Genomic DNA, 71,460 nt, shown 5'->3' with positions numbered 1-71,460 from the left:
TACCATATGACAAAGTTTTCACCTATAAAATATGAGAGACTCAGCTATTCCAGGCTGAGTCTTAAAATATTACACATGTGATCTTTCAATTTCTTCCCTGTGAACAGGAGTGCAGATATGCCTGTGACCCAGTTTTTTGGGGGAAGCGTTTTTCTTTTTAAGAACTTTTTAAGAACATATTACTTTTTTCCCCCAAGTTTATTGAGGCATTATTGAAAAACATAATTGTATATATTTAAAGTATACAATGTGCTGATGTGATATATGTATATGTATACATTGTGAAATGATTACCAAGATCCAGATAATTAACACCTCCGTCACCAGACATAGTTAACTGTGTGTGTGTATGTGTGTGTGTGTGTGTGTGTGTGTGTGTGTGTGTGGTGAGAATGTTTAAGATCTACGCTCAGTAACTTCCAAGTACACAATACATATTATTAACTATAGGCCTGTGACCCAGTTTTGATCATACAAAGATGATGTTCCAGAGGACGGTGGAAAAACCAGAGGAAAGAAACCTGGGAGCCCTGAATGGCTGTGTGGGACACAGTAGCCTTCCAACCTGCCCTGGACTGTTACTTGAGATAGAAATAAGTCTATCAAGTCATTATATTGTTGGGTCTTTGTTGCAACAGCTTACTATTCTACTTGGCATAGGTATCCCACAAAGGAAACAGTTCTGCAAAGAGTCTGGGAAATAAAAGGTGTACTAAAAGTATGCAGGTTCTCTTCCTATAGGACTTCTCTGCACCTGGATAAATGTTTCCTTTCCTCATATATATCACAGCTTGAGGGAGAAAATTGCTGATCTCTTGTATTCTCTTACTGTTTCTGAAAAGCACATCTGGAAAATGCTGATTTAGATGATTTCTATTTTCTCTAAATATCGCATAATGCATGGCCAGTGTTAGTTAGTATGCATTCAGAACACCACCAAATTTTACAGAATCAAGGCTGCCTTTGGTCCAGATACTTCAGTCAGAGCATGTTATCTCTAGGCACAACAGGCAATATTATAAAACCATAGAGAATATGAATAATTCTTCCAAAAGTTTTAGGAAAAAAAGTTTTAGGAGATTTTGATCTCATTGTTTTGTATTCTTTCTCATCTAATCAAATGGAAAGATGACAAATGTTTTACCCACAGAGGAGTTTGGGTTTTTTTTGTTTTGGTTTTTTTGGTCTTACTTTCAAAGGGCTTGAAAAAGGTACTGCAACCACAGTTTGTGGCTACTGTGTGTAAGGCCCTGGAAAAGCAGGCACAGTGCCCACGGGGAACAGTGGAAGGACAGAATGGACCTGTCCCAGAACACCTGCGGACAGCATCCTCGAACATCGGCAGTGATGACTGGTATTGAAATGGCTCCTCTGGCAGCCCAAGAGATTTGTGGAGAGGTTCTTCCTGGGAGGCCTCAGAGGTTTGAGCACTTCGCATTCTGCCAGCACCATCAAGTGTGGCCATTTTTGTAGATTCATAAAATGACTGAGGTGCAAAAGATTGAGGAAGTTTGGGGCTATTTCTGTAATGGGCAACTGGCCAGTCAATGATCAGGAGTATTTGAGGGGATCCAAGTGATGTGTTTCCTAAGGCTACTAGTCAGAATCCTGAAGATTCTTCTGTCCAGATGTAGTTCTTACATATTCTCATTGAGAAATGTATTATTGTGATTGATAAGATAACTGGAGAGACCAAAGGAGAGAAGCCCACTGGGAAATCTATACATTCAAGACTGACTATCTGAATGTGTTTTATAAAAAGTGTGAAAACATACCATCATAGATTATGCAGGACTACACCTTCTTTTGACCTGGTAGATTGACTTGGTAGATTAGACATGTCCAATGCTGTTAATGCAGCAAAGGGCTCTGCATGCTTAGAAAATCCCAATCTGTTGATCCACAAGCTTGGATTGGATCTAAAACAGGTTCCCCCCCTTTGGGAAAGGACTCCACACAACCTTTCAAGGGTTTCTGAATGCAGGTGAAGGATGTTAGGATTGGTTCGCCAAGAGTCCACTCCCACCATCTTGGTCTGCAGAACTCCCCTGAGAGATCCCGCTGCAGGTCCCTCTGCTCTGCTCTGCCTCTCCTGCAGCTGCACTTCACAGCTGACTGGTCTCAACCCTCCTCCTTCCCCGCAGATGTTTAAGAAGCAGCAACTGAAAGATGGAGGGGGAGGGACTCACCCCCAAGAGTGAGTGGGAAGGAGTGAATGGACCAAGGAATGAGCTGGAGAATTCCAGACACGGCAAGTCAGAGGGTCTTGCAAACTGTGGTTGGAACAGTAAGGTCAGGAAGAGCACTGGCTGTGGGGTTGCCTCCTAGCCTCTTGCAGACTGGCTATGAGGACCAAAGGAGGCCATATCTGTCAAGCACTGGGGCCAGCCCTTAATGTCAGTGACTTTCTGAACCCTGTGGCCCAGCATCCTCCCTGCTGTGCATCACTTCTCTGTCCCTGTGCACAGGTTGTCCTTCTCCTTCCTCTCCACCTGGAGAAAATGCTTTTGCTCCAGGAGACCGAGCTCAGACACCACCCCTTCCTTGACTACATAAGGAAGAGTCAGTGGCACGATGCTGTGTCCCCATAGTATATGTCATGCCATGTTATCTGATAATCTGTTTCCACATTTGTCTCCTGCAATTGGACTGAGAGCTTCTCACTCATCTTTATACCTCCTTGGTCTCTCCTGGTGCCAGCACCTTCCTTAGGATGGGGGTGCTTAGGAAATAGATGTTGAATTAAATGAGTGAATACATATGTAAATAAATAAATATTCTTTTGGTCAAAATGGAACAATGTGGATTGGAAAATAATGCGGGTAGAAGGAAATAAAATTTCCCAAAGATTTGTTTATTTTAGTGTGCAAATAATAAATATTGTATCCTACCAATTTCAAACACTCTACCAAGACAGATACTTTGTTGTTAGGAAAGGGGGCATGAGAGCGTGGAACCACCACATAGCTTAGCTTTCTGAACAGTTTCGAAGGACACTCTGTTGGACAGTCGTGCCAAGGAGCCCCTCTCTGACGGTGTGTCCCTCAGTCTCTGCCCTTTTTTGGCCACACAAAGGGCTTCTTTGTGGACACACTATTTTGGTTTTCTTGAATTCTACATCTATGGTCCTGAGTCTCATGGGAGACACTCCCCCGGTGCCTGCTGACCCACTCCATCCCAGGAACGAATCAGGGGACAGAAGACTCTGATTCTGTCCTTGTCCAGTGAAAAGTTAAAATCAAATCATCTTAACAATTCCCAAACTAAGTAAATCCAAAACTACCTCTAAAACTAAACAACTCCGGAGTTCAGGGTGCTGGTTATTAGCCATGATCGCTCAGCTCCCTGACCGCCCTTCTGTCCTCTGCTTTGTGGTTGGGGCCATTCGCCTCCTTTGCCAGCTGCTCCCTGTCAGCCTGGGCCAACAGGGCAGAGGAGCACAGGCTGGCAGAGGGGAGAGGGCTTTGCTCCTCCCTGTGTTCCTGGGTTCCTCTCAGCATTGCCCTAGCAACTGGCCTTCACCCCGAGAGCCCCAGTGGGTTCCAGGAGCTGCAATTTACCATTTTCCCAACACTTCCATAACCAGCCTCATCACACCCCTTCTTCTAGCACCAGCTGGCAGCGCCCCCTCCCCAGAATTCTGTATCCAGTTCCCGGGCTCGCCTTTGATCTCCTGGGGCACCTGTCCCATTGGGCAGTGCCACTGACTCAGAGGGCTACCCCCGGCCATATGGGGCCACCAACCTCTTCCCTTTGTTCCCTCAACCCTCGGGCTGGTAGCTGCTTCTTGCAGTTAAAATTTCCATTATACTTCAATATTTTGGGGTGGGTTTTTTTTGCCTTTTTCGTTCTCTAATAGCCAAGTAACAATTCTTTATTTTAAATTTTTTTCTTTATTGTCAGTATTGTGTCTCTATCAGTGTTTGGACCCTGACAGTAACTCTAAAACTAAGCAATTTTAAAAATAAATAAACTTTAAAACTAATTAAGTAAAAAACAGAAAAAAAATTAATTAAAAAAGTTAAGAAATTGACGATAAATAGCTCTGAAGATAACTAAAAACTAAATATGACCAAATTTTGAGGAAATAAAAAAACTTAAATAAGTTTTTAACTTAATTTTTATTTTGAAAATAATTCAAAAATAACTAAAAACTAAGTCATTCAAATTTAAATAAATGTAAAACTATATAGCTAAAATTACAGTAACTAAAGTCACACTGAAAACAAATAACAAAATTAAATAAGTCAAAAGTTAAATAACACAAATAGATAAAAACAAAACTAAAAATAATAACTCAGAATTACAACTGAAGAGTAACTGAAAAACTCACACCAAGTCTAAAAATAAATAACATTAAGTAAATAATTCTCAAAGCTAATTCGAAAATAACTGAAGATAAGTAACTGAAAACGAACTTTGAAAAAAATAACTTTGAAAATAAACTGAAAACTACAAAGTCAAATAACTAGAAAACTAAGCTAAATAGAAATGAAAAAACAGTCCGGCGGGATCGATCGCCTGTGCCGCCGGGAACCACTTCGGGTTCCTCCCGGGTGCGGCCTCCGCGGGGTCTGCACCCGCGTCGCGTGCCCTGCGCAGGAGCGCGTCAATACCTCCGGGTTCCGCGCGACGTCTGCGCCGAGTCCCTGCGCGCGCGCTTGCGCAGGTAGGACAGCGCGAGGTTCGCCGCGAGCCTGTACCGGGAGGCGTGGGCTCCGCGGCGGACGGGGACCGAGGCTCAGGACCCGCTAGGGCGGCCTAATCGACCCTGGGCAGGGCAGCGGATCCCCAGGCTCCAAGGCCCCTTTGCTGCTTCTGCTTAAGGGCGGGCCGGCCTCCGCATGCACAGCAGCGGCTCCCCGGAATGCAGGCGAGTATCAGTTCTCTGCGCAGGGCGGCCTCAGGCCCCCTTCCCGCGCCCGCACTGCCTCTGCTCGAAAAGCGGTCTCCCCACTGGGGGCGTGCAAGCCAGCGGACATCCCCAGGCTCTCCTCAGTTTTGTTTGTGGCCCTGAAATTCCAAGGAGAAAGAGGAGCAATGGCTAACAAGTTCGCTTACTTTCTTTCCGCTTCTAACTCTCTTCGCTTCCCTCTTTCTCTCCCTGGATGCTCCCATAGGCCTAGTCTTTATGGATGAGAATCATGAAAAGGAGGGAGAGGGAAGGAGGAGAGGAAGAGAGGACAGGAGAAGCTGATGAATAGGAATGAGGGAAAATATGAAAAGAGGTAAGAAGGATTCATTGCAGCACTGTTTACAATAGGCAGGACATGGAAGCAACCTAAATGACCATCTATGGATGAATGGATAAAGAAGATGTGGTACATATATGCAATGGACTATTACTCAGCCATAAAAAAGAATGAAATTATGACATTTGCAGCGACATGGATGGACCTAGAGATTGTCACACTGAGTGAAGGAAGTCAGACAAAGACAAATATATGATATCGCTTAAATGTGGAATCTAAAAAAAATGGTAGAAATGAACTTATTTACAAAGCAGAAATAGAATCACAGATGTAGAAAACAAACTTATGGTTACCAGGGGGGAAAAGGGGGAGGGATAAATTGGGAGATTGGGATTGACATATACACCCTACTATATATAAAATAGATAACTAATAATAACCTACCGTATAGCACAGGGAACTCTACTCAGTACTCTGTAATGACCTATATGAGAAAAGAATCTAAGAAAGAGTGGATATATGTGTATGTATAACATTCAGTTTGCTGTACAGCAGAAACTAACAGAACATTGTAAATCAACTATACTCCAATAAAAATTAATTTTAAAAAAAAGAAGGAAAGAAATTTACTCTCAGAGCACTGCTCTCCTTTTCCGTATCTTCTGCACCTTCACTATCATCAAAGGTTTCCATGGAGATAAACTCCCTGCTGGAGCAACCTTAGGGAAAGAAAAGGAAGAATTTGGCCGGCCGTGGGGGCGAGGGCGTGGGAGGACAGGCCACGCAGCCTATGGCAGGACGGAATGGGCAGCACCGGTCTCCAGGAACCCATTCTCGCCGTCTCTTCCGCCTCTCCCAGGACTGCTCTGCTTCACCTGGGCCGGGAGGAGGGGGCCTGTGATCTCCAGGTTCCCTTTTCCAGCTCAAAATTCTGTAACTGTGAGAAGACATGTCCACATGGTGCTCACAGTCCTACCTCCTTGTCCTCCAAGAAAAGTCATTGTCTTTTTGTGCTTGACGACCTTCCTGCCTTCCCTCCTTCCCGCCCTCCTTTCTTCCTTACCTCCTTCTCTCCCCTGATTACTGCCCATTTCCCATTTCCTTGGCAGCCTCTGCCAAAAGTCACTGCTCTCCCAGTGGGAAAATCAGAGAGATGAATACATCGTGCCTCTCTCGCCAATGAATTGATTAATTAACCAGTCAGCCACACCATTGTGCACCTGTCACGTGCCAGGGCTGTTACGGACACTGGCGGGGGGCGGGGGGGGGACAGCAACGTCCACCAAATTCCGACCCTGCTCTGTGCCTGCTAGGATGTCAGTTATTTGTCAAAAGTTAAGTCTCACACAACTGTGTAAGGACCTTAGCCCCATTTTACAGATGAGAAACTCACATGAGACGATTAATCAGTTGGCCAAGTTCCCTTGGCCTGTAAACACCGCAGCTGGAATCTACCCCACACTAAAGGCGTGGTCTCCCAAATCAGGTAAGGGAGGCGAGCATCTGCAGAAATATCTTGATCTGAGGGAGCCCCAGGTTGAGCGTCAGCTGAGTCCAGTCCATCCCGCAGGAATCTGAGCACAGGAGAGTTTCCGTTCCGCTGAGAATTCAGGGGGAGGGGCCTCGTGGGGGCGCAGGAGCGGAGCGGAAGTAGCCTGCAGTTGGGGTGGGTGGGGCACAGTATCTCCGGGAGCAGGCATCCAGCAAGAGGGAGCTTCTGACCTGCCGCCCAGAGGGCCCCCCCCCAGCTGCGTTCGGGGCCCGGGGTCCTCCCCGGAGCAGGGCCGTGGGGTCTGTGCGAGCACGACGGGGAGCAGCTGGGCAGCCGCTTCCTGGAGGCCTCCAGAGACGCCGCCGGACGACGCAGGGGCAAAGCCTGGTTTAACTCCTGCTCCTGGGACGTGGTGGGGCGCGCGGAGGAGAAAGTGGCTCTGGGAGGCGCCTCCCACCGCCCTCCTCCAGGTGTGACTGCGGGACACCCGCAGTAACCCCGAGACGCCTCTTTAGGGCGGCTATCCCGCGTGGGTCCCCTTGGACCAGGAGCAGACAGTGAGGACGGAGGGGTGGCGGTCTTGCTGGAAAGCTCTTAGGGAGGAACAGAGCAGGAGCTGTTGCGCCCTTGACCAGCCCCTGCGTGGATAGAAGAGCTGCGTCTTCAGGGGCCGTGGCCTCAGTGCCCCAGGCAATGCCGGGTGCCAGGGGCCCCAGAGCCGCCCGCTGGGAGGAGCCCGGGGTGGTAGCGGGTCTGGGCTGCAACCTGGGAACTGAAAGACGTGAGGACGAGGTCCAGCCATTCCTCGAGGTAAGTGAAATGATGACCTGGTGCCAGGGCTGCTTTCCCCTCTCTCCTGTGGACCCTGCAGGCTGGGGAGTGTGCGGGGCCCTCAGCCGGGCACAGGGCTGGCACAGAGGGGCCCCGCACACTTGGCCATTCCTCGAGGTAAGTGAAATGATGACCTGGTGCCAGGGCTGCTTTCCCCTCTCTCCTGTGGACCCTGCAGGCTGGGGAGTGTGCGGGGCCCTCAGCCGGGCACAGGGCTGGCACAGAGGGGCCCTCGCACACTTGGCCACGCGTTGACTGCATTATTTCAGGGTCATCCAGGCCATCATCCCCTGCCTCCAGGTACGGATTTGCCTGGGCTGGAAAGAGGACCAATCCTCAGAGCACAGTCAAGACACAGACGCCACCTCCCTGCTGGGGCCGGCGGTGCACATGGGCTCCTCACTGGAGAGGCCACAGCTTGGGGTGGGGTCCCCGTTTTAGTCTAGAGCATGGTTTTCCTAATGTGGTAAAATAAGATGTAAAGTTTACATCTTGATACAGTGTACACGCACGCGCAGACACGTTAAAACAAGTTTGACGCACTATTACCCTCACTGTGATTGATACTCTTTAACAGTTTGTATTGTGTTCATTCATTTTTATTAATGCTGGTCCAGACGCACTGAGTTGATTTTATGATCTACTAATGAGTCAAAACCCACAGTGAGAAAAGCACCTTTCTAGGGCAAAGCGGAGGGAGAAAGAAAGAGGAGCGAAAGAGAAATGGAAGGGACACGGGAAAGGAAGAACAGAGAAAGAAGACAGGACAGAATGAAGAAGGGGGTGTGTGAGAGGTGGTGGGAGGTCACACAGCTGCCTGCCATAATGTCCTTTCGAGGTCATCTGCTCTTACACAACATCCCACTCTGTGTGTGCCCTCAGCGCTTCATTGGACCCTGGGCTGCTTGGTGGCAGGGACAAAATCTTTTCACTTCTGAAAACCCCACAGCTCCTAGCAGAGGAATTCTTTAGAATCAGGCAAAACCTGAGAGAACGTCTCTTAGTCAAATCTTCTCATTTTCCAGGGGGAGGAAGCTGACCTGGAAGGATCAGCCAGCCAGTCAGTGATTATTCACTACAGTCAGGCCCTGGGCACAGTCAGGATTTGCTCCTGGTGGGTCACAAGCATCAGTTTTTCATCCAAAGTGAAGATAACAATATTTACTTTAGAGGTTTAGTGGGAGGATTAACATTATGTATATCCATCAAGAATGGTGCCTGACACATCATAGAAGCTTCATAAATAGCGCCTGCTATTATTGTTAGTAGTAACAGGAGTGAAAAACAGTCTCGGAACAGCATTGGCCACTTCAGGTATGCTGCTGTCACTAAATTTGGGGGGCAGTTTGGCTGCCAACGTCTTCATCCCAGGTAAAATAGAAATCCTCATAGACACCTAAGGAAATGACTTTAGAAATAAAAACAGGAAATCTGTGCATACATACACCAGCAAAAAACTAATTCAAACACATGGGCCTTAACAAATATTCATCTTGGTTACACCAACATTTTATGTTAGTGTACATTTTTTATGTGAATGGAACTATTTTATTTCCCCACTGATTTCACCCAGTATTTTGGGGAAGACATAAACCTCAGAGGCTCTGGGCTACTTCCAGTCTGTGTGGCAAAATAAATGCAGAGTGCTTTGCAGAAATGGGTCTGATAAATGGGAACGGTGGCCAGAAAAATTCACGATGATAAGAACTTGAGAGCATTCTCTTCCTTCCACAGACAATAGTTGAAACTCACACTTTGTAAATATAAACATTTGGGGGAACTTAGTTTTAATTCTTAATGTTTAGAATACTGGGTTGTTGTTTTTCTTTTAAAAAGTTAAATGAATCTATTAATAAGTGAACTCAGAAGAGAGTTTAAGTTACACTATTCAGAAAACACTTTTTTATTCTTCCACTTCTTACCTGTATAATATGGGGCAAGTTCCTTCACCTCTCTGTTCCTCTCTTACCTAATTTCCAAAATAGGAATTAAATATGGGACCTATCAATATTTCATGGGGTTAATGTAGTGATAAGGGAAATACCTATAAAGATTTCAGCATGCCTCTGGCAGACTGTAAGCCTTTAAAAAATGCTAACTGTTATGTTTTATAGTTAAAGAAAGAAGAAAGAAAATACTTTTTTGGTAAATTACGGATGTTGGCAACAAAAATCTAAGAGCAATTATTTTGTTTGAAATTTCTCTTTTCCCATCCTGTCCTCTAGATGGCAGAACGAAACCACGCTGGATCCTGCTGGTTGGGAGGCAGCTCTTCCTGCACAGATTTTAAATGGTTAAACTATGTTTTGATTCCTTCCAGATTTTTCTTTCGTCTAATGGAAAAGAAAGGTAAGCATTGTATATGCAAGATTTAGGACCGTTTCTAGCATATCAACAGAGTCATTTTGACTAGGGGGCTGGAGTTGCCTTAAAGAAGCCTGGGACCTTGCTTCCTTGCCTTTGGAGAAATATTGGACAGTACCATTGTGATAATGTGAAGGTAAGTACTACCTGAGCCAGGTGCTGTGCTAAGAGCTCCATCTACCTGAATCTTCATAGGGAGACTACAAGGTGTCACCCCCATTTTGTAAAATTAAAGATTAAGAATTTAAGGCACATTGAGATTAGTTAACTTGACCAAAGGAACAGAGCTGGCTTGAGCACTTGCACTTAACCCTGTGCTACTGCCACCTAAGTGACTGCTGCCTGGTGGGTGTTAAATCACAGGGCTAATATCTGCCTAATCTGCCCTAATAGTAACCTAGATCTCAGGAAAGAAGGAGTCTCAGGATTAGTGTAGGTTACTAGGCTAGATTAGGACCTTTTGCAAAGTTTTGCTCTGCAAACCAGAGTTTAAGCTTGTACATTTAGACCAGTATATCTCTGAAGTGTGTATTTCCTTTTCAAACCAGTCTAGAACCAAGAGGAATCAGAGTTACTAATAATCACTGAGAGGGTATTGGTATCGTTCTTATAAACATCAAAAATTCCTTGCAGTAAGCTAAGAAAATCAGTAATCAACATGAACTCTCAAAATATGATACTTCTTTTAAAGATAAAAATAGTATTTAGGGCTTCCCTGGTGGCGCACTGGTTGAGAGTCCGCCTGCCGTCGCAGGGGACACGGGTTCGTGCCCCGGTCCGGGAAGATCCCATGTGCCGCAGAGCGGCTGTGCCTGTGAGCCATGGCCGCTGAGCCTGCGCGTCCGGAGCCTGTTGCTCCGCAACGGGAGAGCCCACAACAGTGAGAGGCCCCCATACTGCAAAAACGAAACAAAACAAAACAAAACAACAACAAAAAAATAGTATTTACCCAAGCCAGCAATTTTTTGCATGCTTCATACAGAAGCTGATTTCAAGCTGAAAGAAAAAAAAAAAATCGGCACTCAAATTAAAGCCAGTTTTTGGGTATTTTCATAACATCTTTATTGGAGTATAATTGCTTTACAATGGTGTGTTAGTTTCTGCTTTATAACAAAGTGAATCAACTATACATATACATATATCCCCATATCTCCTCCCTCTTGCGTCTCCCTCTCACCCCCTCTATCCCACCCCTCTAGGTGGTCACAAAGCACTGAGCTGATCTCCCTGTGCTATGCGGTGAAGCCAGTTTTCATTTATTTCACACACACACACACACACACACACACACACACACACACGGGTAAGCAAGTATTAAAGGAACAAGGCCACCACACACAAAAAACATTATAACCACATACTTAAATGTATATGAATGCATGCATTTGATCTTTTCTTCCTCTCATACATTCAGAAGACATTTCTACAATCCTGGCTCACTTGGTTCTGGCATCCTCTCCCACTTCTCAGCCCATCCTGCTGTGTTCCCTGCATGCCTTGATTCTCAGCCCATCCAAATTGTGATAGTTAGCTCTGTTAATAATGAATAAATAATAGCAGAGCTCCAACCATTCTCCATTCTTCCCTATGTGTACAAAAAGAGAATATAGATGAGCCCAAACTGTATAAGTTGGTGGGGCAAACTTACACATCCCTGGGTCAGTGATCACATTCTCTGTTCAGGTGTTGTCCACCTCAGCCTGATGCTTGAGGCTTACCTCCTTTTCTGTCAACCTCCTTTCCTTCCACTCAACCCATGAACCTCTCAAGCCAGGCTCCAAGTCATCACTGACCTCGGCGATTTCAAAGGTTTGTGGGTCCACCTTTATTACCCATGTGACGGCAGGAGTTGCCCAGTTGCTAGGATGGGCCTGCGGCCTGGAGCACGATGCCTTGTACCACAAAGGGGCTTTACCTTGTACCACGCACCGTGCTGCCCCTGCGAAGCCGCCTGCCGCCAGAGCCCCTGCCTGGTGAGCCTGATCTCCCAGTATCCCTAGGCCTCCCTGTCACACAGGGTCAGGCCACACGGGAGGTGGTTGTCCCAGGCCCCCCACAGGGCCAGCCTCCCTCCTTGACTTGCGCCGCTGCGTCCCACGCGTCGGGTTACGCTCTTCTCTTCCCAGCCCAGAGCCTCTCTGACTCTGTAACTCCCTCTGGGCAGAGGCCCCTTCTGCGTGGCTGTCTCCAGAGGCCCTGTCTCCACACCCTCAGCGGCTCCCAGGGCCCGTCCTGTCGCCTTAGAGGCCCTCGTCGCTGGGGGCCTGGAGGCCTTGCCCAGAGGGCACAGAGTTATCGTGCCCAGCAGTCCCGGTGGTTGAAGGTGGGGTCGGGCAGTGTAGGAATGAACTGGGGTGATAATGCGTAGGTGTCAGAGCCGTGTGAGTGCTGGGCAGGGGTGAGGTCCTGATGTTCCTGATCTGGCAGCCTCTGAAACCTCCCTCCCCTGTTGCCTGCTGCCCCTGAGTCTGTGTTCTGCCCTGGAGTCTCATCTCTCAGGGACCAGCCCAAGGCCCCACTCCTGCTCACTCACCCACAGGGCGCGGAGGCCCCTCTGAATTCCTAGAGCCCTTGCTGTGGGCATCACTCGCAGTGACATTTCATCAGACCCTGCTTGGTGAGCCAGGCTCAGGAGACCTGGTCCTGCTGCAGGAAAGCTGTGTGAAATTGACTCTCAGTTGGCCTGCCTGTGAAAGGAAGGGGCTGGGACCACACCTCTGGGGCTGTCCTCCAATTCTGAGGTTTTATGTGTGTAGACGTTTTCCTTCTTATCTGAACTTTATGCTCTTCGTTCCCACCACAACCTAGAGCACAGTTCCAGGCTCACGGGGACCCTGTAAATGTGTTTCTAAATTGGCGACTGAATAACGGGTTTGTCCTACTAATATGGTGAAGTGATTTTTCAATTTGACACTCCTAAGTTTATATTTTCTTTCCCCATCTCATAACAATTGGATTGTTTTCTGGGAGAAATTTAGCTAGGATACTGAATTGTAGTCAAAGGCCACCGACTAAACCCTCCATATTCCACAAATGCAGATTCCCAGGCTCCCAATCTAGAGATTCTCTTTCAGTAGGTTGGGTGGGGTCTGGAAATCCACAGTAGTGACAAGCCCAAGTAATTCTGAAGCTATGGTCCTGAGAAACATAACTCTAGGGAGAAAGGATCTCTAGGACAATCTAGAGAGTAGAAATTTGTTTCTGTGATGTTTTCTTTCTTTATGAGGAACAGGGTGGTAAGTCTCCTTGAGAGCTGGTGCTTGAGGGGAGAGGAGTGCGTGTTGGTTTCTGTAAACGGCAGGCTGGACTTTGAGCAGTGCAGAAGCTAGAACAGCTCATGCTGTTGGACTCATGCATAGCCTCCATCTCTGCCACCGTGTCCTCTCTGTTCATGAAATTATTGTGCCAACACTAGGGTGGCCAAGGGCAAAGGCTGGCTCAGGACCCCTGGAAGTCACTCTGTTTGCTTGATTAGTGCCTCTCCCATGGGAGATGCTCCCTGCTGGGTGTTAACATACATTATTACATAGATGTTCACATTCCAAGCCCACTGCTTTGGTCCGCATGCCACACACCTCTTCCCCAGACACCTTCATCCCCAGTCTTCCCATCCTCTCCTTTCAAGTCTCTGGCCAACCAGCCAGCATGACCACTGCCCATGAGTCTCTGGGCATCCTTGCCCCAGGCGTCTTCTCTTTCTTTACCAAGTGGATGACCAGATGCACTGCCTGTAGCTGTCGTTAGGAGGAAACTCTCTCCTGCAGGCCAAAGGAGCCACCCCAAGTGAGGCTGCAGAGCAGCTGCAGTCCATTTTTGTCTTGCACCCACATACCAACTGACCCGTCCACGAACGGAGCTTAACTTTTCCTTCTCTGTCAGCTTGTCTTCAGAACGCTTCACGCAGTCTGAGGCAGGCATATTCTAGAGCGGCCCCCAGGACCCCTGCCTCCTGGTGTTCACTCTCGTAGGTAATCCCCTCCTCTTCAGTGTGGGAAAGTTCTCTGACTTGCTTCTCATCAGTGGAATATGGCAAAGGTGATGGGATGAACATGAGAATGTGTACGTGATACATGACATAAGATGGTAAGGCCCGTCTCACAAGGGCACTCCCCGTGACTTGTTTGCTTTGAAGGAGCAAGTGACTGTGTTATGAGCCGCCATATGGAAAGGAACCGGGAACCAGGAGCCGAAGGGAGCATCTCTCCAGCAGCCAACAGGAAACTAAACCCCTCATTGTGGTCACGGGCAAGGAACTGGATTCTGACAATAAGCACGTGAGGCTGGGAGTGAATAGCTCCGCAGCTGATCCTCAGATAATATCACAGCCCCAGTCAATGTCTCAATTGCAGCTTCGTGAGAACCTGAAGAAGAGGAGACAACTAAGTCATGCCCGAGTCCCGACCCACAAAAACTAGGAAGTAATAAGTATGTACTAATGTAAGCTGCTAAGTTTATAGTGTTGCTATGCAGCAATAGAAAACCAATACACAATCATAAATATGAGCTGAGAGAGAGGCACTGGTACAAAGTGTAGGTGACATGGGAGCCTGGGCCACCTGCTCATGCAGCTTGCTTGTATTCCCTGGTCCTATGCATGGCTGTTCGCAGACCTCCACCTCCACCTTATGATGGAATGCTGCAGACTCCTCCTGGGCCTTAAAGCTTGGTGAATGTGACAGAACCCAGCTCCTGATGGCAAATCTGGACACTCGGTCACTTCATGTCCCATGGTTAGGTGCATAATCTCTACCAGGGCCCATTAGCAGAGGAGCATCTCTTTTTAATGATTCTCCGCCACAGGTGGCATAGATCTGCGTCAGGGCCCCAGGGCCTTATGCTGTGATCCTGCTCTCCACATGGCATCTTTTCTCACCCCAGATAACTCTAATCCCACAGAGTCTCCCTGGTTGTGTAGCTCACTGGTTGTATTCCCCAGGAGCAGGGATGCTTGCACCTCAGCCTAGATCTGCTACACAACCCGTTCCTGTTGGCAGTTTTCCTTGTCACTAAGGAAATAAGTGAGAGCAGTATTTCTAAATATGGAACGTGCTGCCTCCAGAATCCAAAAGGCCTTCCAGGCATCGTGCTTTATTCTTAGTTGTGTGAGATATGAGAGAACGATTTGTCCTAATGCGGCGGAGATGGGAGGATATGTTCCAGCTTGCCCCAAACCACTGGATCTCTAAAAGTAGTGACCCCCTGAATCTTCATCTAGTCTTTATTCTGCCCTCCAGAATGCATGTGTCTTATCCAATCTTCCAGTGCATTTGCCACTTCTTACTCATTTGACCATTTAATATAGTAAACAATGTGATCTGCAGAATGTCCAGATGGCCCAGGTCCTTAAGACTATATTAGGGCAAAGGGCAGATTTAGCTTCCAGGCAACACTGTGAGTTGATACTGTGTCCTGTCCTATGAGGATGTGAACTGCTTTGGTCCTCTGACAAGGATGGAAAATAATACATTTATCAGATTGATGGCCATATGCTATATATATAAGGCCATTTTAACCTGATCTGGCAAAGATACCATATCTAGCTCACAGCTATAATTGGGAGACTACTGCTTGGTTGAATTTATGGTAACCCACTGCTATCCTCCAGGATATATCTAGTTTTTATAGCGGCCATACTGATGAATAGAAAAGGCGTGTGATGAGAACCACCATTCCTGCCGACTCTGGTGTTTAAGTGGGAGTGGGGTGGCGCTTATATTAGCCATATACTTCATATGGTATTGTTTTTGATTTACCATCTTGGCTGGGGAGGGTAAGGGGGTTTCAAAGGCTTCTACTTGGTTTTCGCTACTAGCCCGTACTGCACAGGACAAGGAACCAATGTGGTTATTGCCAGTACCTAAGTATGGCTAGTCCAGTTATTCCTTTGAGAACCAAGGAAATGATCAGTGAGTGAGTCTGTGGAGCCAGTGACCTACCATGAGCCAGACCTGAGTCCAAACTCCATTTACTACCTGACCCCTTATCCACCCATTCCGACAAGGGAGTTAGGAGGATGCTTTGGGTTCCTGGATTCAACTCACACCTTGTATCCAACTGTCCTTGAAAGGATTTTGTATCCTTCTTTCCCCCCAGTGTATAGTCTCATGAATAAATGGCTTTGGGCAAGGACTGAAGAAATCTCAGGTTGCCGAAATTCGGCCTCCGTACACAAGTGGTGGATCAGATCTCGGAGACAGAGTTTTGAGTGAAGTAGAAAGAAATAGCTTTATTGCTTTGCCAGGCAAAGGGGGCCACAATGGACTAATGGCCTCAGAACTGTGTGTCCCGCCCTGGAGGGGATAGTGAGGAGTCTCATAGTGTTCAAGAAGCAGGGTGTGATCAGCTCGTGGACGTTCTGCTGATTGGTTGGAGGTGAAGTATTTGGGAGTCAACATCAACCTTCTCTTTGCAACCCGTCTGGGGTCTACATGCTTGTGGGCAGCATACAGTTAACTTCTTCCACCTGATAGGGGTTTCAGTGTCTGCAAAACAGCTCAAAGGACACGGCTCAGAATATTATCTATAGTCCTTAAGGAAGAACTAACGGTCCTTGACTTTGTTTAACGGCTAAAGTATTATTATTTTGTCTTGCTTGACTGTTTTCCTTTCTGCATTTCCTCACTTCTCTGATTAAATTTATTCTTTAAAGTTTTTCTGCAGGCAAAATGCAGGCAGAGGACACGAGTGGGGGTCTATTCTGGGGAGGCCTCATACGGTCCTGCTCAGTTACATGCATGCCATGATTCATAAGGACCTAGTTTCTCAGTCAGTCAATGGAATTTGGGTCAGAGAACTGGCTCAGGTCTGGAAACTTAGAAAGTGATCATGACTTTTTATTATCGTGGCTGCGTTCAGCCTCCTTGCTTTGGTTGTATAGACTGAGCAACAGTCTCATTTGCTGCCCATCTGTCATGTCCCTTGGGATGTGGTGCTGTATCAACCACCTCCCGAGCTCTTTGTGAGTCAGACCTCCCTGACTGCTTCTGACCTCGCCACTCGTGATGACAATTGCACCTATCTTGTTTTTGAGAGTTAAGCATTGCCATCTAGCCTCTGTTAATTTTGGAAGTCTGTTGTCTCCATTGCTCTCAGAAAATCCTGCTCTGTCCCAGCATCTGCTACCAGCAGCCTTGGGCCTACAGAGGACAGCCCACCACTGAGCTGGAGGCCTCCTCATCAGCACGATCCTTATCGCTTTGGACAAGAACACTGTATCCCAAGAACTGAGTTGGCTAGTGGTTTTTTGGCCTTACATAGTATATCCTACTTCTGTGTCTTGACTTCTTCCGCCAGTGTTTACCACTGTAGTTCTGGCATTTCTACCTATTTAGTGTGGGCTATTTCTTTTTCCAAGCTTCCAAGGGCCAACCAAATACTATTACCTGGGGTCTTTGCCAAGCTACTAAATCCTGTGTTGTAGGTTTATCTCCCTTTTCCAACTGTGTATTCTGTTCCTCTTCATCCAGTGCAGTCCCATATATGCTCTCCTGCTTTGCCAGTTCACACTGCAGTCCTGCAGTTCTTCTTCTGCCTTGAGCCATCACAGCATTTCCCCAGGTGGGCTATATTGTGACTTAATCCTGGCTATCATTCTGGTGGTTGCGAGTGGAAAGTGGAATAGATGGTTGGGGGTAAGGGCAGACGTGTACAAGGCAGAAGCCTCTACATCATCAAGCATATACATACATCCCCAAGAGACTAGCATCAGCCTCTAACAGGGAAGAATGAGCTACTTCTATAGATCAAAAACATTCGGGGAAATAGGGAAATTTAAGATTTTCAGATACATCAACCCAGGTGACTTCACTTCAGGTATCAGCATCCCATTTTTCTCCCAGTCAAGGCCTTGACCTTAGTGTGGCAGACTTGGTGAGGCTGAGAATTTAAACTTCTCTGGAACTCTGATACTCCTAAAATTTAGTTTTTTGGTCCGGCCCCAGATTTTTTTGCCCTCTGGCTGCAGGATATGTGAATCATTTTATAAGCTGTCAAATAGATCCTCTGGTTTTCACACTTGGGCTGAAATTGGCAATTAATCACTGTCAGTCTTTCATTTAATAAATTAACGAGCCCCGCCTCCCCCAGTGGCCATCCAACTCTAAAGTTCTTATAATTGCTTTTCCCTAAAACATCTGGGATTTTGCAACTGTTGGTCTCATTACCAGAAGGCTGCCTCCTGACTAATTACAAGCCTTAACTCCAGAGCCAGACAGTCCTAGATGTGGATTCTGGCTTTGCTGCTTACTTGCTGTTAACCTTATCCATCTAAGGCTGAGTCTCCTTTGTAAAATGGGATTATATCTCCCTCTGTGTGGTTGTGGTGTTCAGGTAGCAAATGAATGCCACCTACCTTCACAGATCTTTGTTTTATCAACCTTATTTAGGTATAATTTACATAAAATGTACAAACATTAAATGTACATTGTGATGAGTTTTGAGAATGTAAACCAGTGACCAGATAGGTAAACTGTGTGCTTTTTATACTGTCCAGAGATTGTACCAGGCCCTGCCTGTGGGAGTTACAAGGTAAAACAAAGCACCCTTAATCTGGTTAACCCCTGGATTAGGTTAGGCCTGGGATGTATATATTCAGAGCCCCTACTTCCTCTGCATAACAAATCACACTGCCACTCTCCTGAGGGCCAGACCTTCCAGCTTGTTCTCTGCCGTATCCCCAGCACCTCGCAGTGTAGGTATGGGCACTCCATAAGCATTTGTTGAAAGACAAATGAACATGTAAAGTTAACAATGAGTATCATGATAAGTATGTGCCAAATAAAAGTCATTGACCCGGAGAAGACCCAGATCAACCCTGTGGGTTAGGATAATTAGTAAAGGTCTGCAGCGAAGGCAGCATTTCAAAAAGCTCAGATTTCAATAACATTTAGGAAAACTCCAGAGCTAAGACAAGCAGTGGGTAAAGATTAGAAGGGTGGCCTCAAACACTTGCCTAGAGCACACATTGCATGTACCCTGGTGGCATTAACATTATCAATCTTGTAATTTTTATTGAGCGTCTACACCATCAGATTTCTGGGCAGAGCCCTGGGATTAGCTGACCATAACTGCGCGGCAAGGCCCTCCCTCTCACCAACGGGCAGGCACTAATAGAGATATAAGCCACATGCACCCAAAAGGGCAAGGAAAGGCATCTTCTTCCGACGTCTCCGCCCTTAAAGCACAAACGGTTTGCTCCGCGACGACCAAGCCGGAGGGAGAGGACGGGGATCTTCATGGCGCCCTCTTCTGGCGAAGGATAGACTCCACCCTCCCCAATCCCCGCCCTTCTTTGGGGTGAAGCAGGTTGCAGGCCGAATTGTGTCGCCGCAGAAACGCCAGTGACATGCCCATGACTGCCAATGAATTACAGGTTCTGCAGGCTCGTACCTACAAAAGAGAGTGGACCTCCGCGATTCGAGGCCCACAAGCCCCTCCTCAACCGCCCTAGCGGGTCAGGGCTCGCGGAGCCCTTCCCGCCCCCGTCCGCTGAGCACGCGGGTCCTCGGCCCCAGCCTCTCCTACAGACGGCTGCTCTCAAGTTCCCTTGCCCCGCAGCCTCTAGTCGGAGGGCTACGTCGGGACAGGATGGAGCTTTATTTACACTTCCGGACTCATTCCCATCCAGCCCCAGCATCCCCTACAGTCCTCGTGTCTCATCAGCTTAAACACCACAGACTAGGAGGATACGGCTCCCTTAAGGCGGGGCGCGCGCAGCGGACCGGAAGTGACGCTTGACGTGCGGCGTGTTCCCGCCCTGCCTTTCGCCGCTGTTCGGTGGCGGGAACTCGGGCTGCTTGCTGACCGCGGCTACCGTAAGGGTTCCCCCCCCATTCTGGCGGCTCGGGGCTTCTTGGGCCTGAGAGCCTCCCCTTGGGGAACGGGGCTAAGACTTCGCGACCACCTCGCCCTTTCCCTGCCGCAGAAACCTCAGGAACGAGCCGGTGGCGTCCCAACTCTCAAGACGAGCGGCTAAAAGGCCCAGGCAGTGCCCGGGGACACACGCGGGGAGCCGGGGAGAACAGGTGACCAGCCGGAGAAATTGCGAGGACTGCCTTCGCTTTCCTCTACTCTTGTGTCCTCGATGCCCCTGTGATGTCTTCCACCTCTTGCGCACTGCTTGGTCTACGGGTGGCTCAATCCATCATCCTTCAGAGCCCTGCTTTGGGCGGTATTACTGTTTGGCAGCCTGTGGCAGGGATTGAGTAATCCAATAACGTTAAAAACCTTAGTTGTTTACAGATGTTAACAATTTATTTTATTTATTGATTATACCCATATGCCAAGCACAGAGCTGTGTGTTTGTACGATTCTTTTATTTGACCCACTTGCCTTATGAAATGGGCCTTAGCTTCTTTTACAGAAGGCGAAACTGAGTCTGATAAGTGGTAATTCAGTCACCAAATCTTATGGAGCATCTATCCTGTACCAGGCACTGGAGACACAGCAGTGAAAAAAATAGAATTGCCATTAATGCTGGGGATTTTCAGACAAACTATCCCTAAAAACAGCCTTTTGCTGCCTGGAGAACGTTTACCTGAATGTTAATAGTGCTTATCTTCTGGGTGAGATTTTGAATTTTTAAAACTCCTCATGCTTTTCCAAATTGTTTTGGTTTCTTCAAATGAGCATGCTATGAGAAAAACAGCTGTTTCCATTTTAACAACAGTGTCTCGCCTCCCCCCCCCACCCCGCCTTCCCCTCCCCACAAAAGCTTCTGTCTGAAGGCAGGCACGGGCTCTGCCCATAAAATAGGCTCTCCAGTGGCGCTTTAGGCCCAAGAGAAGTGGAGGTTCTCATTTTTGGTCCCAGTACTCCTCCTAATTGCTGAGTCCCTTTCAGGGTCTGAGCTAGAGTTAGGCCCATGACTGAAAAGACTGTTGAGACCCATGTACAGTTTGGCCATTAATGCCATCATATTTATCAAAAAGTTTGTTAAAGTTATAAAACTTTGTTCTCTAAGTCCCTCACTATAAGTAGATTTTTAAAACATATTTATTTATAGATTTTGGCTGTGCCGGGTCTTAGTTGCGGCACACAGGATCTGCGTTGCAGCACACAGGATCTTTAGCTTGTGGCATGCATGTGGGATCGAATTCCCCGACCAGGGTTCAAACCCGGGCCCCCTGCATTGGGAGCTCTGAGTCTTACCCAGTGTGCCATCAGGGAAGCCCCTATAAGTAGATTTTAAGTTCCTTCAGCACTTTGGCCTCTTTTATGTCCCTGTAGTCCTCAGTAGAATGCATTCAAAGGATGCTAGGTCATGGGGTGATGTCCTTCATTTAATACTTTTTGAATGTCTTTGCACAAGGTTAAGTGTGCTTTCAGGCTGTACTTCCTCATGATGGTTTCAAAAGAGCTTTTCCTTTTCTGTCTTGCACCTGGTCAGGGTGAAGTAACCATGCAGGCATTTCTAAAAGGCACATCTATCAGCAGTAAACCACCATTGACTAAGGATCGAGGAGTAGCTGCCACTGCCAGAAGTAGTGGTGGAGAGAACAAGAAAGCCAAACCTGTTCCGTGGGTGGAAAAATAGTAAGAACATTTTTGTTTTGTTTTTGTTGAAATAGTTAATAAATTATCTCTCTGACCAGTTTTGATCACTTTTTTTTTTTTTTTTTAATTTAAGAGGAGGATGATTTGCCTTGTTTAAATGTTGCCTTAAAAGTCACCCAATTATATAAGTCATAGAACCTTGGAACTGAAATGTACCTTAGAATAATCTAGTTGAATTCACGTATTTTCTGAATGAACTACAGCCTTCTCTGTAACTCAGGTCTACGGTTTTTGGGGCTGGGATACAGCAGTGAAGAAAACAGTTTCTGTAAGCTCTTAGGAGTTCGACTTAAGTCCAAATAATCTGTTCCTCTTTTCATTACTGATAGCTGAAAATTGTTGAGTTTTTGTTTATAAATTTTTGGCAAAAACAGCACCTGAAGTGGCTCTTAAATTTCAGTCAGCTAGGTGCTAACAAGTAGTCAGAACCCCTGGTGTACCCTCAGTTATTACCAAAGGATTACAGTTTACTTATAAGGCAAGTAAGGCCCTCATAAATTTTGTTTGGCACCAACAATGCTTTTAAAAATGGGAAATTTCACATAAAAGTCTAGAAACTTTTCATTAAGTAAATTAGACAAGGGGAAAAATCTAGATTTTCAGACTCAGGAGACTAGGCAGCACTAGATTCAAGTTCTCACCTGAAAACACTTAGATGGATGTGTGTACTACTCATTTTGGAAAGGTCATATGTTCCTCACTTCACCATAGTCCCTACTAGTATCTCTTGTCTTACACTCGAATTCTTCACTCTTGTTATCTGCCTGGACTCTGCAGGTATTTGAATATGAAACCCTGGTTTATAATATACACTGGTTTTGCAAGATAACATTATCTGACATAAAATATCTGCCTGGCGTTGGCCTGATTAGTTAGAAAAGTATAAGTCAAAGAAAAACTTTTGTTTAGTTAGCTAAGCACAGAGCCTGACTTAGGGTTGGGAGTATAACTTCGTTTAACATCATTAGGTAACAATGTAAGACAAAAATTACACTCCATATTGGTTAAGGTTGTTATTTTGTTAACCCTCAATGAAATGAATAGTTATGCATTTTTTGTGCAGTTAGGTGATAGGAGAAATTGGTATTAACCCATTAACAACATAGTAACATATATGTAACTTTGTTACCTATCTTGAGGTTGCCAAATAGGTCTCCCTTTTCAGTTTAGGGGCACGTTGTCAAAACATAATATTACTTTCTAGGCAAATGTTCATTTTACATTTTGAACCAGTTGGCATTTGTGATGTTATAAAATCCTTTTGCATAGTTTTTATAAGCACAACAGATACAAGCAATGCATCTGGAAAAGTGAAAAATTACTTCATTCCTCAGTATATATTTGCATAAAGTAAATATAGATGGGGTTTCCACATCCAATTATGAAAGTTTCTCATTTCATTACTGATATGAGTTATCATTGATATTTTAGCAAAAGGAGAGAATTCTGTGGCTACTATAATACACTGAATAACTTCTCTCTCTTTTCTTTTTCTCCAGTCGCCCAAAATATGTGGATGAAGTTGCTTTCCAGGAAGAAGTGGTTGCAGTGCTAAAAAAGTCTTTAGAAGGAGCTGATGTGAGTAGCAGATGCTGTCTAAAGTCATTGGGAGATTTAATTTATTCACCCTCTTCCTCTATAGCCTCCGGCCCCCTTTAAATACTATCCTGTATATACAGTAGGCCCTTGATTACTATTTGTACAATGGATGATTAGTTCAACAAATATTTGTTGAGCATCTCCTTTTCTGTTCTATGTCATTGTTATGTGGTACTCAAGTGGAGATCATTGAGCAAGACAGGCTAGGTCCCTTTGCTCGTGAGCTTTTATTTTGGTGGGGAGAGACACAGAAGAATAAACATGTAAGCAAAATAAACTATAGAATTATAGATAATGATATAGGCACTATAAGGGAGAGTCAAAGATTCTTTGACCGTATGATTGCTCACCTAATTTTAGGATTTGGTTTGAACTACAATACAAAAAAAATTGAGTCTTTAGTTCTGCTTATGGCATCATGTCCCCTGCTGTGATATGTGGGATAAAATGTCATTGAGTGACTTGCATTTTAGATTAATTCAGAGACAAACCATATGAAGAATTAGCAATTTAAAATTGTATATGATAAAGTATTTTAAGAACTTAGTGGAGGAAGGGAAACAGTTGCAGGTGAAAGTGAAATGTGGTTTTTACTTTATTCCCAAGATTTTCTTCCCTCCTCTCAACCTGGCTGCTTTGAATTAGAGATTCTTTGGTTTTTGCCATTGGTCTCTTCCTGGAATTACACTGCAACAGTATATATTTTGAAAGAAGTTATATTTATAAAATGGTTGAAAATCTTTTTCTTTACCAGTATTTTTTTTCATTTGATCCAAATATCTTTAGCTTTTAATTTTATAATAGTATACAATTTAAATTGCATGGTAATATTTACACAGATTGCAGGACGTGATTTTTTTTTTTTTTTTTTTTTGGCGGTCCGCGTGCCTCTCACTGTTGTGGCCTCTCCCGTTGCAGAGCACAGGCTCCAGACACGCAGGCTCAGCGGCCACGGCTCACAGGCCCAGCCGCTCTGCAGCATGTGGGATCTTCCCGGACCGGGGCACGAACCCGCGTCCCCTGCATCGGCAGGCGGACTCTCAACCACTGCGCCAGCAGGGAAACCCCATGATGTATTTTAATTGCTGGGATTCTCAACTCTTTAGGCAAATATAGTGGGATTATGATCCAGTTCTTTATACCATCTAATTTATGAGGCTGAACTAAGAACTTTCTTCTTTATCCACTTGTTTAATGATTTGTTTCTTTTCAGACTTAAGTTTTTTGAAACTTAAAGTTGAAGTAATTTTTTTAACTCTAAAGAGTAAAGGAAAAAATTCATTCCTTCATTTATATTAAAGGGTTTTACAGTAGAATTATAAGAGATTTTTCAGAAATCAATTTTTAGAACTGCTAGTCCATGTACAGTTCTTGAATGAATATATATATGTATATATATATCAGACTGTTACATAATGTAGGGTTTAGTAATTTAACCGTGTTTTAAAGAATTTAAATTATTGTAATAGTTGACTGGATGAATCATTACAACTACTGAGGTAGTTGGATCAAAATAACAGTTACAACCTTAAAAATGAAGACGCCTAGGAGGTTTTGTTTTTGCTTTTGTTCTTAAATAGTGAATCTCATAGTTTGTATCTTAAGCTTACCAGTGTAACAGTAATAGTCTTTTAACTAATACATTTATATGTTGGTTTATTTACTTGGTGCATACTGAGTACTGTGGGAGATGCTGAGAATATAGATGTGAATAGAACAAATAAGGTTCTTGACCTTCTCAAGCTTCTCATATAGTGAGGTGAATGGGTATTTTACAATTAAACCCAACAGTTACATAAATAACAATAAATAATTGCAAATTACATCAAGTGCAACAAAGACCAGTGAGAGAATAACAGAGGAGACCCTCTTTCGATTGGGAGGTCAGTGAAGGCTTCTGACTTGTACTGCAGTAGGAGTTGCCAGACAGAAGAATGGAGTCAGACCCCAGCTCATGGGGGACAGCATACGTGCAGGCCAGAAAGTGCTTAGCTGTTGGAGGCCACTGTAAGTTGGAACTTAGAAAGTGAGAGAGGTGGTGAGCAGATCATGGACATCCTTGTAGGTTATGGTAAGCAGGGTGATGTTTTTTGTCTGTTTTGTTTTTCTAAGTGGAGTATGAATACAGTGAATAGCTTTAAGTAGCAAGCACAGTGGCATCTGATTTGGGTGAAGAATGAGTGGATGGGAAGGGGGAAGGTTAGGCAAGAGTGGAAGCAAATAAACTATACTGCTTAGTTTCCTATGTGCAGTGATTTCCGTACATGAAAGAAATGTATAGTTTCACGGAGAAAGACAAATATATATCACTTATATTCGGAATCTAAAAGAAAATGATACAAATGAACTTATTTACAAAACAGAAACAGAATTAGTGAACAAACAGTGGTTACCAGGGGGGAAGCGTTGGTGGGGGGATAGATTGGGAGTTTAGGGTTGACATGTACACATTGCTATATTTAAAATAGATAACCAACAAGGACCTGCTATATAGCATAGGGAATTCTGCTCAATACTCTGTAATAACCTAAATGGGAAAAGAATTTGAAAAAGAATAGATATATGTATAACTGAATCACTCTGCTGTACACCTGAAACACACAACATTGTAAATCAGCTGTACTCCAATATGAAATAAAATTAAAAGAAAAAAGAATGTACAGTTTAATTACAGTGCTCATTAGAATTTAGTACATTTGTTAATCTGTACTACAGATCAGTTGCCTATTTGATAGGCGCCAAGCCAGCTAGACTTAAGGTATAAAGATAACTAGTTATTTAATCTTATCCTGTCTTCCACTGATGAAATCTCCCTGATACATGCGGGTATCCCTACAGGCAGGGTATGTAATCATGATGTGGACCACGGCCTGGCACTTAAAATATGCTTGGTTTTTTTAATATTTCTGTTCTTGGAACTTTAGCTCATGCAAAGCCCCAGTATGCCATTTTCATTCCTTTTTCCTCAGTATTGGCCAAATCCAATTTGGTCTGTGTTCCTTTTGAAGCAACTGACATCTTTATAAAACATAAAATCTTGCCCATTCCTGAGCCTAGGTGTGGGATAGGGAACTGACAGAAGCCTAGTATTCCCTTCAGGAATAAGAGGTTTTTAATTCCAGCTTTGAAAATCCCACCTAAGTATTAGATCAGGTGTAGAACAATCATAAATATTGATTCAGCTTAAGATATTAGAAAGATCTCTTAGGGAAAAATGATGGTGTGTGTGAAAAAGCAGGATTTAGTACTGTTATTACTATGATACCAGTTATATTAAGAAATCCTTGTATTCAGATATATATGCCCTATTAGGGAAGTCATTGCACTGTTCCATAGACATTTTCAGTCACTTCCACCTATTTGTGCCAGAATACAATTTAAAAAAAAGTAAACTTTAACTTCTACAGCTCCCTAATCTCTTGTTTTACGGCCCACCTGGAACTGGAAAAACATCCACTATTTTGGCAGCAGCTAGGGAACTCTTTGGGTAAGTTGAAATCTCTCTCTCTCTCTTTTTTAAAGACTTGATGCTAAGAATCTCTGGTACTGCTTTTCATTCTCTAAAACTTTGCATTTGGTTTTTCTGTGAGGTTGTTGGGTTTATTTTTGTTCTGAATTATTTAATAATCCAGCTGGCCCATTTCCAGTTCCTCCCCTCCAATAAATTAGCTTGCCTGTATCTTTTGTAACCTTTATTCTGAACCTTGTTCAAATGTTTGGGTGTACTACAAGGAGCCTTGTGATTTTTTTCATCACTTTAACTCTTTCATTATGATTTTGGAAACTAGAAGACCCTACCTCCAGTCATGCTGATAGTTTCATGACTTACAGTGGTCGTGTTCACATCTGTCATAGAATTTGCTATTTGATGCTACTGATGCGCACCACCCCTTCTTGAGTTCCTTCTTGCTCTGGACTTGCCAGGGCCTGCCTCTCAAGTGGCTGGGCCAGCTCCTTGCCCTCAAGTATCCTGAGTATAAGCAGAGTGTGTGGTAGTTGAGGCAGTATGATTCCAGGTACAGCAGAAAATCTCTATGAGCCACCTTCTTATTCAGTCCTAGACTGACTGTCTCGGCTTAGCCAACTGTTGAAGTAGAGGAGCCCTTTACCTAAGGTTAAAAGACATGTATCAGCCATGTCTGATATCTATGCAACATGCACCAACATAACAAAGCCTATCTTTAATTAATCCACAATTTTAATATCAGGCATATGGCCTAAGGGTACATCTGAAATCCTACACATGAAGATAATTAGATGCCTCTGAAATCACCAAATATATAAGGATAATCAGTTCTGTTGAAATGTGAAGGACAAAAGGGGAAGCTGCTCTGAACTGAGGATTTTATTTGACAGCAACTTTCATTTTCCCAAGGAAATTTTGAGAGCTTTTTTGATTATTCTACAACTCAATCAGTTAGATGCAGTCTGAATCATCCTTAGCGATGTATCATCATGAAACTGTTAAGTATAGTTTATTATTGGTTGTTCTGCAGTAGGTTAGTCCAAACTATATAACTTGTAAAATATTTTTTTTAAATGTTTGTCTTGATAGACCTAAAAGGACTTAACTATAAATTCCACATTTAATAGTATATGTGGTTTTAAAATAGAAAATACATGCACAGAGCTTTCTAGATGTTTATGCCCATAGAAAAATGCGTAGGATATCATGCTACTCAGGAAAAATAAAGACGAAATCCCAACTCTTTTTTTTCTATTAAAAAAATATACACATATATATAGAAAAATAACTAGAAGGAAGTCTTCAAAACAGGGTTTGGCAGTGTGTGCCAGGTATTTTTATTTTCTTTTGAGTTCTCAGATTTTCCTACAGTTACTTTTAATAATTAAAAAAAAAAAACTCACTTAAAAATTTTTTTTTTTTTTTTTTTTTTTGGCGGTACGCGGGCCTCTCACTGTCGTGGCCTCTCCCGTTGCGGAGCACAGGCTCCAGACGCACAGGCTCAGCAGCCATGGCTTATGGGCCCAGCCGCTCCGGGGCATGTGGGATCCTCCCGGACTGGGGCACGAACCCGCGTCCCCTGCACGCGGACTCTCAACCACTGCGCCACCAGGGAAGCCCAACTGTTCATTTTTGACCCAGTAATTTTCCTTACAGGAAACTACTTTATGGAAATAATTCAAAATATGCTACACTGCAGCATTATTTAAAATTGTAACGTATTTAAAACTATCTAAATGTCTAATAACAGAAGGATGTTAAGTAAATTAAATGATGGTACAATCTTAGGTTAGAAAGTCATATAACTATTAAAATGATTTTTACAGTGTTTATCATGACATGGCAAGATGCTTATGATACAGTCCAAAGTGGAAAATTGATTTAAAATTTAGTACATTATGTGATATCTATTTTTTTAGACGCATGGGGAAAAAGCCAGAATGTTAACTGTATGCCTTTGCAAAAGAGAAAATACAGAATGAATTGTATACCTTCTATTCATATTGTTTACTAGGTGTATTTTACACTACTGAAAAATGTACAAATGTTAAAATATGGTTTAAACCTGGGTTATTTATATGCTCTATGATGTTTCATAATTTTTTTTCATTTTGACATAGGCCTGAACTTTTTCGATTAAGAGTTCTTGAGTTAAACGCATCTGATGAACGTGGAATACAAGTAGTTAGAGAGAAAGTGAAGAATTTTGCCCAATTAACTGTGACAGGAAGCCGTTCAGAGTAAGCTCACCTTCCCTTCTCTATACCATGTCATTGTGTTTAAAAAACGTTTCTACCAGATTTTCAACTTCTTTTTTCATGTTAGATTGTATTTTTATCTAAATTATTTAAACCCAGAAATAACCTTTCCATTATAGTAAATAATTTTAAGTTGTTTAGCTGTCAAGGGTTTTTAATCGATATTTGTCTAAGGAGTATTTATTAATCAAATGTGATGGTTTGGTCGTACACTCATAATAAAAATCCTAATTTTTGCTATTATGTTATTTTTTAAAAGTCCTATCATATATCTTAAGCTTCAGTGTATGTTTCATAGTTGGTGACAATGTAAAACCTTGTCCAAACTGGGACACTTTGAGTGAAAAAGGAGTTGTTACTAATAATAATTCAATAGGGGTGTTTACGCAACTGTGTATACTCCTAAGGTGGCAAAGTTCCAAGGTTAAATTTTTGGTACCTGGCATATATTTAAATTTATATCAGAGCACACTTAGGAATTTGTAGACAGTGAATAAGTCAGTTTTTGATATCCACCTTGGATTGACAATGTATATAAATCACACACGTGATAAGGCACTTAGATCAAGAATAAAGAACTCTTACAACTCAATAATAAAAAGACAACCCAATTTAAAAATGGGCAAAGGATCTGAATAGACATTACTCTAAGGAAAATACACAAATGGTCAATAAGCATATCAAAACATGCTCATCAACATCATAAGCCATTAGAGAAATGCAAATCAAACCCATGATGAAATACCACTTTACACCCACTAGGATGGCTGTAATCAAAGACAGAAAATAACAAGTATTAGCAAGGATGTGGTGAAATTGGAACCCTTATACATTGCTGGTTGGAATGTAAAATGGTGTAGCCATCTTGAAAACAGTTTGGCAGTTCCCCTGAGTTACCATATGACCCAGCAATTCCAGTCCTAGAATATACTGACAAGAAATGAAAACCTATACACATGTACACAAATGTTCATATCAGCATTATTCATAGTAATCAAAACATGGAAGCAACCCAGTATCCATCAACTAAAGAATGGATGAATGAAACATAGTATATCCATCCATTTGCCATAGTATTTGACAATAAAAAGAAATGAAGTAACGATATACTACAACATGGATGAACCTTGAAAACATTAAGCGAAAGAAGCCAATCACAAAAGACAATGTATTAAGTTGACAACATGTGGTTCCATTTATATGAAGTGTCCAGAATAGACAAATCTGTGGAAACAGAAAGTAGAGATTCCTGATTGTCTATGGCTGGGACAGTTGGGAGAGAAAAAAATGACTCCTAAGGGTCACAGGGTTTCCTTTTGGGGTGATGAGAATGTTCTAAAATTAGATTGTGATAATGATGTGTGAATTATAACTCCTTTGTGTTTCTCTGAATCAGCGGGAAGCCATGTCCTCCTTTTAAAATTGTGATCCTGGATGAAGCAGATTCTATGACCTCAGCTGCTCAGGCAGCTTTAAGACGTACCATGGAGAAAGAGTCTAAAACCACCCGATTCTGTCTCATCTGTAACTATGTCAGTCGGTATGTGTAATGCCCTCAAGGTGGATGCAAGGCAGCCTTATTTTGATAGCCTCAAATAGGGAGGGAAAAAATTTAAATGTTTCAAGGCTACATTAGTTTCTCCATCAAATCTTTTTTTTTAACATCTTTATTGGGATAAAATTGCTTTACAATGGTGTGTTTCTGCTTTATAACAAAGTGAATCAGTTATCTTCATCAAATCTTGATTTGTTCTTGACAAAAATGAGTTCTGGGGAGTTTCTCCTTTAGACACTGACTTGTTTTTTCCAATATTTTACAGAATAATTGAACCTCTGACCTCTAGATGTTCTAAATTCCGCTTCAAACCTCTGTCAGATAAAATTCAACAGCAGCGATTACTAGACATCGCTGATAAAGAACATATCAAAATTAGCAATGAGGTAATCACTATTATTACTATTGTAAATTACTAATTCCTTTGATGAATGCCTATGAAGAGGCCCTTCCTGAAAGTCAAATTTGTGTTGCTTCAATTTCTGATGCCGATTCTTCAGGCAAAGTTAAGCTAAATAAACAGTCTAGGAATTACTGGTTCAGCCTTTCTGTTGCTACTAGAAGTTTATCTGTCAGTACTTGAGACCCAAAGCTGAGGCAGATTTCATGTGAGGATGCAAATTCTGCGACAGCCAATCTCTGCATGACAGCGTACTCCCATTTGTCATTACCCATACTCCACTGCAAGGATTAACTTGGTATGATGAAATTCTGGCAGTAATAGAATGTATAGGCCCTTATTCATAACAGAACTTAACTGTAATTTGAATTCTCCTTGCTGTATGTAATCAGGGCTGTCTCCATGAATTCTGCCACTATAGAACCGACTTTCCCTCAAAAACGGAAATAGATTGTTTTTCCCCAATACCTCCTTAATTGGCCATAACAGGTTAAAGAATTTTTTTCTCTTCAGGGACTAGCTCATCTTGTTAAAGTGTCAGAAGGAGACTTAAGGAAAGCCATTACATTTCTTCAAAGTGCTACTCGATTAACAGGTGGAAAGGTCACAGAAAAGGTGATCACAGACATTGCTGGGGTAAGAGCACTGGATATTCTGACATTTTTAGTTTGCTTTTTTGTGGCTTTTAGAAATCTCTTAATTCACATATATGTATGGAGTGCTTATTATGTGCTTAGTCCCATTCAGGCTGCTGTAACAAATGCCATAGGCTGAGTGGCTTATAAACAAAAATATCAGTTTCAGAGGCTGGGAATCCAAGATCAAGGTGCCCAGATTCAGTGCCTGAGGACACACTTCCTAGTTGAGTAGACTCCTAGTTCACGGATGGCCTTTACCTCCCTGCACCATCCTGTGGCAAAAAGCAGCTTTCTGAGCCTTTTGTAGAAGGCACTAATCCCATTCATGAGGGTTCCACTCTCCTATCACCTGCCAAAGGTGCCACCTCCAAATACATTAGGGATTTTTAACATGAATTTTGAGGGAATATAAACATTTGTACCATTCTGGGAGTTAGCAGAATGCTTCAAGCAGGCAGGGATGTGGCAGATAACAGCTATCTAACAGATGTCAGATATATTAACAGATATCCCTTTTCTTACAAAGGAAAAAGGGTCATATCCAACTTATAATTAAATCATTCAAGGAATTCTCTTGTGCCACACCCTTGTCTTCAGGTTTCATTTTGTATTGTAATGAAACATAAGCCAACCCAACTCTGCATTTTGTTAGTGGCATCTTAGAAACAGGATGTTTCCAGAGTTTGTTTCAGGTCCAGTAGCTTTCTCCATCACCTATCTGGAGACCAGATGAGCATAAGGGTTAAAGTTGACCCTCTTTTCAGTTCTTTGCCCTCCCAACTCTGTATGTATGGATTAAGTTCCACGCTTGAAGTGGCACATGTCCTGTAGCATATAACACCAGGGAGTTTGCACAGGCTTGGCAGAGAAACAAGTCTTCACCCAGAAACTTTATTTTTGATTCTTTAATTATTTTAGGTAATACCAGCTGAAACAATTGATGGAGTATTTGCTGCATGTCAGAGTGGCTCTTTTGACAAACTCGAAACTGTGGTAAAGGTAAAGACACTTTACTAACCTGGGGGGCAGGGATGGAAATCATACCAAAATCATTTTCTTTTCTGCTACAGGACTTAATAGACGAGGGTCATGCAGCAACTCAGCTTGTAAATCAGCTTCATGATGGGGTTGTAGAAAATGATACCCTTTCTGATAAACAGAAATCTGTTATTACAGAAAAGCTTGCTGTAAGTAGGCATCTTCTACATTTCAGCACAGCATACACACCTGAAAGGGAAATTGCTTACTAATCTTTCATTTTCTTGTAGGAAGTTGATAAATGTTTAGCAGATGGCGCTGATGAACATCTACAGCTGATCAGCCTCTGCGCAACTGTCATGCAGCAGTTAACTCAGAATTGTTAAAACATATTCAGCATGTATTTTTGTGAACAATTTAAAATAAAATGACTAAAGCACCTTTAAAGTGAATATACAATTTATTTAACATTCAAACTTCATTAAGACATGTGCAATATGGCAATTTTACTGGGGTAAACGTTTAACCCTATCTAGGATGATTGCTTGCTGGGGCTTAGCAACAGGGTCCAGTTCACACTTAGCACTAATTAAATACTTTATTGAATAAATATAATACCAAACAAAATGCATTCAAATGCTTTCTTAAAAAAATCAATTTTAAAGGCCTTTCTATTCAGGCTAATGACGAACACAATAAAGGTAGATATGCTAGTTTAACATAATTGGCTGATTTTATACAGCACTTATATCTTTTAGTCCACAAGTATATTATTAAATGATAGAGAACATCTAATACAACCATTTCTACAGAACTAGGAAATAAATTTCTAAGAAAGAAAGATTTTACAGACCCCATCTTTTATACCCACCCCAACAGTCTAACTCTAAAGAGGATAAAGCCAACGACTTTCCTCACAAGAGCTCACGACTAATGTCGCTTTGCTATCAAAATCTGTATTTCTGATCCGTTATGAGCATTGAGACAAGATTCAAATATTCCCAAAGAAAGAAGCACAATGCACGTTGTGATCGCCTATTCAGCAACAGCGAGCACTGCATTCCAAACTATCTCATCCCAGGAATTAAATAAGGTCAGCCACATTCATTGGCATTTCCTCCACTGTAGTATTGTAGAAAGTCTCAATGTCACGAAGAATCCTCTTGTCTTCTTCAGTAACAAAGTTTATAGCCACACCTTTCCTCCCAAATCGACCCCCTCTGCCAATTCTGTGTAAGAAAAGGAAATCAGCAATTAGAATATACTACTTCACATGCTGCATGAACTACTGAATATGATGATCCACTTGTTAACCAGCAGCTGCTGTTTACTTATCAAGGTTATAGTTCGTGCTTCTAATTGGAGCACTAGCTGCTAATCAATATCTAGAGAAAAAAATCTTCCTTTGCAGTTAGTGCCAAAAGGATTCAAGGCTTGTCTGGCTGCAAAATGAGATTTTATCAAGTATTTTGAGCATTATTATTATTATTTTTTAAAGCAGATGACAGTATTGTGTTTGGGGTAGTGAATTTAAAGCCCATACCAAAGTGGGCCAGCCAAGAGCAGATGTCAGCCTGGGACAGATGTAAAACACCAGGGATAAAACAAAAAGAACAGTTATGTAATCCATTTCGACGCACTTCTGGAACTGTAAACTGCAAATACAAATGCTGCAAGGTTAACTATTGTCTAAAACTTACAACTTTTTCCAGTGGGAAAACAAATATTTGGTATGGTGACCCAAACTTATCACTGCTTTTTTGCTCAGTTTCACACGTTATAACTGAAATTACTCAAACGTGTTTACCTCCAAAAACAGCTTTCTAACCTTCCTGATAGAAACCAGACAATACAAACCACCTAATAGGCTAGTATACAAAATGCCTTGGCTGGAGCATCTTAAAATATCAAATAATCATGACAAAAGAAAAACAAATATAAATACCGACTCGCTCTTTATTCAAACAGTGTGCTGTTTCGCTTATGATTCCACGTCCTAAATTACGTCAACGCCGTTTCTGAGCGCCATCTCGTCATCAACTGCTGCTATCGACCCCTGTATTTTTTAAAAAGTCTTTTTTTACATCATATAACAAAGTACAATTCAATTTATTTAGGGATAAAGCCACTATAACTAAACCAGGGACTGCTCAAATTGCTACCAGATGACACCAAGAAAATCCCAACTATAGAAGAATCACCAAGAAAGCACATGGACACGGACACAAGCATCACTAAAAAATACAGCTCAAAAATAAGCTAAGACCAACCGATCTAAAACAACCTTATCTGTATGTATAGAGTCCACAATTTGGGCAACATTCACAACTGTTTTCCCACTGTGTATGACCAATCTTCCCAAGTACAATTTTAATTACACCCTACCAAGTTACTATGTCATATTACTCAAATCCCTGATTTGAGGTTACCTTTCAGACAAATCAGTCAGTAGAGAAAAGCAAAACATCAATTTTACCAGTACAGTAAAGTCAAGATGCCATCTACTTACCTGTGAATATAGTTTTCACGATTGGTAGGTAGATCATAGTTTATAACCAATGACACTTGTTGCACATCAATCCCACGAGCCTGAAATACAATGACGTTCAAATTCTAATTGAAAAACTAGACACCCATGTCATGTAGGCCACAAAATAGTAATGAACTATACTAAATGGTATAGCTCACTGTGGAGTGTGGTCTTTTCTTTATTCTCCCAAATAGCCCAAAATTGGTAAAGGTTATTATAAAACCTTCCCCCCACATGAACTTTTGGTGAATTAAAAAGAGCAGTAGAAGACTTACCAACAAGTCAGTAGTGATCAGAACACGGCTTGACCCTGATCGGAATTCCCTCATGATAACATCTCTTTCCTTCTGGTCCATGTCACCATGCTGCAAAGGAACAAACCTATTAATTCAAGAATCACCAATCAAATCAACATTTAATCTTATCAACATGTATGAGACCAAGCGTCCCTGGCTGCTACAGGGGTACAGCAGACAGGTATAGTTAAGAAACAACTTTATTTTGAGCAGGGGGAACGACAACACAGCACTTAGCAGCTATATTGTAGTCTAAATCCTGCTTTAATGAAGGGAGACTTCAGTTACCATTACTAGGTTAGAATACCTCTTACCAGAGCAGAAACTGTGAAATCCCTGGCATGCATTTTCTCAGTGAGCCAGTCCACCTTACGCCTTGTATTGAGAAAAATAACAGCCTGTGTAATCGTCAGTGTCTCGTACAAGTCACAAAGTGTATCCAACTTCCATTCCTACAGTAGTTCAAAGAGAAAGTTAACAGTAATTAACATGATTGTTTCCAACTTACATTCATTAGAAACATTATTAGATTGGTCTAAGGACATATTGCACCAAATCTTAAGACAAAGGACATTGGACATTAAGAAAGAGGTCCACCCCAGTCTTTTACAACCTAGTGCAGTTACTCTTCTTCTTGTGTGTACTCTGCTAGCATTATTACAAAAACCAAGATGTGATCCTAGTTTCTGTAATTTTAGCACAGTGCTTATTCAAGAAGGTAAAAAAAACCTGGCTACATTTTTATGTTTGACAATTAAACAAATTACCTCTCTTTCAACATTAATATAAAACTGTTTAATTCCTTCAAGGGTCAATTCTTCCTTTTTCACCAGAATTCGAATGGGATCTCTCATGAATTTTTTGGTCACTTCCAACACATCCGTTGGCATTGTGGCAGAAAGCAACACCACCTTAAAGAAAAATTCATTATGCTGTCACACAAGTAGTTAGCACAACTTGGCACAATACTGGAGGGAAAAAAATCTTTGAGACCAAGCGTCTCTGTCTGAGCATGGAATTGTGACAGAGTTATGCATTAGTTGCTTTTGCTTTTGCTTTCAGGGGGAACGACAACAGAACACTTCAGTTATGTTGTAATAACACCTGCATTAAACCTAACCTCCAGCTATTTTAAGAGCGGGAGTGAAATAAAGCTCACCTGAATACTTGTATTTAATTTTTGGAAAATCTCATAGATTTGATCCTTAAACCCTCGGCTCAGCATTTCATCTGCTTCATCCAAAACAAACATTTTGATCCATTTTGGAGCTGTTTAAAATAAAGTCATACTATCATCTCTAGGTTTTCAGGCATGCTATTTACTTTATTTATAATAGTAAAACCAAACTATACTCGACAGCAATACTTACAAAGGTATCTTCTGTTTAACATATCAAACACTCTCCCTGGTGTACCAACAACAATATGTGGTGCTTCAGCCTGAAGTTTTTGCATTTCATTTCGAACATTGGTTCCACCAATGCAGGCATGACAAGTTGCTCCCATATAGTCTCCAAGTGCCAGAATTACCTTTTGGATCTGAAAGCCAAAAGCCTGATTATTATCCAGCAGAATTACTGATTCTGTGACTTAACTTCCAAAGCATAATGGCAAATATCTGGTCTGCAAACAGCTTTAATGCATGCAGAGCACTTAACTACTTCCGAGCTTAAAATGCAGACCAATCTAAATGCCTCAAGATAAACTTCCCTGAAAACATCTTGTGCCTTGTCAAACTTGAGATCCTGTAGCCCCAAGTGCCAGCTACATAACTAAAAACATTTCCTACTATTATTCTTCATTGTGTATTAAAGTGTAAACCACGGTAAAACAATAATTTTTCCCACAGCACTGCGACGTAATCTTGGCTTTAATAAATCCTACAGATTAGCAAGGTTTTACTTCAAACCATTATGGCAGTGAGCTCTGAAAACACAGCATGCAACAGATACATCACAAACTACTAAGACAATCAAGTAACATGTCACTGCAGTTTTCATGTTGCACAACTGCATTCAAACTTGAAAATGAGAACAGGTCTAGTCCACCCTGAACAAAAACTTGTTTCTCAATCTGTTACACAGCCCTGCAAACCATACCTGTACACCCAGTTCCCGTTTGACTGTTTAAGCTTTCAACAGAAACTCCCTGCATGCACGGACAGTTAAAAGGAGGGCTCTGTAGGACAAATTTATACTAAGCTTTAAATTCTTCACAATTGTGAAACCTGAAACCTGTACAACACGCAAGCATTTTGAACTACACTATCAATACCTGTTGAGCCAGTTCTCTGGTGGGGGCCAATACTAGTGCTTGGGTCTCCTTGAACTCAATCTCCAACTGTTGCAGGATGGAAATAGCAAATGTGGCTGTCTTGCCAGTACCTGACTGAGCTTGAGCAATCACATCATACCCTAAAAAAAGTAGGATACACATTTACCGATCCCACATCAAACCGCCACTTCTAGTTTACACCACGTATTCCATTTGGAACATGAATTATGCCCAAATAATCAAGTGATCAGCAATGAGTATTCGCTTCATTTCAGGTCAGTCCCGAAAGATGATTGCCATCATTTCACTTTAAGGAATACAAATAGGTGCTAGTCCCCCAGAAGGTAATTTTCCCATATTAAAGAGAATAAGGTGCAGGTCCTATGCAGAACAGGGAATTAATTCATTTTTAAGAAGCGCCAACGAGTTCTTTTACCTTTAATACACGGGATAATAGCTCTCTGCTGAATAGCTGATGGCTTCTCAAAACCATAAGCATAGATGCCTCGAAGAAGAGACTCCTTTAAATTCATATCATCAAAGTTATCAACAATCTCATTCCAGTTACTCTGAAAAGTTAAAAAAGAAAAAAAAGGAATAAACGGATGAACAAACTCACCTTTCCAAAGTTCCAAATTCCACACCCATTTCTTACCTCGATGACACCATCGGGCTCCATTCCCTCGGGGCCGCCATGTTCTCTGCTGACAAAAATACTGCTGTTAGGAGAACGTCCCTTCCCCAAACCCCTGCAACTGCACATTGAGGGGAAGAGAAGCCCTTTCTCATCCGGTCGCTCTCCCCCGCAGGTGTACACTTCCCAAACGAGCAAAGACAGCTGGTGCCGCAGGGCACACGATGTACTGCGCGGCCGCTCAAAGGTTAGGAACCGGGGACGCCCGGAAAGGCCCCACGGACGCCGGCCCTTCCCCCCAGGCCTGGAAGCCAGGCGCTCCCCTCTCGGCAGTGCACCGTCTCGCGAGAGCTCCACGCGCCGAGCTCCGCCCCTAACAATGCGCAAGCCGTAATGATTGACGCGGGCCTAGGCCCGGCGAGGCCTTGCCAACGGCTCGCCGGGGCCCCTTTGCCGGCCCGGCCCCATCCGGCCTCCGGGCGCCGCTGCCGTCCTGCCCCCACCCAACCTACTGCCTAGCGCTCCCAAACCGCGCCGCTGGCCGCGAATAGAGCTTTAGACAGCCCAGTTACACCGTACCGACTGCGGACTGCGCCACGGCTGCCAATAAATGCCGGGCTCCGTATGGGCAGGGGAAACGGCCGCGATTGCAAGACGTCTTCGGGAAAACACACTTTCACCACCTCGTTTTCTTACCCGTCTCCCCACAATCCGGGCCCTATCATGGAAGCTTCTCGAAAAACACAGTACTGTACCCCAAAGCCACGCCTATGAACCCGGGGTTCCCTGACTCCTCTCCATCTATTACAACCTCCCCCGGCGCCTTAGGGCCTGTGCCACAGAGCACCACCACCACCGAGGAAGCGGCATACCTGTTATAATCCGCGGAGCTACCAGACATGATCCGAAGAACCACTCAGTGCCTGACTGGAAAGGCAGAAGGGCCGCAACACCCGTTTTTTATAGGCTCGCGGCCGGGACCCGTTTTCTGCGGAGGAATTTTCCCGTCGTTCTTCGACCAGCCACAAAATTGTGATCCTGAGGTGCTTATCTCAGAAAATATCCTAAGCAAATCGGTGGGAAAACCCAAATTTACTTATTTGTCGATCTTACGACGTTGCTGAACATCCCAAGACCCTGGCGGGGGATGTTGGAACTCTTTGCTCTGAGGCGGAAGAATATTGCAGCAAGCGATAAGAAGACCCACGTTCCCCGCCCGCCCTGCTCCTACGGGGTTTCCGCGTCCCCGAAGCAGAGGCGGCCGGGCCGCCGGGCTGGGCTGGACCGGGAGGCGGGAGGCTGGGGCGCGCCGGACGTTTGGCAGCTCCGGCTTTCCCGCGGGAGAGTGGGACCAGGCTCGCCGGTCCCGCAGTGCTCGGTGCCGGAGGGGCAGGCCCGTCCACACTCTGCACTGGAGGGGAATCGGGCTGTTCCGCTCGTTCCCACCGCTACTTAACTTGACGGTAAAGAGCCGCCTGGCCTTTGGCCCGAGCGTTTAACATCCTTCAGACCTTGACAGTGAAACTCCTGCTACGGAAAATGTCGGCTACCCAGCAAGCCGCAGAAGATCCGGTTTACCGTCCAGCGTGCAGGGCGAGAAGAAATATGTAGTGTCCTCTGCAGATGTCTCTGGAGTAGCCAACTGCATTCTTCTCATGTTGCCTCTGGTCTTCTCTCGCTCTCTTTTTAAAATAATGCTTATAATTTTAACAGGTGTGAGAAATGCCTGATAAAATCATTGTAAACTTTTGCTTATGTAGGGGTAATTTCCTTGTAACTCAGGAATTTAAATGGATGCTTCCGGCCTGTACAGCTCCATGCTGCTTTGGGACTACACAGGTTTTGGTTATGGTCTTTTTTTTTTTTTTTAAAGGCTTTTTGCGCTTTAATTGTTTATACATAATGAATGTTGATTTAGTGAAATTGAGAGCAATACAACCCTTGCTGCTTAAATAAACTGCATGATTCGTAAAGCTCCAGAGGTTTTCAACTGTATTCCTAACCCAGGCTCGTTAATAAAAGCCAAAATAGTATTTTTAGTCATCTAACTTTAAAATACAGTCCTACCCACCCTGCAAGATAACACAGATACTCAAGAAAACATTTTCTCATTAATTCAGAAGGCCAACCTAAAGTCTGATAACGGGGAAAAATTGACTTAATTTTCTATATTTGTGTATTCAACATGATATCTGGTTCTAAATACTACATTTTTTTCCAAAAATCATTTATTTGAAAATTATGCTAGGAACTGTGACAAAAACTAATACCAAGATGACAAAGTGTACTTGACCCTCAGTCTAGTGATGATGCTCCCTATCCACCCTCTGTAATGTTCAAATCCAGATTTGAGGTGATGCCAGACATTTTCTGAGAATGGAGGTCAGAAATCCTTGTTGGCTCATCCAAAACCTACTAAAAATCTCCTGGGATCCAGGAAACTGAAGAAAATACTAAATGAGAAAAATGGCGAACAATTTAGTCTCACTTGAGTCTACAGGGTGAAATCAATCATCAACCATAGGGGGAAATCAATCAACACCACCTAATTGTTGAGTGTTTTCTTTAGGTTTAGCACTACTGTTACATGCTGTGGAGGATTTCCAGAGTCCCTTAACAGGAAATAATCAAGGGCTAAACTCTGGTTTAAGTCACAGTTGCTCAAGGGGTTTCAAGGTAAGAAAGTTTCCTAATCCAAAATTCAGCAAATATCCAGACCCACATTGCCAGCAACTCTACCATGTATTTCTAATAAATGCTGTGCTTGCCACATTCTCAAGTGCTTACTAAATAGCATTAGTAAGTAAAAAATGAGATAAAGATCCAAACAAAACTTACACATTAACAAAGTTTTGCATATCAACACAGAGTATACTGTGAAACTTTTCCACTTACCTGAGATCTAAAATTGGATGGCCAGCTCTAAGTCAACTACAATGCTTCTTTGCTAACCTGGAACATGTGAGGCCATTTATATGGCAAATGATGCTAAAACTCGGCTTCTTTCCCTGTGTGACCACCTAGTTTAGTTTTACTCTCCAGTAGCCTCCGCTGACAATTGTAAAGCCCTTTAGCGATTGTAAGCCAACCTATTTGGGGGGAACATTATTCTGCCTGCCACAGCAACCAACTTTGTTGAATAGTGTATAAAATAAGAACCAAGAAGAGACAGTAAAGGCATTGTTAGCACAGAGTAGAGTTGATCCAGAATAGCTTCTAGGAAGTTGTGAATTTTAATCCAAAAATGGCAAAATGATGTTTTTGCTTCTTTTATTCTTAGGTCAAACAAACTGATGAGGAAAAGAAGTTTTTCACTGCTGGCAGTAATTCCTTAGACATATAGTAAGCCCTTAAATGTTTTTGAATGAATGAGTGAATAACTAGAAGAATAAATAGTAGAACTACAAAGATGAAGGGATATTATCTCTTTCCTACAGTGAGTTGTACTGTTGATATACTGTTTTAATTTCTTTTAAAGAGTAAAACTACTCCTGCTATTCATATTCAAAAAAGGACACATCCTGATGTCCCCTTCAGCTCATGTGACCATTTTTATCCCCTGAACTTGTAGGCCTGCATTTACTTACTGAAATGGTGACGATTTACATAAAGGTACTCTTAAGAAGAAGCTGTTTTAAACTGTCTGGACTGTAAAACAAAATGAGTTCTACTTGCAAGTTTTTATGGTTTTTGTTGCACAAACCATACTTTAAGAATAAAGGGCATTTTAAAAATAAAATTTCTCCTAACCCTACTACATTAAGGAAAAAAGCTCAGCATTTTCCTCCTCTTCACTGCTCCATCAGTTGCTTTGGTATTGTTACTTCTGCTGATGCTGTCTGTGAATTTTGTATGGTGAATTTGCCCACATTTGAAAGTGGGCCTGAAGCATAGGCTGGGTGGTGGTGGTCCTTAGGTCCACTCCTTGCATCTGAAACGGGTGCAGTAGACGTAGAAGTGAAGTGGCAGTTTATAGACCTCATTTCCTTGGAATAAATCCAGCCATTCTTCAACTATTCAGGTTTCATGATTTTTGCCATACTTGAGTACCACCTAAATTATTTACCTAATTTTTAAGTCAATTTGCATTTACTTCGCTTGAGTGAAATCATAGGTTTAATTTCTTGTATTTTCTAATACTGATTAAAGTAATTACCAAAAAAAATCAAAATAAATACTGTGTGTCAGTATAGCTCATCTGAACTTTTCTGTTTGGGATACACTGTTTCAGATGGATTGTAGGCCTACTAAATCTGTAGTCATTAGCCAGACAAGGGCAGAGGCAAATTAGATCTTGGTTTCCAGTTCTGAATTCTGAATGATAGGCCAACTAAAGTCTGAAAATAACCAACTAAATATTGTCAGTTGTTTCTGATGAAAACTTTTTAAAAATTATATTAATAGGACTTCGAAAAAATAAAGGGGGTGGGCACTCTGTCATCTTCCTGACTCCTGTAGAAAGGCATAACTAGCTGGTATTCCCTGAGACTGTCTCTGGGAAGGCCTTCGCGTCTGAAGAGAGAAGATGGTCAAGGTATAGTGCCCCTTTGCTTAGAGGCTTCTATTTTTATTTTCCTTTAAAATCCCTTTGAAAAGTAACTTTAAAATTTTATACTCACAATTGACCCAAATAAAAGAAATTATATGGGCTATAATGTCATTTTTTGGCGGAGGGTGGTGGTCAAGAAACCTATTACGTTAAATACTTGAAATTTTCAAAGTATTAGGCTGATCACTATCCTCCACAGTAAGCTCAGAAGTCAAGAACCGGGAATATGTACACTCTGGTGATATCACAAATGAGCAGCCCAGACCAGTGGAGGAGAAGTCTTATTTAATTATAATTTGTAAGGCTCTGTCTCTTGCGATGTTCAGTAGAAACACCGAAAATTTTCCTGAGATGTCCACTGCTACTGGCTGTTTTCCCTGAGCTGATCATTCATGTTTAAACTCCCTTCTACTGCAAAGCAAATATAACTTTGCAGTGTTTCTTTAATCTGCAGAATGCGTTTGCAGTAGAAAATGTAATTTGTTCACTTAAATTGTAGTTGACTTTAATAGCCTTGACTCTCTATGACCTATCTTTCTCTATAAGCTGATGTCTGTTAGTTGATGAAAAAACCCCAGACCCTGTGTTTAGCTGCCTTTCTGCTGGCTCTGCAAGTAAAAAAACAAAAGCACAAAAGATGATTCTAATAGATTTAACTCTAAACACACCTCAAAACTTGGTTCCTGGACAAGGTGGTGCTATGGTAAAGTCAGCTGGCAAACTCCTTCCACAAGGCAAGGAGACGCTTGGGACTGAACTCCCTGGCTTGCCAAGGAGGGGAAAGGCAGAAGATCCTTTGGGACCTTGAATGGGAAGCTTCTTGTTTTTCCTGCTCTCTCTAATTTGGAATTAGCTGTTCAATCTGTTAGACTCACTGAAGTAGACAAAGAAAGGAAAATCTATCAAACGAACTAAATGAAGTTCTGAGGCTAAAAAGTAGAGTCAGGGAGTGCATTTCTATATGAGTTTAGATTAATCAGCCAACTCAAAGGCTGTCTGATAAGATAGACGATACTTGTGGACAGTGGGAATCACTGAGGGGATAGACTCCACAGAATACAGATTGAGGAATAGGTACTAAATTTTCCTTTGGGACACCTATTTTCCAATTTGGGTTGCCCTCCTTCTTTGCAGTGACCCTGGTTCCTAGAGGTAAAAAACTGTGGAGGGATTATACAGAGATTTGTACAGAGTGTACAGAGATTGTACAGAGATTAAACGATTTACTTCAAAATGCTTGCATTTGAATGCATTCCTTGAGAGAACTGTGATGAGAATTCCCCCTGGGCTAACTAGTGTGAACTGAGGTTTCAAAGCTTCCCAGGCAACTCTGAATAGTTTGTGGATCTAGGTGGATTGTTAGGTTCCTAAGGGTATCAGTGGCCCCGCCTTTGCTCCATCTCACCCTCCTCCTTCAAATGGGGACCTTTGTCCCTATGTATTAAAGTCTTGACTTTGGTTAAAGTTAGAAGGTTGATATTTAACCTCTGCCGTCTCTTGAAAGCTCACCAAAATAATAGTAAAAAGTCTTGCTGAAAAGACTTAAACACTCAAGAAAACCGGAAAAGAGACAACAGCTCACAAAACTTAAATTGGAAAGCAAATGAGAAAATGATGAGAAAATTAGCAGATGGGAGGAAGCTTAGTACTAAATTCAGAGTGCGGAAAGCTGATAAGCAACTTCATTTGTACTGCAGAACAACCAAAAGACTCAGAAATTGGTAGGACCATGTTTTTGGGGATGTAGGGATGTGAGATTAAAACATGAACACTGGTTGAAAGTCTGTTGAAAAAGCAGAGTTAGAAACTGCCAGAGCAGAGAGGAGCAAACACTGCTGAATTCCAGCATGCCAGAGTAAGTGCCTTTGTTGCCGAACCCAGGTTCATGTGCACAATGCACAGTGAAGCCAAACAAACTGAAACATCGGGGTTTGGAGCAGAGAAAGGATTACTGCAAGGGCCAAACAAGGAGTACAGGCAGTGGCCCATGCTCAGAAGACCCTGGACACCAGCTCTTTGCTGACCCTGGATTAGAACCCTGTGGCTGCAGAGAAAATGGACATTTTTTATCAGGAATAAAAATAGACACTTCAGGCTGAAATCATTGGCAACCCCCCAGGAAGTAAAGGAGGAAAAATAAACCCAGGGATCAGAAAAGCCAACAGGCCAGTTAATTAAACCTTAGAGTGACCAGGAAATTGGGAGTTTCCTACAAGAATGGGAATTCCTTGAATGTGAAGTGGTGAGAAGACTCATGTACAGCCAAAAACAATTGCCCAGGGTCGCAAGCACAGGGGCATAAAGAAGAGTGGCAACAATGTCTCCAAATGCTTATAAATTTGCATGACCTATGCTCCACTATTCATGAGGCCAACCAGAGGTCAAGGAGCAAGCCCTGGCCTTGTCCTTATGGAGAGGCCCCTTCACAGGATCCTGGGATACAGATGGTTGGACAATGTCTTCTCAGGTCCTCCCTGTGCACATGTGGCCAGCCTCCCACCTCCTGAATACCAGTCCCAGGCCTGTGCCAGTCATATTCCCTTTGGGGAGCTGCTGTGCCCACTGCCCCAACATGTGATCTACATGAAGGATCCTCAGGTACCTGGATGGGAGCCCTGGAACAGGAATTCTCCAAGGTCAAGTACATTCCTGTTCCCTGCTTTTTCCTAGCAGCCCCCAGCCTCCAGCTGCAGTCAACCTCCTCTGACTCTGATTCAGACCCTGAACTCAAAGGAAGTTAGAACCTGGATCCCAATTCTGTCTGAAAGTGCAATAGTGCAATTCTAAACACTCACAACTCCTTCCTTTCCCAGCCCAGTGCAATGAGAATAAATGTGAAATTAAATGAGAAAAAAAGAAAAAAGAAAAAGCAGACTTCAGGAATTCCTTCCCTGCTCCATGTAGTTAGGCTACTTTCTCCTTTACTCCGGCTAGTCTAGAAGTTTACTCTCCAAAGATAGCATTGATAAAATAGTAGATCTCTGGATTGAAGGCCCCCATGAAGGTATACTTGAAATTTGGTGGTCAATGTAGAGAACTGTGGTTTTACCATCTCATACTATTATTGGGGAAGGGCCATGTTCCCACTCAAAGGTCTACCTACTACTCCATAAAGAGGTTTTCTTTTTTGCGGCATGCGGGATCTTAGTTCCCTGACCAGGGATTGAACACATGCCCCTGCATTGGGAGCGTGGAGTCTTAAACAGTGAACCGCCAGGGAAGTCCCCATAAAGAGGTTTTGCTATGCCACAGTGATTTACTTTTCTATTTGCTGCTACATCGCCAGACCTGGTCAAGGCCTACCACAGGCATATACTGAACAACATATCTGTTATTTTTGGGGCCAGATGGAGAGTTCTGTTTGGGATTTATTAAATTTGACATTAAGCAGGGATATTGAGTAGGCAGTTGTATAAGTGAGTCTGGGGACCTGAAGCAGGGGGGCAGGGGTAGGAGAAGAAATCAAGTCATCAGGTCCTAAGATCTCAATTTGGGAGTCGTGGCATATGAATATTTAAAATCACTGTACTGAATAATATCACCCATGGAATGAGTGCAGAATTATAAGAGACTGGGTGGAAGACTGAGTCCAGAGACACTCAACATCTGAAGGTCAGCAAAGGAGAGAGACCACAAAAATGTCTGAGGAGAGGCCACTGAAGTACAAGAAATAAGAGGAAGGTCTGACAAACCAAGAGAATAAAGGGTTTCAAGGAAGGCGTGCTCAACTGTTCAAACGCTAACAAAAGACTGAGTATCTGACTACTAAGAATTTACCACTGGGTTTGCAAGATGAATGTTATTGGTAAGGTTGACTGGACCAGTTTCACTGGTGAGGGTAAAAGCCTGATTTGTGTGGATTAAAGAGAAAATAGGAAATTAAGTTCCATGTGTAGTGGACTGATATGATCTGAAAATCTACCTGTAATAACTCTCAGATGTGCTAGATGAATTACAGCAAAACTTATTTTAAATTCATAGCTGAACTTGCAAGGCAAAAGGGATATTGCAGATACACAAAATGAAGATGTAAATGAACACAGGACCAGGATGCATGCAAGCTGACTCCATGGCTACCTAAGGGTCTAACCTAGGGGCTTCCCTTTTGAAAAAATCACCTTTTTATTTTGGAATAATTTTAGGTTTGCAGAAAAGTTGTAAAGATAGTACACAGAGTTCCTCCATATACCCCTTACCCAGTTTCCCCCATTGTTAACATCTTAGAGTCCAGTTTCTCATAGAGGTTTGAAGATTGAATTTCTTTTGCCAATGAAGTCCCCCAACCCCAAGGTGGGAATTTAATATAAAAATGTGTCCAAGTCCAAGTGACATCCCAAGACTCTTTTTTTTTTTTTTTTTTTTGCGGTACGCGTGCCTCTCACTGTTGTGGCCTCTCCCGTTGTGGAGCACAGGCTCCGGCCGCGCATGCCCAGCGGCCATGGCTCACGGGCCCAGCCTCTCCGCGGCATGTGGGATCCTCCCAGCCCGGGGCACGAACCCGCGTCCCCTGCATCGGCAGGCGGACTCTCAACCACTGCGCCACCAGGGAAGCCCCCAAGACTCTTGTTGGAAGTCAACAGAGAATGGATCTGCCAGGACTCTTCTTCACCCAGGGCACAATGGGTTCTCTCAGGAAAAAGCAAGCCCTGCTACAGATCATATGTTTTGATCATAATCGAAACATACGTGGAAACAACTCACCCTGTTAAGAGTCAGCACTTACAACAAGCAGTAGGACTCAGTGACCATGAACTTCTGGTATTAGAAAGACTATCTGAAAGAGAAGACAAAAGAGAACAATTTAAAATGACTAAGACACTGAATAACTGAATACCTAAGAAAAAGATAAAATACCATAAAAGAATAATGTGGAAGGGGGATGGATGGGTGGGTGAACAGAGCACCTCTTCTCCAGGTTCCCCCTCTCTCCCTTCCCTCGTCCTCTCCTTTTTCTCCTCCCCTTCCTTCTTTTTAACCACCATAAATGTGGGAGAAGAGCCCAAAATCCTATTCTAGCTTACTAAAGAAAATTCACAAGTATTTATGTCTTTCAGAAAAAAAAAAATAGACAATAATTTAATTATTACCAGACCAGTAACTTACTGAGAATGACAACCAGAAAGAAATCAAACTTTAGATGATAAAGGTGATGAGGAAAAATCATAAATTTTCTATGACAAGACAATCAAACTAAGATGGAAAGAAAAAAGAAAAACGCCCCTCTTTGTGGTGGGCCTTTCCCAATGCGCAATGTGCATCAGCATGATACATTAACCAGACCTCCTCAAAGCAGGACGATATAATCAACTGTTGAGAAAAATGGTCCCTTTCTTCAGACACCAGCATGGTAATTTTAAGATTAATATTTCTTTTTCATCCCATACAGGGGGTCACATTGACCAAAGGCTTACTCTGTACACACATAACTGACCAAAATATCTCTGATGAACTTGATGTACAATGCTAACCTGTAAATGTGATACATAAATTCTGTCTCAGGAATGTATAAAACTGCACCTCTAACTCCTGACCAGTGGAACAGTTGTCAGAGCTTCTGAGAATCTGTGTCCCGGGTTATAATCGTCTTCTTAGCTTGATTGTGACTTGATTTTCTGTCAGCAAAGGTAACATACGAGACACAACAACAATCTCTGAACTAAAATATTTCCAACTTAGTACACAATTTTTCAGCTCCTAATTCCCTGAAAGTCCACCAATCCACTTATATAACTCCCCCCTCTCAGGGGAGTACAATTTGACAACTTATTTTTGCTTCCAAGATTTTATCTTTTGCGATTTCTATGTCACGAAATCTCTCTGAGGATTCTTCAACATGAAGGATTTTGCAGACATCACTTCCACTGGCACGTCTTCATCCTCGGTGTCACAACCACTTTCCTCATTTATGTTGCTAAGTTCACCTTCACAAAGTTCCCCTGGCTGCATGCCTGGAGTCTCAAGAATGGCAGCGGTGTCAAAAATCCCCCGGCGGTATCTTCTAATCACTTCCACCACTGGCACGTCTTCATCCTCGGTGTCACAACCACTTTCCTCATTTATGTTGCTAAGTTCACCTTCACAAAGTTCCCCTGGCTGCATGCCTGGAGTCTCAAGAATGGCAGCGGTGTCAAAAATCCCCCGGCGGTATCTTCTAATCACTTCCAATTTCACTTCACTTCTTGCGATATCACTTTTCCTTTTTTTTTTTTTTTTTTTTTTTTGTGCTGCACTTTAATCTTTCTTGGACAATTCTTTCAGTCATTCATTTTTGTAAAATGTCAGGTGGGCTTTATCACTGGAAGACAAAGCAGCAACTGCATACTGAATAACAAATGCACGGTGACTAGTCGTCAACAGACTTTGAAAGAATTGATGTGATTGGCTACAGATCATGATACACATCTCTTATTTCCCTAGTGCTTTGAGGACAGTGAAGTTTGTCCTATGTCATTACTCACAGGTATTGGGGGACTGGTCTTAATTTAGACCGCTGTGACTGAAATTTGTGCGTATCAGAACTGTGCAAAGTGAGGAGTTATTATACTCATTTCCCAATGAGAAAGTGATCAAATCGGTTTCTGGCAGAAGAGGTTATCAATACGGAGGTTCTACATTAATGATTTTGTAGTCTTTGGAACCAGTTCACTCAGGTCAAAGGTGAAACCTTGATGTATAGCAAAGGTGAGTCTGTATTTAAGAGAAACAAAGTACAAACTATTTCTTGGAAACAAACAAGTCAAGTTTGAACCAAGACCTTCCTGTTAACAAGCAGGCAGGTTGAATGTTCCATTGAGAATTTCCTGTTCTCTATCAGTTCCTCCCTTCTCCTTCTCCCCTCCTTTTAGTCATTGAAACACTTATAAGCAGAGATTTTTTAAGTTTAGCCTTCAGAGTCACCCAGGGCTTGCTAAAACACAGATGACTGGAAATTCACATATTCTGACAAGCTCCCAGCTGATGCGGATGCTGCTGGTCTGGGGACCACACTTTGAGAACCACTGCGTTTGTTGGTAGACTCAGGAATGGAATTGAAATCTCTTCAATTAAGTGGCTAATTCACAGATTTTTTGACTAGCAAAAGCTTGTGATCAATTGATGAAACATGAATACTTCTCTCAGGCCATAATTAAAGTCCGTTAAGCCAAATCCACAATTCTACAGATGCCACTTTTTCCAACATAAATTCAGTTTGCCTTATTGTACACCTATACAAACATTTAAAAATCTTCAGAATACTATCTAGCTATTTTGAACATTTAGAAAAAAAATTTGTGACAAAAATTAAAATCTAAAGACAAAAAATACAATTTGTTTTGCTGTGTAACAGAAAGAAATGATGTTTATGTTCTTAATGGCTTGCTTTTTGAATCAAGTAGGTTTATTTTTATTTATTTTTTTATTTTTGACTGCGTTGGGTCTTTGTTGCTGTGCGTGGGCTTTCTCTAGTTGAGGCAAGCGGGGGCTGCTCTTTGTTGTGGTGCACAGGCTTCTCATTGTGGTGGCTTCTCTTGTGGAGCACAGGCTCTCGGCGCGTGGACTTCAGTAGTTGCAGCATGCAGGCTCAGTAGTTGCAGCATGCAGGCTCAGTAGTTGTGGCAGGCGGGCCCTAGAGGGTGCGGGCTTCAGTAGTTGTGGCTCGCAGGCTCTAGAGCACAGGCTCAGTAGTGGTGGCTCATGGGCTTAGTTGCTCCGTGGCATGTGGGATCTTCCCGGACCAGGGTTCGAATCCATGTCTCCTGCATTAACAGGCAGATTCTTAACCACTGCGCCACCAGGGAAGTCCGCCTGAATCAAGTAGGTTTTGAAACATAATTTAAAATCTCACAGGAAGTTGGAATGAAGTCTGTGGTGTAGTAATGCACCATTGCTAATTTCTTATCTTTGATAATTGTAATATGATTATGCAAGATGTTAACATTAGGGAAAGCTGGGTGAAAGGTGGTGTACAAGAACTATCTGTATTAGTTTTGCAATTTTTCTGTAAGTCTAAAATATCTAATTTTAAAAGTTTTTAAAAACTCATAGCAAGAAGAGCACTCTGATATATGCATGCTTATATATCGAAAAAAGTTTTCATCTGCAGAAAATTACTTGGGTTTCCTCATTTATCTCTACAGAATAATTCAGTTGCCATGTTCTTTCTATTTCTCATAGTCTCAGGATAATTTCAGAGATAGTGTAAATGATTTTATTGGGATACCAATTGAACTTTGGTGGAGGTGTAGAAAATGCCTATGGATGAGGTTTTCTGAAATTGATAACATTTACTATTATCCCCTTCAAAAAATGCTTATTTTTATTTTTTTTTTTTGGCGGTGCGCGGCCCTCTCACTACTGTGGCCTCTCCCGTTGCGGACACGCAGGCCCAGCGGCCATGGCTCAAGGGCCCAGCCGCTCCGCGGCATGTGGGATCTTCCCGGACTGGGGCACGAACCCGTGTCCCCTGCATCGGCAGGCGGACTCTCAACCACTGCGCCACCAGGGAAGCCCTCAAAAAATGCTTATTTTTATTTTTTGAATAGGTAATATATTTATAAGACCTAAAGTTTAAAAGGTACAAAAGTGTATATAGTGAAGAGCCATCCTCTTACTCTTGTCTTACTGCCACCTAATTTCCTCCCCAGATTCAACCAATAATATTATTCCTCTGTATCCTTTAGGTATAGTTGTTAATAATACATAAGCAAGGAAATGCATGTCTATTTTACAGAGAGTGATAGCATAGTTTACTTCTGTATCTTTTTCTTTTATTAATTAATTAATTAATTTTTTTACTTAATATATTTTGGAGATACAGATTCTGTATCAGTGCATAATAGGCTTCTTGATCCTTTCTTGGGTCTGCATTTTATCCTGTTGTATGGATGTACACAGTTCCTTTCACTCATCCCCTTCATGGATATTTAGATGTCTCCCATCTTTTGCTATTACACATGATGCTGCCATGAACAGGTTTCCCCCATCATTATTTGCACGTGTGAAGTTATATCTGCAAGAAATGTAATTCAAGGGTCGTGTATGTGACATTGTAATTTGGAAGAGTGTTATTATATGAACTTTTTGATAAGCAATTATAAACTTTGTACAAAATGCAAAAGAACAAAAGGGTAAATGGTGAAAAAGAAGTCTTCCTCATACCCTTTCCCTCTAGCTCCTCTCCCCAGAGGTAACCTCTGCTACTTGCTTCTTGGCTATGGACAATATTTCTGGCCACTTAATCCAGTTTTTCAAAATCTTTAGCCAGTGGGTTGGTCCTTCCTTCTTCCCTGCCTTCTCCTTCTCCTTTTTCTTCTTCTTTAAGATTTCTATTTTAACATTACCCTTGATTAGTTTAAGATGGAAAAATCAATGAAGGCATTGCTATATACGTGTAGGGCCTTAAAACAAAATTCTTTTACAACCTCTCCTGCGAAGTGTATCCAACTATTGTTACCAGACAAGGGTATTCCAAACGTGGGAATAAACGGTCTCTTAGAACTCTTTTGCAGATAGTCGTTGTGTCTACCTCTCTTTGTGGCTGTTTCCACTCATCCTAAACAGATGCTTGCAATCACGAGAGCACACTCATATCAACAACTCTTCACTGGGGTCCCAAGGAGGGGAGGAATGCCATCTCTTAGCATCGTTTTCAACATTGAGGGGCTGGCAAAAAAAAAAAAGGGCAGCTTTTACAAGACTCCAGGGCAGTTCTGGAAAAAACTGCAGCATACAGATCATGCCCATTCACTCCTGGACTCTCTTCCTTGTTGGCAAGTGCTGAACTGGACAAGGCGAGGGAGCAAATCTTTGTTAGTCTGGGGAGCAGCAAAGACAGTTTAGGTGAAAATGACATCCTGTGAGTGTCCAAAGCTTCTGAATTTGGGGGCAAGTTGTAGAAATGGGTAATATATGAAAAAGTAGCCCTAAGAGACTGGAGAGTTGATACAAATAATAGCAAAGGTGACTAAAAATTAGAAGTGGATATTTTATAACAGCCATAGAGAGATAACAGTGGAAATCATAATAATTCTTTTAGCAGTCAGGAACTTGGGTACAATCATGAAGCACTCAAAAGCATCACAAGGATCAGTATAAATATTAGCACACTTGCAAAAAGGGAGAGGGCACACACGGAGGTGTGACAATCTTTGCTCCCATGTCAGAATATAATTTAAGCAAAGAACTTTTACCTGCTTCATGTTGACAATAGATGACATACCCAGAGACCAATTTTCTTTTCCCAAACTGCAAGTCATCTCTTCTCTGTTATATATAATTTTTTAAATTATTAACCTTAATATAACTTTGATATGCACATATGCACTCACACACATATATAGTCATGTAAGTTTAAATGACAATACTTAAATCTTTAAAACTCCAGCTCTTAAAACAACTTTATCAAGTATATCATAATTTGATGTTTATATGCTTTTTAATCTTAATTTGAGTATTCTGAAGGAAAAAAGTATTCACGCATAAATAAGAATACATATATAAAACCATGCATAGGTGTTGTGTAGGAGCTATGCATTTTATTTTTTATTTCTCTCTGTGTTGGGAGACCATTCTCCATGGTGTTCTCATGATTCTGCACATCATAAGAGCAGAAGCAATGATTAACTTTGCTCTGGACTCTCTTTCAAAGATGTTTGTACAGTGAACAAACAGGAGATAGAGATTGTGTCTTCCTCCAGAGCAAAGGATGTTTTTATTTATTGCCCATCGTAGTGATGTCTCCCTCCAGTACAAAGTTCAGGTGGGCTTACTGCTCATTATAAAATATTCGTGTTCTTCAAATTCAGGGTTCCTCTCCTGTAATGCAATCCACTGTGTGGGCAATGCGGGTATCCCCTGACCCTCTTTGTGTCACTCTGTGGGAAATGGCACTTAGGGGACTGGTGAAATGCTGGGATTGCTGGGAGTAATACTATCTCTGACCCAGGTGTCCTGTGTCTTCTGCCACCGTCCATGAAACTGTGGAAGGCTAGCTTGTTGGCTGAAATTAGAGTAAAATCTTAGATTCTTCACAGTTCTTGGCACTCTGAATTTTATTTTATTTTATTATTTTATTTGTTTGGCCATGCTGCACGGCATGTAAGATCTTAGTTTCTGGAACCAGGGATCGAACCCAGGCCCCCTGCAGTGGAAGCGCAGAGTCTTAACCACTGGACCTCCAGGGAAGTCCATTGGCACTCTGAATTTTAATATTTTTCAAAGTCCCAGGTAAATATTGATTCTTAACTAGGTATCTCAATAAACTATTAGTCTAAGTTTCCAAAGACAATTTAAGATTTTAGAAAAATATATTAAGTTGGCATTAAAGTTCACTAAATACTATTTAAAAACTTTTATTAGAAAGATATCACATAAGTTTACACATAAAGGGAAGTGGAGAAACTCTCCAGGTTCTCATAAATTGCAATATCATCTGAGGTTTTCAAGACCAGTTTCTAAGGACACCAAACATTCAGATAAAAACACAACTCAGTTGTACGCCCATATTCATGTTTATATACTTTAAGCAATAATAATTTATAAGGCAAATGTTTAGAATTTTGGAATTTTCATTTAATTTAGCATTTTGTAAAATGCTGTATTTCTCACATTTGCTATGTTTGCATTTTTATTTCTCATATAGCAAAACCAGGAGAAGATATGTAGCTATCTTTCACATCCAGAATACATAAAACAATTTATTAAAGTATTTGAGTAGTATCACATAAACTTAGCTTATACTTTACTTTTTATTCATGCATTTAAAAAGCAATATGGAAACCCTAATCTTCATTAAACGGATTTTTTAAAGCCTTTTCAGTTGGAAGCTGTGTCTTTTTTTTTTTTTTATATAACTTAGAAAACTTTTATTATTAACGACTAGCACCCAGACAAAACTGAGATCTTGTGTTTTGAATAAGAAACTGAATTTTCTTTTTCTAACCTAATCAGGTGTTTTCATAATTATTAAACTTTGGGTATATACATAGAAAAAAAGAGTTACTCAAAAGATCATTGTTCATGGACTCATGAATATTTAGGATCAAGGTCAGTGATGCTTTAATGGCACCAGGTTAAAACGTATATTCCAGTCTAGAGTATCATATATATTTCAACTATAAACCACGAAGTTTCTTTCTTTTCTTTTCTTTTTTTAGCAGCAAGAGGTAATAGTCATTAATTTAAGGTTTTTAGTTTTTCTTTAGTCTTAACAATTCTTTTTTTTCCCCAAATAGATTTGAGTCATAGATCATCATTTTATAGACCCTCCTCTACTTCTGCATTATTGCTTACATTGCATAAAAGCTATCCTAACTGCTCTTAATATGACATTTGGCAATGTCTTAAAATATTTTGGAGTAAGGACAATTTATCACTGTCATATGGGTATTTTGTAAACAATCTCAGTTGGGTTAAGAATGTAGTCTTAGGGCTTCCCTGGTGGCGCAGTGGTTGAGAGTCCGCCTGCCGATGCACGGGGACACGGGTTCGTGCCCCGGTCCGGGAAGATCCCACATGCCGCGGAGCGGCTGGGCCCGTGAGCCATGGCCGCTGAGCCAGCGTGTCCGGAGCCTGTGCTCCGCAACGGGAGAGGCCACAACAGTGAGAGGCCCACGTACCACAAAAAAAAAAACGAATATAGCCTTAACAGAGAATTCTTTATTTTGTCCAAAACAGCAGAATAAAAACATCCTCAACAATACACAAACCTATGTATAAAATATAGAACATCTCCAGTATATCGCCTTTTCATGGGATCATGCCAAGTATAGGCAAGAGAAAACATTTAGGCAATGACCCAAGTAGCCAGGCATTAACATTCAAAGACCAGGTAAACAATAATTTTATCCAGAAAAGCTGTATGAAAGAGTTCCCATGAAGCCGATTCACACACTATATTCTCTGTTCCTGGTCATTTCATGCACAAGTTGACTATCTTTAACCATGGTTCTTTGCCTTCTTTAACAGAAGAAAGATTATTTGGAGGCGTGGTACTATAAAGGTACAGGGAATACCTATCCCAATACCAAATTTTCACCATGAAAAATTATAGTGACAAAGCTTAAAAAAAAACCAAAACACAAAACACGTGGGATTTCAGAAGTATATACCCTAATCATTTTTAAGAAAGCTCACCATAAATCCAAAAACAACAGGCCTTACAAAAGACTGTACAATATCCTGTGTATAGGATATAGGATATTCAGGCCATTTGCCAGATTCGTTCAGTAACATGTTTCTGGTGTATGCTTTCATTTCAGGAAGGTCAATAATCATCTGATTTCTTCTTGACCTAACGATCTGTTGTTAGCCTACTCCTGATAATGGAAGAGGAAACTGATACCAGTTTTAAGTCAGCTGGTTCTCCTTAAGTCTCGAGGTTTCTATTATATTTCAACACCATGTTATTGTGCACTTACAGAAGCAATCTCTCAGTTGTGAAAAATAAAACATCAGTTGCAGAACTTACAAAGTAAAAAGGGAAATTCTTTCCCAAACCCTTTTTTGCTTAAAAAGTTAAATTAAATTCAAATGTACAAGACCAAGCACAGGCACTTTCCAAAAATCAAAAATGAAGCCAAACCATGAAATTACTCAATAGTTACAGAAGACAGCTCTGATTCTTGGGGGTCCTCTCTGGTTGCCTCGGCACAAGCACTGGTCTTTGGCTGCCCTGGCATTTCCTCCTCTTTTTCTGTCAGCCCACCAAGAGACCCCAAGGGAAAAGTGCTTTCACAATTCTGGGTCGAGGAGACCTGTGAAATTACAGGCATCTGGACAGAGGAGTTGTCTTCAAAACTGTGTTCTCCAAGATCATACTGAACAAGGGTCTCTTCTTGCTCCTGGTTTAAGTAGTCCGGTACTAGGAAATCACTGCTCTGGAGGTAGTTTGCTAGCTCTGACGCTTCATGGTTCAGACTCCTCAGGTGCACGATTAAATTTCCAGAGTTGGTGAACATGGCGCCACATGTTTTGCACTCGTAAATCCGTGGCTTGCGGATAATGTGCCGGGAAACCCTCATGTGGTGTTTATATTTCCCGAAGGAAGTGAAAGTGGCACTACATAACTGGCAGCGGAAACAGCGTTTACCTTCATGCTTTAGGCGATGCATCTTTAGCGAGTAAGCCCTGGTGAACTTTTTCCCACAGCGGTCACGCTGAAATGGTTTAATTCCTGAGTGGAGGAGCGTGTGCTGTTTCAGGTTCTGAATACGGGTGAATCGCACCCCACATGTTGGACACGGAAAAGGTCTATCTGGACCATTTGGACTTGGCCGTTCTGTGCTGCGATCACCATCATCTGCGTGAGCACTGGTGCTAGAAGTGCTCTCAAGTGTAGGTAACCCTTCAGTGACGCCTTCATCTACTGAACCTACGGGCAGCTGTGCCAGGGCCCGGAGGCCTGCTCCTCCTCCTCCTCCTCCCCGCCAGGCTGAGGCGGCGAGGGGGCGGTGGCGGTGGTGGCAGCGGCAGCCCGGGGGGGCGGGGGGCGGGGAGGCGGCGGAGCGCGCGGCCCTGCTCCCTCTCTCCTCCCCCGGGAGGCGCAGCTGTGTCTTTCTTAAAAATCATTCTCTCTATATATTTTTTTTTCTTTTTTTTTCTTTTGGTTGCCGGATCTTAGTTGTGGCAGGCAGGCTCGTTAGTTGCGGCTCGTGAGCTCCTTAGTTGCAGCTCACAAGCTCCTTAGTTGCGGCTTGCAGGCTCCTTTGTTGTGGCATGCAAACTCTTAACTGCGGCATGCATGTGGGATCTAGTTCCCTGACCAGGGATTGAACCCACATCCCCTGCATTGGAAGGCAGATTCTTAACCACTGCACCACCAGGGAAGTCCCAAGAAGCTGTGTCTTTATAATTCATCATCTTACAAATGGAAAGGGTCTCCTGTATTTGTTTTTTTCTTTCCCTTTTTGTAACTACTCATTGTTGGCTGTTGTCAATTTTCCTACCTCTATTTTTTGTGTTATAAATAAGAGAGACAAGAGGTCATTCAATGAATGTTAAAGTTTCCTTTTTCTCATCTAAAAATGTTTTTGAGAGTGTTTATGTTAGAAAACAATAGACATACTCTTTAAATTTTCATTAATAACTTAGTTATCTTTATATCATAATTTATATGTTTTAAGTTTTATTTTGCTCAGAGTTTTAACTCTCATCTAAAACTTAAACTTTTCCACTTGGAAGGCACCTTTTCCTAGGAAAAAGACTTTTTAAGTTTCAATTTTCTGAAGACTACACGTTAACCTACTTGATGCCTTTCTATAGGCCATAGAGTACTGCTGGGCACTTGCAGACAGAGTGACAGCCCAGTATCTATCTTTCCTCACAGCCTGGAGATTTTTTCCTCAGGCATAATGTCTCATTTTTTTTGAGAATCTTTATGATCCCTTCCCCTAGACTCATAAAGTCTTAGTGGTCTTTTGTCACCAATTATAGGAGTCCCATTAAATTTGAGATATTTTACTGGACTTTGTTTTCTAATTTCCTCCATGGGTGAGTCATCCTAAATAATGCAAAGGCTTCTACCAAGGGAGGCTCTTGTCCTCTGTCTTTAGTGGCGTATCTACACTGGTCTGTCAGAACAGAAGCTTCTACTGCCAAAGGCTTCAGAAAGGCTAGAGTCCCTTTTGGGGTCCTACATCCTCCTGGGTACATATGGACTTTCACGTAGAAAAGTAACCACAGCCATATAACAAAAGGAATCAGTAAGCTCTTAGGCAAAGTGAAATAATACAGCAGCCCTGTAAGAACAAGGAAAAGAAAGGATGCAAATGTATTCATTAAGAAGAGAAAGCACTTTTTCCCAGTGACCTTGAGTTTCCTATAAAGACCTTCACTTCTTTTTTTTTTCAATCTTTAATTTTGTAAATTGGGGTGTAGTTGTTTTACAGTGTTGTGTTAGTTTCTATTGTACAATGAAGTGGAGCTCCCTGTGCTATACAGCAGGTTTTCATTAGTTATCTATTTTATACATATTAGTGTATATATGTCAATCCCAATTCAGACCACCCTCCCTTCCCCTCTTGGTGTCCATACGTTTGTTCTCTACATCTGTGTCTCTATTTCTGCCTTGCAAACCAGTTCATCTGTACCATTTTTCTAACTACACATATATGGGTTAATATACGATATTTGTTTTTCTCTTTCTGACTTACTTCATTCTGTATGACAGTTTCTAGGTCCATCCACATCTCTACACATGACCCAGTTTTGTTCCTTTTTATGGCTGAGAAATATTCCATTGTATATATGTACCACATCTTCTTTATCCATTCATCTGTCAATGGACATTTAGGTTGCTTCCATGACCTGGCTATTGTAAATAGTGTTGCAATGAACATTGGGGTGCAGGTGTCTTTTTGAATTATGGTTTTCTCTGGGTATATGCCCAGCAGTGGGATTGCTGGGTCATATGGTAATTCTATTTTTAGTTTTTTAAGGAACCTCCATACTGTTCTCCATAGTGGCTGTATCAATTTACATTCCCACCAACAGGGCAAGAGGGTTCCCTTTTCTCCACCCCTCTCCAGCATTTGTTGTTTGTAGATTTTCTGATGATGGCCATTCTAACTGGTGTGAGGTGATACCTCATTGTAGTTTTGATTTGCATTTCTCTAATAATTAGTGATGTTGAGCAGCTTTTCATGTGCTTCTTGGCCATCTGTATGTCTTCTTTGGAGAAATATCTGTTTATGTCTTCCACCCATTTTTTGATTGGGTTGTTTGGTTTTTTGATATTGAGCTGCATGAGCTGTTTATATATTTTGGAGATTAGTCCTTTGTCCATTGATTCATTTGCAAATATTTTCTCCCATTCTGAGAGTTTTTTCATCTTGTTTATGGTTTCCTTTGCTGTGCAAAAGCTTTTAGGTTTCATCAGGTCCCGTTTATTTATTTTTGTTTTTATTTCCATTTCTCTAGGAGGTGGGTCAAAAAAGATCTTGCTGTGATTTATTGTCAAACTGTGTTCTGCCTATGTTTTCCTCTAAGAGTTTTATGGTGTCCGGTAAAGACCTTCACTTCTGCATTTATCCTCTGGGGGTCAGCAGTTCCCCGTAAAGGAGGAAAGATACCCCTGGGAAAGGTGAGGGCCACTGGCAGTCATTCATTAAGTTTCTCATTTTTCCTGTCAGTGAGGGAAAACTTGCTTCTTACTGGGGCTGGACACTCACAAAAAAATCCTCACTCACCTGAATAAGTTTTAAGCTGAATCATCTCTTAAATATAGAAACACTTATTCATTCAGAAAGGACTATTTTGAGTCAGCTACTCACAGATGAGTCTCCACCTATTTTGTGGATCCACCCTTTGTAATATCAGTACAGTAACAGCAACAACAAATACCATACTTACTGAATTCTCTTACTCACTAAGTTTTTCAGCAGTGTATCATTATTAAAAGTTATTCATATATTTATCACAATTATGAAGGAACTTATGAAAATCAAGTCTAAGGGCATAAAAAATGGTCATATTTGTTGAATAAAAACATAGAGATTATATGTTATATTTACAGCATGATTTCCTTTCTGGAATACACATACCTACAGGCATTTTGAGAAAATATTTCTGGAAAGTCATAACCAAAATTTCAGCAGTAGTTTCCTTTGGCTGGTGAGATTACAGGAGTTTTTATTTCCGGCTTTAACTTATTCTGTGTTTTCTAAATTTTCCATACTAAGCATTAAAGTATGTACTATAAAATAGTATATAAAATAAATAGGTATATCATGAACCTTAGAGAAAAATTAATGGTGAAATTCAACATTTAAATGAATATTTAAATGTGAATAGTCTCCATCTTAGCCCTACATTTTCCTGTTACATGTTCTGGCTTTTATTTATTAATATTTACCTAGCATATAGACCTAGCATAAAGTTGTTTGGGGGTAAATAAGATTTCGGCACTGAGTGGTAGTAGATGTTCAAAACAGAGAGAAAAAATGCAGGAGAGAGGCATCTGCTCATTATTACTCTTGCAGGGCAACTGGGCAAATGTCACTGCCCACGTCTTTTTCCTTCTACTCTTGGTCCATCAGTTCTAGATTTCCTCATTATAGGATTCTAGAATCTTGGAGGAGGATGGGCCACCCCTCTCATCCTGTCTTGCCCTCCTACCCAGCTCAGAGACTCTTCCCAGAATACCTCTAACTTCCTGGCCTCTCCTTCAGCAACTCCAGAAATGTGGAGCTCGGTACTTTTGCCTGAAATGCTTTCCCCCTTTCTCTGCCTGCAGCGCTTCTACTCATCATTCAATATTCAAATCAGGTGCTCAGTTTCTCTGAGGTCCATGTGGCACAGTCATTGGTGCTTCTGAGTGTGGACTCTGGGGTCAGAAAGACCTGGCTTCAATCCTGCCTCTTCTCCTAACACTTGCTGTGTGATCTTAGCCAGTTTATCTCACCTCTCTGAGCCTCGGTTTTCTTACCTGTAAAATGGGGTTCGCAGATGTGGTCATGTGTATGGGCTCTTCATGTGGTGTCCAGTACATAGCAAGCAAGTAATAAATGGTAACTGCTACCACTAACATCAGTGGTTTCAACGCTGACCTGCAGATTAAAATCACCTGCAGAGCTTTTAAAACATGTTTTAATAGGTCTGGGCTGTTGCTCCTAGCAAAGTTTGCATTTTTTGAAAGTTGCCCAAGTGATTCTAATGTGTAGCCTGCCAGGTGGGGAACTGTTACACCAGCAGTTTTGAAAGTATGGTACCTGGACCAAAAGCACCAGGGAAACCGTTAGAAACTCAAATTCCAGGGCCCCCTAGCAGACCTACCAAATGAGAAACTCTGGAAGTGAGCCCCAGCAATCTGGGTTTTAACAAGCCTCCCAGGAGATTCTGAGGCATGCTAACATTTGTGAACCACTGCACTAGATTTTAAGCTAAGTAAAGGCAAGAACTGTTTGTTTTGTTCAATGCCATACATATTCTTAGGGCTTGACACTGTGCCATACACAAATTCAGTTTAGTTCAATCAAGAAATGTTGGGACTTCCCTGGTGGTCCAGTGGTTACGACTCCATGCTTCCACAGAAGGGGCCTGGGTTCAGTCTCTGGTTGGGGAATTAAGATCCTGCAAGCTGCATGGTGTGGGCAAAAAAAAAGAAAGAAAAAAAAAAGAGAGAGCTTCCCTGATGGCACAGTGGTTAAGAATCCACCTGCCAATGCAGGAGACATGGGTTCGAGCCCTGGTACGGGAAGATCCCACATACCGCAGAGCAACTAAGCCCGTTTGCCACAACTATTGAGCCTATGCTCTAGAGCCCGTGAGCCACAACTACTGAGCCCACACCCCACAACTACTGAAGCCTGCATGCCTACAGCCTGTGCTCCACGACAAGAGAAGCCATCGCAATGAGAAGCCCATGCACCGCAATGAAGAGTAGCCCCCGCTCGCCACAACTAGAGAAAGCCAGTGCACAGCAATGAAGACCCAACGCAGCCAAAACTAAAAATAAATAAATAAATAGCCTGGTCCTGGGGATACGATGCTGTTCGAGACAGGTGCTCGTTCTCAGGTTGCTTGCAGCCTCTCAGACTCAGCTCTTCCTGCTCTCACTGCTCCTTAAGCACTTACCATTGTAAAGTTTATGCTGATTTATATATATTTTTTTATATGCCTGTGTCCCCCACGAAACTGATCTCCTCAGGGCAGGAACAGACTGTACTCATTTCCTAGGAGATGCTCAAAAGCAGTTGCATTGCTGGGCCTGGCTCTGCATTTAAGACCAATGGAATGTGTTCCCCTAATGAAAAATGATGGAGGGAAAAGGCTGGTGTGTCAGTCAAGGTTTGATCAGGGAAACAGAACCACTGTGAGGATTACGGTACAAAAGATTTACCTTAGGGCTTCCCTGGTGGCGCGGTGGTTGAGAGTCCGCCTGTCGATGCAGGGGACACGGGTTCGTGCCCCGGTCCGGGAGGATCCCACATGCCGTGGAGCAGCTGGGCCCGTGAGCCATGGCCGCTGAAAGATTTACCTTAGAAATTAGACTTTACACATTGTGGGAGAGACTAGGGAAGTAAGATCCAGGGAAGAGGAGTTGGAGAATCAGAGAAAAGTTACAAATCAGCTTTGGGTCCTTTTTAATTTTTTAAGTTTTATTTTATATTGGAGTCTAGTTGATTAACAATGTTGTGTTAGTTTCAGGTGTACAGCAAAGTGACTCAGTTATATATATATATATATATATATATATATATATATATATATTCTTTTTCAAATTCTTTTCCCATTTAAGTTATTACAGAATATTGAGCAGAGTTCCCTGTGCTATACAGAGGCATTGGTGCTTTCAAGAAAGCCGGAGCTTTTAGGGAAATCTGCACAAGCACATCCAGCTGCCAGAAGGACAGCAGAGAGTTAGTGAGAAATCTGCGGAAGGCTGTTGTCCCAGTGGGACTCATGTGGCTGGAGGTCCACATGGCCGGTAGTGAGGGGGGGTCACATACAAAACAGGGAGGATGAGGACAGGCAGGGGGTCTCAGCGCTTCTGCGTCTTACCCCACGCCTTTCGGGAGTAGCAGCTCTCTTTCATTTTCTCAGTCACATATCAGTTTCTCCTCTGAACAACTCTAGCCTAGAGCCACATAGCAGAGGGGCTTCTTTTATAATTCCTATTTAGCCAAATTGACACCCAGCTGGTAAATATTACTTACCTAAAATGCTGGTATTTATATTCTCTCCAGGAGCTACTGTTTTACCCTTTACTTATTTATTTATTTTGTTTGCTCTGTGTGACTTGTGGGATCTTAGTTCCCCGACCAGGGTTTGAACCCGGGCCCTCGGCAGTGAAAGTGTGGAGTCCTAACCATTGGACCACCAGTGAATTCCCAGCACCCATTTTTATTTTTTATTTTTTTATTTTTTTATTTTTTTAATTTATTTTATATTTTTACATCTTTATTGGAGTATAATTGCTTTACAATGGTGTGTTAGTTTCTGCTTTATAACAAAGTGAATCAGCAATACATATATCCCACCCCTCCAGACAGCCACAAAGAACCGAGCCGGTTTCCCTGTGCCATGCGGCTGCTTCCCACTGGCTATCTACCTTACGTTTGTTAGTATATATATGTCCATGTCTCTCTCTCGCCCTAACACACCTCACCCTTCCCCCTCCCCATATCCTCAAGTCTGTTCTCCAGTAGGTCTCTGTCTTTATTCCTGTTTTACCCCTAGGTTCTTCATAACATTTTTTTTTCTTAAATTCCATATATATGTGTTAGCATACGGTATTTGTCCTTCTCTTTCTGACTTACTTCACTCTGTATGACAGACTCTAGATCTATCCACCTCATTACAAATAGCTCAATTTCGTTTCTTTTTATGGCTGAGTAATATTCCATTGTATATATGTGCCACATCTTCTTTATCCATTCATCCGACGACGGGCACTTAGGTTGTTTCCATCTCCGGGCTATTGTAAATAGAGCTGCAATGAACATTTTGGTACATGACTCTTTCTGAATTCTGGTTTCCTCAGGGTATATACCTAGTAGTGGGATTGCTGGGTCATATGGTAGTTCTATTTGTAGTTTTTTAAGGAACCTCCATACTGTTCTCCATAGTGGCTGAACCAATTCACATTCCCACCAGCAGTGCAAGAGTGTTCCCTTTTCTCCACACCCTCTCCAGCATTTATTGTTTCTAGATTTTTTGATGATGGCCATTCTGACTGGTGTGAGATGATATCTCATTGTAGTTTTGATTTGCATTTCTCTAATGATTAATGATGTTGAGCATTCTTTCATGTGTTTGTTGGCAGTCTGTATATCTTCTTTGGAGAAATGTCTATTTAGGTCTTCTGCCCATTTTTGGATTGGGTTGTTTATTTTTTTGTTATTGAGCTGCATGAGCTGCTTATAAATTTTGGTAATTAATCCTTTGTCAGTTGCTTCATTTGCAAATATTTTCTCCCAGTCTGAGGGTTGTCTTTTGGTATTGTTTATGGTTTCCTTTGCTATGCAAAAGCTTTGAAGTTTCATTAGGTCCCATTTGATTAATTTTGTTTTTATTTCCATTTCTCTAGGGGGTGGGTCAAAAAAGATCTTGCTGTGATGTATGTCATAGAGTGTTCTGCCTATGTTTTCCTCTAAGAGTTTGATAGTTTCTGCCCTTACATTTAGGTCTTAAATCTATTTTGAGTTTATTTTTGTGTATGGTGTTAGGAAGTGATCTAATCTCATACTTTTACATGTAGCTGTCCAGTTTTCCCAGCACCACTTATTGAAGAGGCTGTCCTTTCTCCACTGTACATTCCTGCCTTCTTTATCAAAGATAAGGTGACCATATGCGCATGGGATTATCTCTGGGCTTTCTATCCTGTTCCATTGATTTATCTTTCTGTTTTAGTGCCAGTACCACACTGTCTTGACTACTGTACCTTTGTAGGATAGTCTGAAGTCAGGGAGGCTGATTCATCCAACTCCATTTTTCAATATTGCTTTGGCTATTCATGGTCTTTTGTGTTTCCATACAAATTGTGAAATTTTTTGTTCTAGTGCTGTGAAAAATACCAGTGGTAGTTTGATAGGGATTACATTGAATCTGTAGATTGCTTTTTGTAGTAGAGTCATTTTCACAATGTTGATTCTTCCAATCCAAGAACATGGTATATCTCTCCATCTGTTTGTATCATCTTTAATTTCTTTCATCAGTGTCTTATAATTTTCTGCATACAGGTCTTTTGTCTCCTTAGGTAGGTTTATTCCTAGATATTTTATTCTTTTTGTTGCAATGGTAAATGGGAGTGTTTTCTTGATTTCACTTTCAGATTTTTCATCATTAGTATATAGGAATGCCAGAGATTTCTGTGCATTAATTTTGTATCCTGCTACTTTACCAAATTCATTGATTAGCTCTAGTAGTTTTCTGGTAGCATCTTTAGGATTCTCTATGTATAGTATCATGTCATCTGCAAACAGTGACAGCTTTACTTCTTCATTTCTGATTTGGATTCCTTTTACTTCCTTTTCTTCTCTGATTGCTGTGGCTAAAACTTCCAAAACTATGTTGAATAAAAGTGGTGAGAGTGGGCAACCTTGTCTTATTCCTGATCATGGTGGGAATGCTTTTAATTTTTCACCATTGAGGACAATGTTGGCTGTGGGATTGTCATATATGGCCTTTTTTTTGTAGAGGAAAGTTCCCTCTATGTCTACTTTCTGCAGGGTTTTTATCATAAATGAGTGTTGAATTTTGTTGAAAGCCTTCTCTGCATCTTTTGAGATGATCATATGTATTTTCTCCTTCTATTTGTTAATATGGTTTATCACATTGATTTTTTTGCATATATTGAAAAATCCTTGCTTTCCTGGAATAAACCCCACTTGATCCTGGTGTATGATCCTTTTAATGTGCTGTTGGATTCTCTTTGCTACTATTTTGTTGAGGATTTTTGCATCTATGTTCATCAGTGATATTGGCCTGTAGTTTTCTTTCCTTGTGACATCCTTGTCTGGTTTTGGTATCAAGGTGATGGTGGCCTCGTAGAATGAGTTTGGGAGTGTTCCTCCCTCTGCTATATTTTGCAAGAGTTTGAGAAGAATAGGTACTAGCTCTTCTCTAAATGTTTGATAGAATTCGCCTGTGAAGCCATCTGGTCCTGGGCTTTTGTTTGTTGGAAGATTTTTAATCAGTTTCAATTTCAGTGCTTGTGATTGGTCTGTTCATATTTTCTATTTCTTCCTGATTCAGTCTCGGCAGTTTGTGCATTTCTAAGAATTTGTGCATTTCTTCCAGGCTGTCCATTTTATTGGCATAGAGTTGCTTGTAGTAATCTCCCATGATACTTTGTGTTTCTGCAGTGTCAGTTGTTACTTCTCCTTTTTCATTTCTGATTCTATTGATTTGAGTCTTCTCCCTTTTTTTCTTGATGAGTCTGGCTAATGGGTTATCAATTTTGTTTATCTTCTCAAAGAACCAGCTTTTAGTTTTATTGATCTTTGTTATCGTTTCCTTCATTCCAGCACCCATTTTTAATAGCCATGATAGAATAGTGTTATTCCTAGACACAGTAGGGTACCATCTCCAAATGCCATACAGAGAAAATAAAAGGCAGGAGAGCTGTTATAACAAAGGTTTGTTGCTAGATTCGGGTTTCTAGTTCAGTAGTAGAAATAGAAGTTAAGGTTATTTTCAGAGAATAATTTCTTTCCTTTATGTTCTTTTTGAAACAAGCATTCCTGTAATTGCAGGTTCCCATGTTTCTCACAAGCTTAGTCCATGCGTATCTAATGCTACATCCCTGTTTATATGGCAGGTGCCACAGATACCAGAGAAAATGAAATGATTTGAGGGGGGACATAGCAGTGTTTTACACTCCATTTGTATATAGATTTCATATGTATATTCAGCTACTGAAATATCTTAAATTATGACCATTGGGGTCAGTCTGTTTCTTTATGAGCTACTAGAAAGCACACACCCACTCCCCATTTCCTTGTTTGTGTTAAAGGCATCACCATTCCCTTAGATCCTGAGACTGGAAAACTTTTTGTCATCTTTGATTTATTCCTGTCCTTCATTCCTCATTCTCAGTAAGTAATGTGTTCGTAAGTCTTTGAAATGCCATATATACCCATCTTGTACGCTCCATTCTTATTGTGACAATCCTAGTGCATATAATACTTACAGTCATCTATCTCTCTGTCCATCCATCCACCCACCCATCCACCCATCCATCACTCCCTTATGAGTTTCATAACCCTACTTTCAAAAATATTTGAGTTAATAAAATAGAACAATGTAACACTGGATAATTAAGATTAAAAAGAGAACAGAGAGCACCTAAATCAAATGGATGTATTAAAGTCAATGGAGAACTTTTGAAAAATACTGATACTCAGGACTATTCCCAGAGATTTGGATTCACATGGTCTAGAGTTCCCTAGGTGATTCTAACATGCAGCAAAGGTTGAGAACCTGTGGAATTGGAAATAGGGAGTAGTTATTACCGGCCACTTGATCTGAGCTGATTACATTTGAAACCTGAGTATGGCTGCAAAGGCAAAAAGGAATATATGCTGTGTTAAACACATTCCATTGTCTGACAAAACATTTTTTTCCCCCACGGAGTTAAGCTCTAAAAGGAATATATTGTGTATGTCTTAGTAATGTAATAATAGCTATTCTTTATTGTGTGCTTTCCATGTGCCAAACATTATGCCAATTAAAGGGATTATCTCTTTTAAGTCTCACAACACACCTATGATGTGAATATATTGTTAACCTAATATTTCAGATGAGGAAACTGGGGTCTTGAGACGTTAAATAAATTGCCAGCCTTAGGACTCAGGCTGTATAACTGCAGAAACCTGATTCTTAACCACTTCACTACTGCCTCTAAAATGAATATGCTGGGCGATGCCTCTAATGAAAGTTTTGCAAAAGACAGAATGGTGTTCAAATGGAGATTCTTATAAAACAAAGGCTGAAGGCACATAATTTTAAAAAGCAATTTTGCAATGTGTTGAGACAGTATTTTATTTTCTGATCATCTAACATTATAAGGAGAGACACTGGGACTTCTGAAAGAATGGAATGTTATACTTATTGGATCCTCGTAAGTCTTCTGATGGGAGCCTTAGAGAGGCCTGGCTTCTTCCACAAGGTAAAGGCACAGAGCACCAGCAGAGAGGGTGGAGCTTGAGTGCTGGACAGACTGGATGAGGCCAACAAGCATTGTCTTTTGGACCCAGGATTAGAAGCAGGAAGTGGAAGATGGGGTAAAAAGCCAATAAGGGCATCCCGCTTGAGGTGCTAAGACTAGACGAGGTGAAGAATCTGGGTTGGACTGGACAAGAGGAAATTCCTGCATTGAAAAGAAGCACAGGGATTCCCTGGTGGCGCAGTGGTTGAGAGTCCACCTGCCGATGCAGGGGACACGGGTTCGTGCCCTGGTCCGGGAAGATCCCACATGCCGCGGAGCGGCTGGGCCCGTGAGCCATGGCCGCTGAGCCTGCGCATCCGGAGCCTGTGCTCTGCAACGGGAGAGGCCACAGCAGTGAGAGGCCCACGTACAGCGAAAAAAAAAAAAAAAAAAAAAAAAAAAAAAAGCACAAATGGATGAAGCTGTGTGGTTCCAGAGCCAAGGTCATGAACATGGGTGTGCCTTTGGCTTGGGAGTAGGCGGAGGGTGCAGACACTTCAGAAGAGTGAAAGGTAGGTGCTGGGTCTCAGGAAACTCATGATTATTTTATCTAGCAAGGGTCTGAGGTGGAAATACTTCCTGTTGTTGAGTAAAGTGAGACCTGTATACCAGCCCTGAGAGTGGTCATTCTTCTGTTGAGACGTGATGGTCTGGAGATACCCAGAACACTGCCTTGAGTCCAGTCTTGTCTCACCTAATCAGTGCTCTGCAGAATCTTCAGCATAATGGGCCTTAAATGCTCTTTTAGCATGTTTTAGCTCAGGACATGTAAAAGGTACTCTACTGCCTACTTCAATATAAACCCCCACTTGGTAGCACAGGAAACTATACTCAATATCTTGTAATAACCTATAATGGAAAAGAATCTAAAAAAGAATATATATATACGTATATATACACATACACACACATATATCAGTTATTTGCTGTATACTTGAAACTAACACATTATAAATCAAGTATATTTCAATAAAAATTTTTTTAAAAACCGTCCCACGATGGATTCATTTTATCTTTCCAAGTTGGCCCCTCCATCTCTTCAGCATCTTCCTGTCACATTAGTCGGGTTCACTGCTCCACAAAGATCCTATTTGGATTAAATGTCTGTTTCATATGCTTTCGTCTAGGCTTCCCAAAGTGATTGTAAGCTCTTCAAGGGAAAGCATTTATGTCTGTTAAAATTTATTTCTCTTCTTTTGCCTTGAGGTTCCCATAGGCTGAATATGTGAACACAAGTCAACTAAAGATGAGTAGAAGCACCCGATCACCACACTCGTGCTCTGAGCACCCAGGGAACCCCCAAAATGTGATGAGCTGGCAGGTATTTAAACTAAGACTAGCAAAAAAGAAGGCTTACGTCAATTTGTCATCTTACTGATGGCATCTTCATCTTACTCCGTAAATCTTCTTTTTTTTTAAAGACATAATGATTTTTTTTAATATATAAATTTATTATTATTATTTTTTTTTTTTCTGCATTGGCTCTTTGTTGTGGTGCACGGGCTTCTCATTGTGGTGGCTTCTCTTGTTTCAGAGCACAGGCACTAGGCACATGGGCTCAGTAGTTGTGGCTCGTGGGCTTTAGAGTGCAGGCTCAGTAGTTGTGGCTCGTGGGCTCTAGAGCTCAGGCTCAGTAGTTGTGGCGCACTGGCTTAGCAGCTCCATGGCATGTGGGATCTTCCTGGACTAGGGCTTGAACCCGTGTCCCCTGCATTGGCAGGTGGATTCTTAACCACTGCGCCACCAGGGAAGTCCCTTACTCAGTAATTCTTTAAAATGATTGCACAGGTTTCTCTTTGTTGACTTTCTCTTCAATCTGGATAGTACAATGGAGTGGGATGTTTTAAATAAAAATTCAATATTAAAAAAAATAATAAGTATTTCTCTTTTTCTCAGGACTGACTATGGTAAATAGCCAATGCCTGTGCTTGACTCCATTCTAGTTTACCATGAGCAGGACTCAGAACAGCACCAGCCACAATAAGATATTTCATAAAGGTTTTGGAGCAAAATAATAATCATCTCAGAATCAGAAATTATCTTGATGTGTTTTTTGTAATGACAACATTGATGATAAAGCCTCATGATAATATGGTGTAAAGGTGTTCAAGGTCTGAGTTTGAATGCCAGCTCTGTTGCATATTAACTTTGTGACCCTGGGCGGGTCTCCGTGAGCTACAGTTTCCTCATTGTAAAAGAAAGGTGATCACGGGGACCTCAGAGTGGTTGTGAGGACTAAGTTACACACGAAAAGGAGCATTCAATAAACGTGTTTTGTTACAGAAAATTTTAAACCTCTTATTTTTTATTCTACTGGTTTTCTATTTTTTCCTTTACCTGGATCAGAAAGATAATTTTACATTTTCTTTCAACTTTTTTGAGACTTAATATTTTCTGATAATGAGAAGTTGGTAGACATCATATTAACAAAAGTTTTTTTTTCTTTTTTGGTAATTACCTGGATCATAACAAATAATAATAAAACAAGACGAATTTCTCTCAGCTTTGGGCTGGGAATCAGGAGGAGGAGGAAGAAGGGAAGGGAGAAAGAGAGTCCTTAGACTGGTGGTAGAAACATAACCCACTAACCCTTGATCGGGCACCAGTGACGAGGTCTCTGTGGTGGGGAAGCCCCACCAAAGGGATCCTTTCTCGGTGAGCAAGAATGCTTCGGGGCTGGGCTGTGAGCTCCCAGGGCAGAGCCCTACTGCCCGCTCTCTGATCAGCTCGACTTTGCTGCAGGTTGGTTGTGACTGATAGGAGACCACTGTGAATTAACTAGGAGGGAGAACATCAAGTCGGAACTTTATTTCACCCAGCCACAGAGGGATAAAATGGCATTCTTCTCTATTTAAATTCTATCCCATCTTCTTGTCCTTCCACGCAGGGCTGCTGACAGAGGTTGTCGGGGCAATTGTGCCAGGTGTGGAGATTCTGCCCACCGGTCAATTGACCTCACTCTCAGATGCTGGCTCTGCCCCTGTCTCTTGAGGTCGGCCCTTGTACTCGCAAGACTTTATGTGCCTCTGTAAGTATAGTAAAACTCCATTAATCTGATGTTATCATGCAAGAAGAGAAAAGTGAAGCCACCAGTTGACAAGGTGAGACTTTTTCCTGACATCATAGGTTCTTTATTTGCAAGTACAGATAATATTTGAAATGAAATAAAAACTCAGAGGCTCAAATGCATCCAGTAAATTGAAGGAGCAGTGACACATGCATCC

At 41.9% G+C, this 71,460-nt stretch overlaps 3 protein-coding genes across 6 annotated transcripts in view; 1 reads left to right on the top strand and 2 right to left on the bottom strand.

Annotated features, from left to right (window-relative positions):
- Window positions 1-21,271: 21,271 nt before the first annotated feature.
- Window positions 21,272-32,712, top strand: RFC4 (replication factor C subunit 4). The gene is made up of 10 exons (XM_007450743.1): window positions 21,272-21,411; window positions 22,932-23,010; window positions 26,439-26,518; window positions 28,618-28,737; window positions 30,152-30,295; window positions 30,576-30,696; window positions 31,224-31,346; window positions 32,267-32,347; window positions 32,419-32,535; window positions 32,617-32,712. The coding sequence occupies exons 1-10, from the start codon at window positions 21,278-21,280 to the stop codon at window positions 32,710-32,712; spliced, it is 1,095 nt and encodes a 364-aa protein (XP_007450805.1). The 5' UTR covers window positions 21,272-21,277.
- A 55-nt stretch (window positions 32,713-32,767) lies between these two features.
- On the bottom strand, window positions 32,768-38,999 carry EIF4A2 (eukaryotic translation initiation factor 4A2). 3 transcript variants are annotated; one of them, XM_007450742.1, is made up of 11 exons: window positions 38,933-38,999; window positions 38,082-38,127; window positions 37,863-37,995; window positions 37,427-37,566; window positions 36,523-36,691; window positions 36,312-36,421; window positions 35,920-36,063; window positions 35,467-35,604; window positions 35,132-35,221; window positions 34,836-34,915; window positions 32,768-33,555 (listed from the first exon to the last, which is right to left on the bottom strand). In XM_007450742.1, the coding sequence occupies exons 1-11, from the start codon at window positions 38,959-38,961 to the stop codon at window positions 33,411-33,413; spliced, it is 1,224 nt and encodes a 407-aa protein (XP_007450804.1). In that variant the 5' UTR covers window positions 38,962-38,999; the 3' UTR covers window positions 32,768-33,410. The 3 variants fall into 3 exon arrangements, with proteins under 3 accessions (XP_007450804.1, XP_007450803.1, XP_007450802.1); XM_007450741.1 differs by having other exon boundaries at window positions 32,906-33,555; window positions 38,082-38,130; window positions 38,933-38,995; XM_007450740.1 differs by lacking the exon at window positions 38,933-38,999 and having other exon boundaries at window positions 32,906-33,555; window positions 38,082-38,189.
- Window positions 39,000-71,181: 32,182 nt separating this feature from the next.
- KNG1 (kininogen 1) overlaps window positions 71,182-71,460 on the bottom strand; it is a 27,945-nt gene continuing 27,666 nt past the window's right edge. The window contains exon 10 of one of the 2 annotated variants that reach the window (XM_007450739.1): window positions 71,182-71,262. In XM_007450739.1, the coding sequence (XP_007450801.1) occupies window positions 71,182-71,262 (81 nt within the window). Of the gene's footprint in view, window positions 71,263-71,344 lie in introns of those variants that run through there. The other variant, XM_007450738.1, reaches the window with a different exon arrangement.

The sequence above is a fragment of the Lipotes vexillifer genome, unplaced genomic scaffold (genome assembly GCF_000442215.2).
Source record: "Lipotes vexillifer unplaced genomic scaffold, Lipotes_vexillifer_v1.1 scaffold874, whole genome shotgun sequence".
Classification (NCBI taxonomy): domain Eukaryota; kingdom Metazoa; phylum Chordata; class Mammalia; order Artiodactyla; family Lipotidae; genus Lipotes; species Lipotes vexillifer.
This window is presented reverse-complemented; position numbering and strand designations above follow the sequence as displayed.

Excerpts from the sequence above, each read along its gene's own strand:
- RFC4 (XM_007450743.1), top strand. The coding sequence starts at position 21,278 with ATGCAGGCATTTCTAAAAGGCACATCTATCAGCAGTAAACCACCATTG. Across the intron at positions 26,519-28,617 it reads GCAGCTAGGGAACTCTTTGG|GCCTGAACTTTTTCGATTAA; the intron begins GTAAGTTGAAAT and ends ATTTTGACATAG. Across the intron at positions 32,536-32,616 it reads TTATTACAGAAAAGCTTGCT|GAAGTTGATAAATGTTTAGC; the intron begins GTAAGTAGGCAT and ends ATTTTCTTGTAG.
- EIF4A2 (XM_007450740.1), bottom strand. The coding sequence starts at position 38,189 with ATGTGCAGTTGCAGGGGTTTGGGGAAGGGACGTTCTCCTAACAGCAGT. Across the intron at positions 36,422-36,522 it reads GTTAAACAGAAGATACCTTT|CTCCAAAATGGATCAAAATG; the intron begins GTAAGTATTGCT and ends TATTTTAAACAG. Across the intron at positions 34,916-35,131 it reads TGATCACTACTGACTTGTTG|GCTCGTGGGATTGATGTGCA; the intron begins GTAAGTCTTCTA and ends ATTGTATTTCAG.